Source organism: Arachis ipaensis, chromosome B2 (assembly GCF_059453495.1).
Source record: "Arachis ipaensis isolate K30076 ecotype BB chromosome B2, ASM5945349v1, whole genome shotgun sequence".
NCBI classification, from domain to species: domain Eukaryota; kingdom Viridiplantae; phylum Streptophyta; class Magnoliopsida; order Fabales; family Fabaceae; genus Arachis; species Arachis ipaensis.
The window spans coordinates 69156421-69228071 of record NC_142437.1 but is presented as its reverse complement, the minus strand read 5'-3'; the positions used below and the strand labels follow the sequence as shown (position 1 = coordinate 69228071).

Sequence of the window (71651 nt, the reverse complement as noted above, 5' to 3'; positions counted from 1 at the left end):
ACGCTGGAGCAAGGCTGGAGGCATGCCAGTGGCACAATTCGTCCCACGCGACCGCATCGCTGACGCGTCCGCGTCGCAGGGGAATAATGGCCTCCCACGCGACCGCATCAACCACGCGGCCGCGTGACCTGAAATCGGCGTAAAAAGGGTGTATGACTAAAAGTTGAGCTGGAGTTGGGCTGGACTCGTGCTGGTAGCCCAAGCCCTACCACGCGACCGCGTGCCCCACGCGGCTGCGTCATTTTAAGAAGATGGCCACTCACGCGATCGCATCGACCACGCGACCGCGTCACCCTGGATTTTGGCAATACCGAGTTCTGAACAGAGAGTTGTGCGACCGCGAGGCTGCACTCGCGCCACTAGCATAAATCAAGTCACGCGATTGCGTGCTCCAAGCGACCACGTCACCTGACCTTCTTGCGCACCACGCGATCGCGTCACTCATGCGTCCGCGTCACAGGCAGCGCACAGAATATCCAGATCAGCCAATTTTCTTATCTTTTCTTCTCTTTTCTTATTTCTTTCTTCTTCCTTTCTTATTTTCTTTCACTTCCATTCTATTTTATTTCATTTATTTGCATACTTTCATTCATTGCATTATTTTCATTGGTGTTAGAATTTTATCTGAGTCATTATTCCTCATTATATGTTTGACAAATATTATTATCTTCTTTAAAGGATTGCTTGCATGTTCACTGTAATACTTTCTATACCTTCTTCACCATGCATGCTATGTGTTTGTGAAAAAGCCCATATGGCATTATGCACTTCTCTATTTTACTTTATACTATTCAATGCTTGCTTTTCATAAGCTCCCTTTACTATTTTATTAATTGAATATAATTGTCAATACAAACATGGTGATTTATTACAAGTAATGCTTGGTCTATGCTACTCATGCCCTTTGCCGGCATGCCAATAAACACCTTGCATTCACTTGTCCTTATATGCACTAGCTATTTTCCATTGATGGCTTTTCACATGTACTCGAAAGCATGTGTTAATGTCAATTACATCCTAATGTGCATCCATCACCACTCTTCCATTCTCTTCCTTGCTATATATCTATTTGAATTTAATTTACTTTCTCTTCCCTTCTTCAGGATGGCCACCAAGGAAGGAAAGGAGAAAGCTACTCCCAAACCGCCGGTAAGGAAAGGAACAAAAAAAAAAAAGAGCCCAGCTCAGAAACCACAACCCCCATCCACTTGCACATCTTAGCATGCACCGAGGACGGTGCAATCTTTAAGTGTGGGGAGGTCGATACCGATCTCCGTGGGTTAGTACTTTCTTCTCAAACACCATTGTTTTATTTTCTTTGTTTGTTCATTGTTGCATTTGCATGATTGATTGCATATTTGTTTGATTTTTGCATATTTTACCACTTGGTTGAAGTAATATTTTCTTTTTTAAGAAACCTTTTTAAAGTATTTCACTAATTTGAATAAATTTTTTTGTTACACTTGTTTGAAGAAATATTATACTGGAACATGGTTTAGAGCTCAAACACACAAAACCACTGAGATTTTGAGCCTATTTGAATTGGTTGTATTTTTCAACCAATATTTTATTTTTGATGTGTGTTTTTCTCTCTAAAATTGTGATATTTGTCTTGCTTAATTCTATATTTCCATGGTTTGATGTATACATACACTTATATGATTGAGGCCTTTGTTTCACTGAGCTTTACATACCCATATGGCCTTACCTTTCATTATCCTTTGTAAACCAATTTGAGCCTATTTTACCCCTTTGTTCTTTACTTTAGCACATCATTAACTCTAAGCGGAAAACAATAATGTCCTTAATTTGAATGCTTAGTTAGCTTAGACTAGTGAGAGTGCTTATGATTTAAGTGTGGGAAATCGGGTTTGGAAATATTTGGTTTGAGAATTGAGTATGTTAGAATTTTCTAAAAATGTGAAAGAAATGTTTAGGACATGTTCATGCATTCAATAAATTAATCATATGCATTGAGAAAAAAAAACAAAAGAAAAAGAAAATATATATATATATATATATATATATATATATATATATATATATATATATATATATATATATATATATATATATATATATATATATATATATATATATATATAAAGAGAGAAAAAGAAAAGAAAAAGTGCAAATAAGAGAAAGGGGACAAAATGCCCCAAGTAAATGTTGAAAGCAATGCATATGAGTTGTACTTAAAATTAGAATGCATGAATATATGGAAAACATGGTTAATGGATAGTTAGATGTTGTATTGTGATTACATGGATTGTCTAAAGTTAGGTGGAAAGTTTAAGTTAATTAAGGATTCAGATTTTAGTCCACTTGGCCAAATACAATCCTACCTTGACCCTAACCCCATTACAACCCTTAAAAGACCTCTTGATATGTGTATCTGTGCATTAAATTTATGTTGATTGTTAGATGAAGAGCAAGCCTTAGAAAGCAAGGTTAGTAGATAATTGAGAGAATCGAACCTAAAACACTTAAGTGATTAGAGTGTATACATTACCAGTGAGGGTTCGATGCTCAATCCCTTGTTCCCTGCTTTCATGAGCTATTTTCTTCTTGCAAGTCTATTTGTACTTCATTTTAGTGATTTAAATTAGTGGAATCCAGTTCATATTTGTTCTTAAAAGAATTTATTTACTTTTAACCAAGTAGGTAGAAACATTTTGCATGTAGTTGCATACATAGGTTGCATTTCATATATTCTATCATTCCTCTTCATCTCTTTATAGTTTCTCTTGAGCTTAGCATGAGGACATGCTAATGTTTAAGTGTGGGGAGGTTGATAAACTACTATTTTATGGTTTATCTTGTGCTCAATTGAGTGGTTTTTATCTACTCTTTACCCACTTATTCATACTATTTGCATGGTTTTATATTTCCTTCCTAATTATGTGCTTTGATTGAAAACATGCTTCTTTGATCTTATATTTGCTTATTATTAATCCTCTCTTATTACCATTAGATGCCTTGATATGTGTGTTAAGTATTTTCAGATATTATAAGGCAGGAATGGCTTGGAGGATGGAAAGAAAGCATGCAAAAATGGAAGGAATACAAGAAGTTGGAGAAACTGCTAAGCTGTCCAGCCTGACCTCTCTGCACTCAAACGGCTATAACTTTAGCTACAGAGGTCCAAACGACGTGGTTCTAGTTGCGTTGGAAAGCTAACGTCCGGGGCTTTGATTTTATATATAATATGATATAGTTTCCCTGATGCTAGGTGACGCGACCGTGTGATCCATGCGGCCGCATCGCAAGTGACGAAAACCAGCGCATTTGAATTCGCAAGCAGCGAATTCTGGGCTATTTCTGACCCAGTTTGCGGCGCAGAAAATACAGATTAGAGGCTATAAAGTGGGGGAATGCATCCATTCATGAAGAGGCTCTCACAATTCACAATTTTAGGAGTATATGTAGTTTTTAGAGAGAGAGGTTCTCTCCTCTCTCTTAGGATTAGGATTTAGGACTTCTCTTAGTTTTAGGAGTGACTCTCAATCCCAGGTCCTTTATTTTATTTATTTTTCCATGCATGTCTATGTCAGATTTAAGTTCTTTTGTTAATGCAATTTGAGGTATTTCAGTTTAATATTGCTTTCTTTTATTTACATGATTATTGCTTCCCATCTGAAGGCATTTTTATTCCAGTAGATTTACTTCTTCTCCTTTTGGTCTTGGTTAAGAAATCAGTAACTCAGGAGTTATCCAACTTAATAGCATAATTGTTAATTATTATCTTGCCAATAGAATTGAACTTCAATAATCCCAATCTTTTCTTAGGAATTAACTAGGATTTGAAGATCAAATTAATTAGTCACTTGACCTTCCTCTGCTTTAAGTAAGGGTTAACTAAGTGAAATTAAGATTCAATTTTCATTACTATTGATAAGGATAATTAATTTGGAATTCCAATTTCTAATACCTTGCCAAGAGTTTATTTTATTATTATTATTATTTATTTTTCTTGTCATTCAACATACTGCTTCCTTACTTTCAAACCCCTAAATTTACAATCTCCATAACCAATAATAAGAACATACCTCCCTGCAATTCCTTGAGAAGACGACCCGAGGTTTAAATACTCGGTTATCAATTTTAAAAGGGGTTTGTTATTTGTGACAACCAAAACATTTGTATGAAAGGACTTTTGAAGGTTTAGAAACTATACTTGCAATGAGGATTTATCTGCAAATTTCTAGACCACGCAAAAGTTTTCTCATCATGGTGGCCTGGGATGAAAGGTAATGTAGCTACAGTGGCGTCCAAGTGTTTGACATGTTAGAAGGCGAAGATAGAGCATCAGAAGCCGTCAGGAAGATACAGCCTCTTGGGATTCCTCAGTGGAAGTGGGCTATGATGCAGTTTGGGTGATCGTGGTTCGCTTAACCAAATCTACTCATTTTCTGCCTATCCGAGTGAACTATCCTATGGAGGAGTTGGCGAGAGAGAATGTCGACACGGTAGGATGATGGTGAACGAGGTGCCTTGGCAACTTGTTGGATTAGTAACGTTGAAAGTAGGATGCTTCGTGGGGAATATATATATATATATATATATCCCATTGCGTGATTCGGATTTTCGAGGGCGAAAATCTTTTTAAGGAGGGGAGGATGTAAGAACCCGTGCTTTTATGCAAAACCATTTTATAAAGTAATTTTAGTTTCCAGAATAGATTCAAAATTTAGAAGTTTTAATTTAAAAATATAAATGCGAAATTTGATTTCAGTGAATTTTTCTGAGTTAGAAAATGTACCTTTTCGAAAAGATTTTTGTAAAAATACGTACTGGCGCTTAAACTGGCAGTACCGGCTCTAGACTATTTAGTACCACATATTTTGGAAAATAATATTTAGAAAATTGATTTGTTGTTTTGAAAGGACAAAAAATAATTTTAGAATCGAAAATCGGACACTAATCTTAAAGGTTTTGGCCCAAAGTGGGCCAAACGGATCAAAAATGCTAACGAGTTAGACCGGGCCCAAATTGGACCCAAGGTCCAACATATATAAGCTCATTTAATGAGCTTTGAACTCATTTTCCTCCCCACAAAGAGAGAGGGGCGTAGATTGAGAAGAGAGGAGAGGTGAGTGTTGGTTACTATTCACCTCCACCTTCCGGGAGCCATAACTTTTGATCCGGAGCTCCGATTGACGAGCCGTTTACGACCACACGAAGCTCTTGTTGAGCTCTATGTTTTTATCTAAGAAAATATGGTAAGATCTCTCTCTTCACATCCTAGTTTTCAGCCCTAAATTCTGCGCGTTTTCATGTATAGTTTATGAGTAGATTTTGTGATTTTGGTTATTTAGGTGACCTCTAGTAGTGGATAATTATTAGATTTTACTCCTACTCACATTGGATAAGGTAAGGTTTCACTAAACCCTTGTGTTTAGTTATTTTATGTATCTTAGGTTTTGATTTTGGTGATATATGTGTTGTTTGTTTGAGCTTTGGTGTTTGTTGGAGTTGGTTGAGGCTTTGGATCAAGTTTGGTGGTTTCGTTTTGGTGTTTGGAGCGTTTGGGAATCGGCCAATGTATGGTTTCAGTTTTCTTTTTGTAATATGTAATGTTTCTGAAAACCTAGGCTAGTTGACCCATAGGATAGGAATGAATTAAATTGGTTGTTGGAATTGTTGAATGATGATTTATGATGAATTATGATGGATTGATGACTTTTGAGTATATTGATGAATTATGATGTTGTGATGCTAAAAATGGTGTGAAATGATTAGATTGAGATGAAATGAGATTGGGTGTGATGCTTGGTATGTATAGATAATGAGAGTTGTGGTTTATTGGAGTTGATGAGAATTATGGAAATTTAAGGTAATAAGTTAATGTAAAATATTGTGGTGGTTTGGAATAAAGGATATTAATGATTATATGATTGGATGATGATTATGGTATTTTAATTATTATGAAGGTTGATGATGAATGTGAGGCTTATTGTTGTTGATGGATGTTTGTGATATGATTGATGATTATGAATGTATATTGATGTTGTTGGTAAGTAGAGATGATTGTTTAAGAGTTGATAGATTGAGATATTAAATAATGAGATTTATTATGGTTGTTAAGAATTTGAATGGTGGTATTAAGGAATTGGATGTAATGTTAGATTGAATTTAGAGTTGGATGAGGTGTGTATTAAATGGTTTATATGCTTGAATGGTTGAAGTGGTTGAGAAAGATTTGGTATGGACCTTGATGTTGTTTGGTATTGTTTGGGGTATGATTAGTTTGACCTTAAATTGTGAATTTTGGTGAAGTTGAGGATTTGTGATTTTTGGTAAAAATGGATTTTTGGTGAACTTTGTCTGATCATAACTTTTGCCTCGATTTTCAAAATCTGATAAAATTTGTCTAGAATTAAAGATATTTGAAAACCCTTTAAATCGATATAAAGTTTGTGAAATTTGAAATTTTGTAGAGGAAGTTATGATCATTCAAAGTTGGTGTTAAAAATCTGAAATTCTGCAAAGTTGCAGAATTTCAGGATTTTTGATATGTGTGCACGCACAGCTTTGTGCGCACGCACAACCCTGCACTTTTTAAAACCTGTGCACATGCACAGATGTGTGCGTACGCATAGGCAGGGAAGGGCGTGCTGTTTGCCGCGTTAGCATAGCTTGTGCGCATGCACATCAACGAAGAATTACGACCTGTGCGTACGCACAGCCCTGTGCGCACGCACAAGTCGGGAATGATCAGTATCTGTGCGTACGCACACTTTGAAAATCTTTCTGGGTGTGCGCACGCACACCCCTTTGCAGACGCACATGCCCTGTTTCATAATTTTAAACTTTGTTTTCAACTATTTCACCTTCCTGACAAGGTTGTAAGCTTCTATAACACCATTTTAAAACTCTTGGGCTTATTTTAGAGCATTGAAATATGGGAAAGCCCCTAGGGGTTTAAGTTGGGTTTTCCTTTAAAAAGTTAGCAAATGGAGGTTTAGGTTTCTGGTGTATTGCAGATGAGTTAGTCGAGAGAGAAGGAAGATTGGTGCGTATGGTGATTGTTGACAATGACTTGAGAAATTAATGAACTAAGTGTTCAGAATGGAACTTATGACTTGATGATGGTTGTGAGGAGTAGAGTGGAAGTGTTAAGAGGAGTGGCCTCTGAGATTGAATACGTGATTACAATTTGTATTGTTCTCCGTCGTAGGGACTGTGGTAGTATCCTGCCTACATTCGGATGTGAGAATTGAAGCTAGGCTTCTCACTCATATTTCTCGCAACCAGAGGAAGGTGGTAGGGCACTCTTCCTTGGAATATTTCCCTCTGAAAGGAGAAGGTGGCAGGGCACTCATCCCTCGGAATTATTCCTCCTGAAAATGCGACTTCTCTTTGATTGTAAGGTGGTAGGGCACTAACCCATGGAATCATGCGACAACCAGAGGAAGGTGGTAGGGAACGCTCCCTCGGAATATTTCCCTTTGAAAGGAGAAGGTGGTAGGGCACTCTCCCTCAGAATTTTTCTCCTTATGCGCAATAGAGAGACTAATCCGGGAGTTGTCGACCGGATTTGTTGTCAGATTTGGCACAATAACCGACATGTGATATCACAGCCAATAGGGCAGACATTCATCATGTGCATTTTCTATATGCTTGCTTGCTTTGTTTACTTGAGTTTGCCTAATTGTATAATATGCCTATCTGCTTCTTGAACTACTTGTTGTATATGAATATTATCTATGTTTTACTTGATTGCATTAATTGTGATTGTTTGATGCTGAGGAGGTTAGGTAGGCGGTGGCAATGGGATTGCACGGAGTTTAGGTTGGCGAGAGCTGTGGGATACAGCGGTGTGATTAATGTTAGTTAGAATTCCCCTAAGTTTAGTTAACCCGGTTTATGGTTTAAGTTCTTTATCTATTTATTTTGTTTTATTTTTATTCTAAGCTTGAATATCCGTATGTGGTGTGAAGTTCTAGGATTACCTTCGGCGTCCCGGAGCCTTACATATTACATCATTGGGCACTGCTACCATACTGAGAACCTCCGTTTCTCATTCCAAATGTTGTTGTTATTTTTCAGATGCAGGACGCGACCCACCGCAGTGAGTTAGGTGATGGTAGCGGAGCGGAGGATCTTATTCTATTTTGTTTTCTACTTGGTTATTTTATCTTGTACTCTCACTTTTGTATTTGGTTCTGCCTAGAGGCTTTTATTTGAGAAAACAAAACTTGTATAAGCCCTTTTGAACTACAGTCTTCTTGTTGTCTGTATATGGCTAGCCGGCTTAAACTCCGCGAGTCGTGGCTAGATTCTTATGATATTATACTATTATATTTTGATACATCTTATTTGTACCTTGTGTTTTAAGTTAGTAGCTTCGCTAGTACGTTATGCGCTTTTCAAATCCTGTTTTTGAGCTAAATCCTTCATCAGGCTTTTAGAATATATTATTTCTTTCTATATAAATATGTATAAGTCTTAGAATTGTCGTAATCTCTGATTAACCTTTTCTTTACGGCTAGAGATAAGGCTTAGGGTAATTTCAGGTATTTTCTGGCTGAAATTGAGGGACCTGAGCAAAAATCTGATTCAGAGGCTGAGAAAGGATTGCAGATGCTGTTGGATTCTAACCTCCCTGCACTCAAATGCGTTTTTCTCGAGCTATAGAAGTCCAATTAGCGCGTTCTCAATTGGGCTGGAAATCTAACATCTTGGGCTTTTCAGAAATGTATAATAGTTCATACTTTGCCCGAGATTTGATGGCCAAACTGGCATTCAACGCCAGCTAGAGACCCTTTTCTAGCGTAAAACGCCAGAACTGGCACCAGAACTGGAGTTAAACGCTCAAACTGGCATCCAAGCTGGTGTTTAACTCTAGAAAAGGCCTATTCATGTGAAAGCTCAATGCTCAGCCCAAGCACACACCAAGTGGGCCCCGAAAGTGGATTTCTGCACTATCTGCACTTAGTTTCTTATTTTCTGTAATCCTTAGTAACTAGTTTAGTATAAATAGCACTTTTTACTATTGTATTTATAGATTAAACCCTTTTATCATCTTTTATCAACTTCATGCTTGGCTTGCCTCACGGCCATGCCTAGGCTATTTTCTCTTATGTATTTTCCAACGGTGGAGTTTCTACACCTCATAGATTAAGGTGCGGAGCTCTGCTGTTCTTCATGAATTAATGCAAGTACTATTATTTCTCTTTCAATTCACGCTTACTTCTTCTCCAAGATATACTCTCGTACTTAATTCAGTTAAGTTAGAATGAAGGGGTGACCCGTGACAATCACCCACTATCTTCGTTACTCGCTTAGCCAAGATCCGCGTGCCTGACAACCACAAGTGGTCTACATGATGTTCAACGTAGTCATTGGATGACAGTCGGAGTATAGTCTCTTGGGTCTCTGATCCACGGATTTGACTTGCCTCTCCTGACAACAGAGAATTCGAATCTGTGAGATTAGAACCTTCGTAGCAGAGGCTAGAACCAATTGGCAGCACTCCTGAGATCCAGAAAGTCTAAACGTTGTCTGTGGTATTTCGAGTAGGATCTGGGACGGGATGACTGTGACAAGCTTCAAACTCATGAATGTTGGGTGCAGTGACAGTGTTCAAAAGGATAGAGAGATCCTATTCCGATACAAGTGAGAGCCGATAGATGATTAGCCATGCGGTAGCTGTGCCTGGTATTTTTCATCCGAGACGAGAGATCCGATAGTTGATTAGCCGTATAGAAACCGTTCTTGGACCATTTTCACTGAGAGGACAGATGGTAGCCATTGAAAACAGTGATCCACCAACATACAACTTGCATGGAAGGGAGCATACATGATTGGATGAAGACAATAGGAAAGCAGAGGTTCAGAAGCAACAAAGCATCTCCAAACGCTTATCTGAAATTCCCATCAATGAATTACATAACTATCTTATTTTATTTTATGTTTTATTTATCTTTTAATTATCAAAACCTTATAACCATTTGAATCTGCCTGACTAAGATTTACAGGATAACCATAGCTTGCTTCAAGCCGACAATCTCCGTGGGATCGACCTTTACTCGCGTAAGGTTTTATTACTTGGACGACCTAGTGCACTTGCTGGTTAGTTGTACCGAAGTTGTGAAAAGTGTGATCACAATTCCGTGCATCAAGTTTTTGGCGCTGTTGCCGGGGATTGTTCGAGTTTGGACAACTGACGGTTCATCTTGTTGTTTAGATTAGGTAACCTTCTTTCTTGTTTCAACCTTTATTTTCTTTTCAAAAAGTTTTTAAAAATTCAAAAGTAAAAAAATTTTTTTTTTAAGAATGAATTCTAGGGCTTCATGATGATATGTGAAGCTTGGCTGGCTGTTAAGCCATGTCTAATCTTTTGGACTGAGGTTTCCACTTTCCATTGTAGAAAGGTCATCATTGTATTTGTTATGCTAAAGCTTAGCTGGCCATTGGCCATGTCTAATCTTTTGGACCGAAGCTTTAGACTAACATTACAGGAGTCCTGGAATTCTTATTAAAAAATTTTGAATTTCTTTATTTTCTATTTCCAAAAATTTTTCGAAAAATATACAAAAAAAATTAATAAAATCATAAAACCAAAAAAAAAATTTTGTGTTTCTTGTTTGAGTCTAGTGTCAAATTTTAAGTTTGGTGTCAACTGCATGTTGTTAATTTTTCTTAGATTTTCGAAAATTCATGCATTGTGTTCTTCTTTGATCTTCAAGTTGTTCTTGATGATTTTCCTTGTTTGATCTTTAATTTTCTCTTGTTTTGTGTCTTTTCTTGTTTTTCATATGCATTTTCGAATTATTAGTGTCTAAAGTTTAAAAATTTTTAAGTTTGGTGCCTTGCATGTCTTTCTTTTCTTAAAAATTTTCAAAAATATGTTCTTGGTGTTCATCTTGACATTCAAAGTGTTCTTGTATGCATTATTTATTTTGATCTTAAATTTTTATGTTTTGTTTCATTTTGTTGTTTTTCTCTCTCCTCATTAAAAATTCAAAAGTCAAAAAAATTTCTTTTCCTTATTCTTCTCATAATTTTCGAAATTTTGAGTTGAATTGGTCAAAAATTTTTAAAATTTAGTTGTTTCTTGTTAGTCAAGTCAAAATTTCAATTTAAAAACTTTATCTTTTCAAATCTTTTTCAAAATCAATTCTTTTTCATTTTTTATGATTTTTGAATTTCATTCTTAAAATTTTTCAAAATCTTTTTCATTTTTCTTTTAATGTTTTCAAAAATTTTAAAACTAATTTTTCAAAATCTTTTTCTTAATTTTATTTCATATTTTCGAAAATCCTTGCTAACAATTAATATTTTGATTCAAAAATTTCAAGTTTGTTACTTTCTTGTTAAGAAAGGTTCAATCTTTAATTTCTAGAATCTTATCTTTAAGTTTTTTGTTAGTCAAGTCATCAACTTTAATTTTAAAAATCAAATCTTTTTAATTTCTTTTTCAAAATAAATTTCAATCATATCTTTTTAAAATTTTAATTTCAAAATCTTTTTCTAACTTCTTATCTTTTCAAAATTTATTTTCAAATCTTTTTCAACTAACTACTTGACTTGTTTGTTTTAATTTTAAAAAGTTTACTATTTCTTATCTTTTTCAAAATCACCTAACTACTTTTCCACTTCTAATTTTCGAAAATCACTAACTACTTTTTCAAAAATCTTTTTAATTAACTAATTGTTTTAGTTTTTAATTTTCTTGTATTTCTTTTTTCAAATTTTCAAAACTAAGTTAATTAATTAAATAAAAATAAAAATATTTTTCTCTTCCGTCTTCTTAAAATTCGAATACTCTCTCTCATCTCTTTCTATTTATTTTATTTATTTACTAATATTTCTCTTCTACTCATCTAATAATTCGAACCCTCTCCCTCTCTCTGTGTTCGAATTCTTCTTATTCCCTCTCTACCTCATTCTTCTATTCTTCTTTTCCTCTGACACATAAAGGAATCTCTATACTGTGACATAGAGGATTTCTCTTCTCTCTTTGTTCTCTTCTTTTTCATATGAGCAGGAATAGGGATAAAGACATTCTTGTTGAAGCTGATCCTGAACCTGAAAGGACTCTGAAGAGGAAGCTAAAGCACAACACTCTGGAGAGGACCTTACAGCAAATTTCGAAAAAAGAGGCAGACATGGCAGTCGAACCTGAGAACAATGGTGGAGATGCAAGGAAGATTCTTGGTGACTTTACTACACCAACTTCCAACTTCTATGGAAGAAGCATCTCAATTCCTGCAATTGGAGCAAACAACTTTGAGCTTAAGCCTCAATTAGTTTCTCTAATACAGCAGAATTGCAAGTTTCATGGACTTCCATTGGAAGATCTTCATCATTTCTTAGTTAAATTCTTGAAAATCTATGACACTGTTAAGACCAATGGGGTTGATCCCAAGGTCTACAGACTTATGCTTTTTCCCTTTGCTGTAAGAGACAGAGCTAGGATATGGTTGGACTCACAACCTAGAGAAAGCCTGAACTCTTGGGAAAAGTTGGTCAATGCTTTCTTGGCCAAATTCTTTCCACCTCAAAAGATGAGCAAGCTTAGAGTGGAAGTCCAAATCTTTAGATAGAAGGAAGGTGAATCCCTCTATGAACCTTGGAAAAGATACAAACAACTGATCAAATTGTGTCCTTCTGACATGCTTTTAGAATGGAGCATCTTAGGTATATTCTATGATGGTTTGTCTGAATTGTCCAAGATGTCATTGGACCACTCTGCTGGTGGATCTCTTCATCTGAAGAAAACACCCGCAGAAGCCCAGGAACTCATTGAAATAGTTGCAAATAACCAGTTCATGTATACTTCTAAAAAAAATCATGTGAATAATGGGATGACTCAGAAGAAAGGAGTTCTTGAGATTGATACTCTGAATGCTATATTGGCTCAGAATAAAATATTGACTCAGCAAGTCAATATGATTTCTCAGAATCTGACTGGAATGCAAGCTGCATCCGGCAATACTAAAGAAGCTTCCTCTGAAGGAGAAGCTTATGATCCTGAGAATCCTGAAATGGAAGAAGTGAATTACATGGGAGAATCCTATGGAAACACTTACAATCCTTCATGGAGAAATCATCCTAATTTCTCATGGAAGGATCAGCAGAAGCCTAATCAAGGCTTCAATAATAATAATAATGATGGAAGAATTCTGTTTGGCAATAGCAAACCTTTTCCATCATCGTCTCAGCAACAGACAGAGAATTCTAGGCAGAGCCTCTCTGACTTAGCAACCATAGTCTCTGATCTAACTAAGACCACTCACAGTTTCATGACTGAAATAATGTCCTCCATTAGAAATCTGGAGGCACAAGTGGATCAGCTGAGTAAAAGAGTTACTGAAACTCATTCTCGTACTCTCCCAAGCAGTACAGAAGAGAATCCCAAAAGAGAGTGCAAGGCCATAACTATATCCAAAGTGACCGAACCTGGAGAGAGTAAAAAGGCAGTGATTTCTAGTGAGGAAGACCTTGCTGGATGTCCACTGACCAATAAGGAGTTCCCTATTGAGGAACCAAAGGAATATGAGGCTCCTATAGAGACCATAGAGATTCCATGGAACTTAATGCTGCAGTTCATGTGCTCTGATGAAGATTCTTCCTTTGATGAGGATGAAGATCTTGTTGAAGAGTAAGTTGCTCGGTATCTTGGAGCAATCATGAAGCTGAATGCCAAGCTATTTGGTAATAAGACTTGGGAGGATGGACCTCCATTGCTCATTAAGGAACTAAACACCTTGGTTCAGCAGAAATTACCTCAAAAGAAACTGGATCTCGGAAGGTTCTTAATTCCTTGCACCATAGGCACCATGACCTTTGAGAAGGCTCTGTGTGACCTTGGTTCAAGTATTAACCTCATACCACTCTCTGTAATGGAGAAACTGGGAATCTTTGAGGTACAAACTGCAAGAATCTCACTAGAGATGGCAGACAAATCAATGAAACAGGCTTATTGACTTGTAGAGGATGTCATAGTGAAGGTTGAAGGCCTTTACATCCCTTCTGACTTCATAATCCTAGACACTAGGAAGGATGAAGATGAATGCATCATCCTTGGAAGGCCCTTCCTAGCCGCAGCAAGAGTTGTGATTGATGTGGACAGAGGAGAGTTAGTCCTGCAACAGAATGAGGACTACCTTGTGTTTAAGGCTCAAGGATCTTCCTCTGTAACCATGGAGAGGAAGCATGAAAAGCTTCTCTCAATACAGAGTCAAACAGAGCCCCCACATTCAAACTCTAAGTTTGGTGTTGGGAGGCCACCATCATGCTCTGAGTGTCTGTGAAGCTCTATAAGAGCTCACTATCAAGCTATTGACATTAAATAAGCACTTATTGGGAGGCAACCCAATCTTATTTATCTATGTTAAATACTTTTTCATTTCATTTTTGATGAGCGGATAATTTATACGCTTTTTGGCATTGTTTTTAGTATGTTTTTAGTAGAATCTAGTTACTTTTAGGGATGTTTTCATTAGTTTTTATGTTAAATTCACATTTCTGGACTTTACTATGAGTTTGTGTATTTTTCTATGATTTCAGGTATTTTCTAACTGAAATTGAGGGACTTGAGCAAAAATCAGATTCAGAGGTTGAAGAAGGACTGCTGATGTTGTTGAATTCTGACCTCCCTGCACTCAAAGTGGATTTTCTGGAGCTACAGAACTCAAAATGGTGCGCTTTTAATTGCGTTAGAAAGTAGACATCCAGGGCTTTCCAAAAATATATAATAGTCCATACTTTGACCGAGTTTAGACGATGTAAAAGGGCGTTGAACACCAGTTCTACGCTGCTGTCTGGAGTTAAACGCCAGAAACACGTCACAAACCAGAGTTGAACGCCAGAAACATGTTACAACCTAGCGTTCAACTCCAGAAAGAACCTCTGCACGTGTAACATTCAAGCTCAGCCCAAGCACACACCAAGTGGTCCCCGGAAGTGGATTTATGCATCAATTACTTACTTCTGTAAACCCTAGTAGCTAGTTTATTATAAATAGAATTTTTTACTATTGTATTAGACGTCTTGGGACGTCTGGTTCATAGATCATGGGGACTGGCCATTCGGCCATGCCTGGACCTCTCACTTATGTATTTTCAAACGGTAGAGTTTCTACACTCCATAGATTAAGGTGTGGAGCTCTGCTGTTCCTCATGAATTAATGCAAAGTACTACTGTTTTTCTATTCAACTCAACTTATTCCGCTTCTAAGATATTCATTCGCACTTCAACATGAATGTGATGAACGTGACAATCATCATCATTCCCCCGCGAACGCGTGCCTGACAACCACTTCCGTTCCACCTTAGATTGGATGATTATCTCTTGGATCTCTTAATCAAAATCTTCGTGGTATAAGCTAGATTGATGGCAGCATTCATGAGAATCCGGAAAGTCTAAACCTTGTCTGTGGTATTTCGAGTAGGATTCTGGGATTGAATGACTGTAACGAACTTCAAACTCGCGAGTGCTGGGCGTAGTGACAGACACAAAAGGAGGGTGAATCCTATTCCAGTATGATCGAGAACCTCAGATGATTAGCCGTGCTGTGACAGAGCATTTGGACCATTTTCACAAGAGGATAGGATGCAGCCATTGACCGCGGTGATGCCTCCAGACGATTAGCCATGCAGTGACAGCTCATCGGATCATTTTCCAGAGATGATGAAAAGTAGCCATTGACAACGGTGATGTCCTTACATAAAGCCAGCCATAGAAAGGAGTAGGACTGATTGGATGAAGACAGCAGGAAAGCAGAAGTTCAGAGGGACGAAGGCATCTCTATACATTTATCTAAAATTCTCACCAATAACATACATTAGTATTTCTATCTTTATTTTCTGTTTAATTAGTATTATTTTCGAAAACTCCATAATCAATTATTATCCGCCTGACTGAGATTTACAAGATGACCATAGCTTGCTTCATACCAACAATCTCCGTGGGATCGACCCTTACTCACGTAAGGTTTTATTACTTGGACGACCCAATGCACTTGCTGGTTAGTTGTATCGAAGTTGTGAATGAAAAACAATTTATTAAGACGTGCGTACAGAGTTTTTGGCACTGTTGCCTGAGATCACAATTTCGTGCACCAAGTTTTTGGTGCCGTTGCCGGGGATTGTTTGAGTTTGGACAACTGACGGTTCATCTTGTTGCTCAGATTAGGTAATTTTTTTTTGTTTTATTTTCAAAAATTTTTCAAAAATATTCAAAAATTTCTCCTTTATTTTCGAAAAAAAATATATTTTAAAATCAATGTTTTCAAAAATATATTTTTCTTCAGAATTTTTAAGAATGAATTCTAGTGTTTCATGATGATTTGTTGAATCCTGGCTGGATGTAAGCCATGTCTAATCTTTTGGACTGGGGTTTCAACTTATCATCACAAGAGCTTGTTGATTCTCACACACTTAGTTGCTCTATACATGGAAAGTATCAATATCTTCTAAAGCTTGGCTGGCTATTAAGCCATGTCTAACCCTCAGATCGGAGCTTTAGACTAAGAACACAAGATTCCTGGAATTCATATTAAAAATTTTGGAATCCTTATTTTTTCTTTTTCACACTAATTTTCGAAAAATATAAAATAAAAATACAAAAAAATTAGAAAATCATAAAAATCAAAAGTATTTTGTGTTTCTTGTTTGAGTCTTAAGTCAGATTTTAAGTTTGGTGTCAATTGCATGTTCATCTTGCATTTTTCGAAAAAATCATGCACTCATAGTGTTCTTCATGATCTTCAAGTTGTTCTTAGTAAGTCTTCTTGTTTGATCTTGATGTTTTCTTGTTTTGCATCTTTTCTTGTTTTTCATGTGCATTTTTGCATTCATAGTGTCTGAACATGAAAGATTTCTAAGTTTGGTGTCTTGCATGTTTTCTTTGCATTAAAAATTTTTTCAAAAATATGTTCTTGATGTTCATCATGATCTTCAAAGTGTTCTTGGTGTTCATCTTGACATTCATAGCATTCTTGCATGCATTCATTGTTTTGATCTAAAAATTTTCATGCATTGCATCATTTTCATGTTTTTCTCTCTCATCATAAAAATTCAAAAAAAAATTCAAAAAAAAAATATCTTTCCCTTTTTCTCTCTTAAAATTTTGAAAATTAGATTTGACTTTTTCAAAAATTTTTAAAATCTAGTTGTTTTTATGAGTCAAATCAAATTTTCAATTTAAAAATCTTATCTTTTCAAAATCTTTTTCAAAAATCAAATCTTTTTCATTTTTCTTAGTTATTTTCGAAAATTTTAAAAATATTTTTCAAAAAATCTTTTTCTTATCTTTATCACATAATTTTCGAAAATAACATCATCAATTAATGTTTTGATTCAAAAATTTCAAGTTTGTTACTTACTTGTTAAGAAAGATTCAAACTTTAAGTTCTAGAATCATATTTTGTGATTTCTTGTGAATCAAGTCATTAATTGTGATTTTAAAAATCAAATCTTTTGCAAAACTAATTTCAATCATATCTTTTTAAAAATATCTTTTTTATCTTATCTTTTTCAAAATCATATCTTTTTCAAAAATTTGATTTTAAAATATCTTTTCTAACTTCTTATCTTCTTATCTTTTCAAAATTGATTTTCAAAATTTGTTTCAACTAACTAACTAACTTTTTGTTTGTTTCTTATCTTTTTCAAAACTACCTAACTAACTTTCTCTCTAATTTTCGAAAATATCTCCCTCTTTTTCAAAATTTCTTTTTAATTAACTAATTATTTTAATTTTTGATTTTAATTTTATTCCTAATTTTCGAAAATTACTAACCTTTTTCAAAAACTATTTTTGAAAATCACTAACCATTTTTCAAAATAATTTTCGAAAATTCTCTTTCTCTTTCATCTCCTTCTATTTAATTATTCATCTACTAACACTTCTCTTCATCTCACATCTCTGCTCTCTTCACCCTTGTGTTTCTTTCTTTACATTACATTCTTTTCTTCTTCTTTCCTTCTACTCACAAAGAGAACCTCTATACTTGGGTAAAAAATGATCCCTATTATTATTATTTTTCTGTTCTCTCTTTTTCATATGAGCAGGAGCAAGGACAAGAACATTCTTGTTGAAGCAGACCCTGAACCTGAAAGGACTCTGAAGAGAAAACTAAGAGAAGCTAAATTACAACAATCCAGCAAGCACCTTTCAGAAATTTTCGAACAGGAAGAGGAGATGGCAGCCAAAAATAATAATAATGCAAGGAGGATGCTTGGTGACTTTACTGCACCTAACTCCAATTTACATGGAAGAAGCATCTCCATCCCCACCATTGGAGCAAACAATTTTGAGCTGAAACCTCAATTAGTTTCTCTGATGCAGCAGAACTGCAAGTTCCATGGACTTCCATCCGAAGATCCTTTTCAGTTCTTAACTGAATTTTTGCAGATCTGTGATACTGTTAAGACTAATGGAGTAGATCCTGAAGTCTACAGGCTCATGCTTTTCCCTTTTGCTGTAAGAGACAGAGCTAGAGTGTGGTTGGACTCTCAACCCAAAGATAGCCTGAACTCTTGGGATAAGCTGGTCACAGCTTTCTTAGCCAAGTTCTTTCCTCCATAAAATCTGAGCAAGCTTAGAGTGGATGTTCAAACCTTCAGACAGAAAGAAGGTGAATCCCTCTATGAAGCTTGGGAGAGATACAAGCAACTGACCAAAAAGTGTCCTTCTGACATGCTTTCAGAATGGACCATCCTGGATATATTCTATGATGGTCTGTCTGAATTAGCTAAGATGTCATTGGATACTTCTGCAGGTGGATCCATTCACCTAAAGAAAATGCTTGCAGAAGCTCAAGAACTCATTGACATGGTTGCTAATAACTAGTTCATGTACACTTCTGAGAGGAATCCTGTGAGTGATGGGACGCCTCAGAAGAAGGGAGTTCTTGAAATTGATACTCTGAATGCCATATTGGCTCAGAATAAAATATTGACTCAGCAAGTCAATATGATTTTTCAGAGTCTGAATGGAATGCAAGCTGCATCCAACAGTACTCAAGATGCGTCTTCTGAAGAAGAAGCTTATGATCCTGAAAACCCTGCAATAGCAGAGGTGAATTACATGGGTGAACCCTATGGAAACACCTATAATCCTTCATGGAAAAATCACCCAAATCTCTCATGGAAGGATCAAAAGCCTCAACAAGGCTTTAATAATGGTAGAAGAAATAGGTTTAGCAATAGCAAGCCTTTTCCATCATCCACTCAGCAACAGACAGAGAATTCTGAACAAAATACCTCTAATTTAGCAAACTTAGTCTCTGATCTATCTAAGGCCTCTGTGAGTTTCATAAATAAAACAAGGTCCTCCATTAGAAATTTGGAAGCACAAGTGGGCCAGCTGAGTAAAAGGATCACTGAAATCCCTCCTAGTACTCTCCCAAGCAATACAGAAGAAAATCCAAAAGGAGAGTGCAAGGCCATTGACATAACCATCATGGCCGGACCCAAGGAGGAAGGGAAGGACATGAATCCCAGTAAGGAAGACCTCCTGGGACGTCCAGTGATCAATAAGGAGTTCCCCTCTGAGGAACCAAAGGAATCTGAGACTCATCTAGAGACCATAGAGATTCCATTGAACCTCCTTATGCCATTCATGAGTTTTGATGAGTATTCCTCTTCTGAAGAGAATGAGGATGTTACTAAGGAGCAAGTTACCAAGTACCTTGGTGCAATCATGAAGCTGAATGCCAAATTATTTGGTATTGAGACTTGGAAGGATGAACCTCCCTTGTTCACCAATGAACTAAGTGATCTGGATCAGCTGACATTGCCTCAGAAGAAACAGGATCCTGGAAAGTTCCTAATACCTTGTACCATAGGCACCATGACCTTTGAGAAGGCTCTGTGTGACCTTGGTTCAGGGATAAACCTCATGCCCCTCTCTGTAATAGAGAAACTGGGAATCTTTGGGGTGCAAGCTGCTAAAATCTCATTAGAGATGGCAGACAATTCAAGAAAACAGGCTTATGGACAAGTAGAGGACGTGTTAGTAAAGGTTGAAGGCCTTTACATCCCTGCTGATTTCATAGTCCTAGATACTGGGAAGGATGAGGATGAATCCATCATCCTTGGAAGACCCTTCCTAGCCACAGCAAGAGCTGTGATTGATGTTGACAGAGGTGAATTAGTCCTTCAATTAAATGAGGACTCCCTTGAGTTTAAAACTCAAGGACATCCTTCTGTAAACATGGAAAAGAGGCACAGTAAGCTTCTCTCAAAACAGAGTCAACCAGAGCCCCCACAGTCAAACTCTAAGTTTGGTGTTGGGAGGCCACAACCAAACTCTAAGTTTGGTGTTGAACTCCCATATCCAAACTCTAAGTTTGGTGTTGGGGAGTCTCAACAATGCTCTGAACATCTGTGAGGCTCTATGAGAGCCCACTGTCAAGCTATTGACATTAAAGAAGCGCTTGTTAGGAGACAACCCAATCTTTATTTATCTAATTTTAATTTATTTTTATTGTTATTTCATGTTTTATTAGGTTCATGATCATGTGGAGTCACAAAATAAATATAAAAATTGAAAACAGAATAAAAAATAGCAGAAGAAAAATCACACCCTGGAGGAGGAACTCACTGGCGTTTAAACGCCAGTAAGGAGTATCTGTCTGGCGTTCAACGCCAGAAACAAGCAGCATCCTGGCGTTCAGACGCCAGAAATGCACAGTGAAGAAGAGCTGGCGCTGAACGCCAGAAACAAGCATCTGGCTGGCGTTCAATGCCAGAATGATGCTGCATCTCGGCGTTGAATGCCCAGAACAAACATCAGTTTGGCGTTTAAACGCCAGAATTGCATGCAAAGGCATTTTACATGCCTAATTGGTGCAGGAATGCAATTCCTTGATACCTCAGGATCTGTGGACCCCACAGGATCATCTCAGCATCTGTGGACCCCACAGGATCCCCACCTACCACCGCTCACTCTCTTCCCTCTTCTCAATGTTCATCTTCTCTTCCCAATAAACACTCTTCCCCAAAACTCTTCACCTATCACCTCAATCTCTCTTCCCTATCACCACTTCACCACTCACATCCATCCACTCTTCCCCATAAACCTACCTCATAAACTCCACCTACCTTCAAAATTCAAAATCAATTTCCCACCCAAAACCCACCCTTATGGCCGAACCTTACCCCCCTCCCTTCCCTATATAAAGCCTTCCATTCTTCCTCATTTTCACACCACACAACCCTCTCTTCTCTTCTTGGCCGAATACACCTTTCCCTCCTCTCCTCCATATTTTCTTCTTCTTCTTCATCTATTCTTTCTTCTCTTGCTCGAGGGCAAGCAAAATTCTAAGTTTGGTGTGGTAAAAGCATAAGCTTTTTGTTTTTTCATTACCATTGATGGCACCTAAGACCGGAGAATCCTCTAGAAAAGGGAAAGGGAAGACAAAAGCTTCCACCTCCGAGTCATAGGAGATGGAAAGATTCATCTCCAAAGCTCATCAAGACCACCTCTATGATGTTGTGGCCAAGAAGAAGGTGATCCCCGAGGTCCCTTTCAAACTCAAAAGAAATGAGTATCCAGAGATCCGACATGAGATCCATAGAAGAGGTTGGGAAGTTCTAACAAAGCCGATCCAACAAGTCGGAATTCTAATGGTTCAAGAGTTCTATGCTAATGCATGGATCACAAGGAACCATGATCAAAGTAAGAACCCAAACCCAAAGAATTATCTCACCATGGTTCGGGGGAATTACTTAGATTTTTGTCCGGAAAATGTAAGGTTGGCGTTCAACTTGCCAATGATGGAAGAGAACGCACGCCCTTACACAAGGAGAGTCAACTTTGATCAAAGGTTGGACCAAGTCCTCGTGGACATATGTGTAGAAGGAGCTCAATGGAAGATTGACTCAAAAGGCAAACCGGTTCAACTGAGAAGACTGGACCTTAAGCCTGTAGCTAGAGGATGGTTGGAGTTCATTCAACGCTCAATCATTCCCACTAGCAACCGGTCTGAAGTTACTATAGACCGGGCCATCATGATCCATAGCATCATGATTGGAGAAGAGGTGGAGGTTCATGAAATTATACCTCAAGAACTCTACAAGGTGGCTGAAAAGTCTTCCACTATGGCAAAGTTAGCTTTTCCTCACCTCAGTTACCATCTATGCAATTCGGCTGGGATTGACATAGAAGGAGACATTCCCATTGAGGAAGAGAAGCCCATCACTAAGAAAAGGATGGAGCAAACAAGAGAGCCCATTCATGGAGCTTAAGAGACGCATGAAGCTCATCACCATGAGATCCCGGAGATGCCTCAAATGCATTTTCCTCCACAAAACTACTGGGAGCAAATAAACACCTCCCTAGGAGAATTAAGTTCCAACATGGGACAATTAAGGGTGGAACATCAAGAGCACTCCATCATCCTTCATGAAATTAGAGAAGATCAAAAAGCAATGAGGGAGGAGCAACAAAGACAAGGAAGAGACATAGAAGAGCTCAAGGACATCATTGGTTCCTCAAGAAGGAAATGCCACCATCACTAAGGTGGATTCATTCCTTATTCTTAAATTCTCCGTTTTTTGTTTTCTTCATGTTAAGTGCTTATCCATGTTTGTCTCTTATTACATGATCATTAGTAATTAGTAACTATGTCTTAAAGTTATGAATGTCTTATGAATCCATCACCTCTCTTAAATGAAAAAAATGTTGTAATTCAAAAGAACAAGCAGTACATGAGTTTCGAATTTATCCTTGAACTTAGTTTAATTATATTGATGTGGAGACAATACTTTTTGTTTTCTGAATGAATGCTTGAACAGTGCATATGTCTTTTGAAGTTGTTGTTTAAGAATGTTAAAAATGTTGGCTCTTGAAAGAATGATGACAAGGAGACATGTTATTTGATAATCTGAAAAATCACAAAAATGATTCTTGAAGCAAGAAAAAGCAGCAAAGAACAAAGCTTGTAGAAAAAAAATAGCGAAAAAAAGAAAAAAATAGAAAGAAAAAGAAAAAGCAAGCAGAAAAAGCCAAAAGCTCTTAAAACCAAAAGGTAAGAACAAAAAGCCAATAGCCCTTAAAACCAAAAGGCAAAGGTAATAAAAAGGATCCCAAGGCTTTGAGCATCAGTGGATAGGAGGGCCTAAAGGAATAAAATCCTGGCCTAAGCGGCTAAACCAAGTTGTCCCTAACCATGTGCTTGTGGCGTGAAGGTGTCAAGTGAAAACTTGAGACTGAGTGGTTAAAGTCAAGGTCCAAAGCAAAAGAAGAGTGTGCTTAAGAACCCTGGACACCTCTAATTGGGGACTTTAGCAAAGTTGAGTCACAATCTGAAAAGGTTCACCCAGTTATGTGTCTGTGGCATTTATGTATCCGGTGGTAATACTGGAAAACAAAGTGCTTAGGGCCACGGCCAAGACTCATAAAGTAGCTGTGTTCAAGAATCAACATACTGAACTAGGAGAATCAATAACACTATCTGAACTCTGAGTTCCTATAGATGCCAATCATTCTGAACCTCAATGGATAAAGTGAGATGCCAAAACTATTCAAGAGGCAAAAAGCTACAAGTCCCGCTCATCTGATTGGAGCTATGTTTCATTGAGAGTTTGGAATTTATAGTATATTCTCTTCTTTTTATCCTATTTGATTTTCAGCTGCTTGGGGACAAGCAACAATTTAAGTGTGGTGTTGTGATGAGCGGATAATTTATACGCTTTTTGGCATTATTTTTAGTATATTTTTAGTAGAATCTAGTTACTTTTAGGGATTTTTTCATTAGTTTTTATGTTAAATTCACATTTCTGGACTTTACTATGAGTTTGTATGTTTTTCTATGATTTCAGGTATTTTCTGACTGAAATTGAGGGACTTGAGCAAAAATCAGATTCAGAGGTTGAAAAAGGACTGCTGATGCTGTTGGATTCTGACCTCCCTGCACTCAAAGTGGATTTTTTGGAGCTACAGAACTCAAAATGGCGTGCTTTCAATTGCGTTGGAAAGTAGACATCCAGGGCTTTCCAGAAATATTTAATAGTCCATACTTTGGCCGAGTTTAGACGACGTAAAAGGGTGTTGAACGCCAGTTCTACGCTGCTGTCTGGAGTTAAACGCCAGAAACACGTCACAAACCAGAGTTGAACGCCAGAAACACGTTACAACATGGCGTTCAACTCCAGAAAGAACCTCTGCACGTGTAACATTCAAGCTCAGCCTAAGCACACACCAAGTGGTCCCCGGAAGTGGATTTATGCATCAATTACTTACTTCTGTAAACCCTAGTAGCTAGTTTATTATAAATAGAACTTTTTACTATTGTATTAGACATCTTGGGACGTCTGGTTCTTAGAGCATGGAGGCTGGCCATTCGGCCATGCCTGGACCTCTCACTTATGTATTTTCAAATGGTAGAGTTTCTACACTCCAAAGATTAAGGTGTGGAGCTCTGCTGTTCCTCATGAATTAATGCAAAGTACTACTGTTTTTCTATTCAACTCAACTTATTCCGCTTCTAAGATATTCATTCGCACTTCAACATGAATGTGATGAATGTGACAATCATCATCATTACCCCGTGAACGCGTGCCTGACAACCACTTCCGTTCCACCTTAGATTGGATGATTATCTCTTGGATCTTTTAATCAGAATCTTCGTGGTATAAGCTAGATTGATGGCGGCATTCATGAGAATCCAGAAAGTCTAAACCTTGTCTGTGGTATTCCGAGTAGGATTCTGGGATTGAATGACTGTGACGAACTTCAAACTCACGAGTGCTGGGCGTAGTGACAGACGCAAAAGGAGGGTGAATCCTATTCCAGTATGATCGAGAACCTCAGATGATTAGCCGTGCTGTGACAGAGTATTTGGACCATTTTCACAAGAGGATAGGATGCAGCCATTGACCGCGGTGATGCCTCCAGATGATTAGCCATGCAGTGACAGCGCATCAGACCATTTTCCAGAGAGGATGAAAAGTAGCCATTGACAATGGTGATGTCCTTACATAAAGCCAGCCATAGAAATGAGTAGGACTGATTGAATAAAGACAGCAGGAAAGCAGAAGTTCAAAGGGACGAAAGCATCTCTATACATTTATCTGAAATTCTCACCAATGATATACATAAGTATTTCTATCTTTATTTTCTGTTTAATTAGTATTATTTTCGAAAACTCCATAATCAATTATTATCCGCCTGACTGAGATTTACAAGATGACCATAGCTTGCTTCATACCAACAATCTCCGTGGGATCGACCCTTACTCACGTAAGGTTTTATTACTTGGACGACCCAGTGCACTTGCTGGTTACTTGTATCGAAGTTGTGAATGAAAAACAATTTATTAAGACGTGCGTACAGAGTTTTTGGGGCCGTTGCCTGAGATCACAATTTCGTGCACCAATTTTTCATTGTTATTTTATGTTTTCTTTAGGTTGATGATCATGTGGAGTCACAAAAACAGCTACAGAATTAAAGCGGAATAAAAAAATAGCATAAAAAATAGCACACCCTGGAGGACAGGCTTACTGGCGTTTAAACGCCAGTAAGGATAGCAGAATGGGCGTTTAACGCCCAGTCTGACAGCATTCTGGGCGTTAAACGCCAGAATTGGCAGACAGACTGGCGTTTAACGCCAGAAAGGGGGCATCAGCCTTGCGTTAAACGCCAGAAAGGGGCATCAGCCTGGCGTTTAACACCAGGAAACGCAGCATACTGGCGTTTAAACGCTAGAAAGGGTTGTCCAGGGGCGTTTAAATGCCAGAAAGGTGCAGGGAGCAGAATTCCTTGACACCTCAAGATCTGTGGATCCCATAGGATCCCCACCTAGCCCAACTCTTTTTCTCTTCTTTTCACACCTTTCTATAACACTCTTCCCCAAAATAACCTCCACCAATCACCTCCATTTCTCCTCCAAAACCATCATACGACCCACCTACCCCCACCCATTCAAATTCAAATCATCTCCCTCTCAAACCCAACCCTTATTACAAGAATTCCCTCTCCACTCCATTCCTATATAAGCCCCTCATCACTCCTTCATTTTCACACATCATAACCACCTAAAACCCCCTTGGCCGAACCATTCACACACCTCCATCTCCTCCATCTCTTCTTCCTCTAATCCTTTCTTTCTTCTTTTGCTAGAGGACAAGCAAACCTTTTAAGTTTGGTGTGGAAAAAAGCTCTGTTTTTTATTTTTTTATAACCATTAATGGCACCTAAGGCCGGAGAAACCTCTAGGAAGAGGAAAGGGAAGGCAGTTGCTTCCAACTCTGAGTCATGGAAGATGGAGAGATTCATCTCACAAGCCTATCATTAAAAAAAGGATGGAGCAAACAAGAGAGCCCGCTCATGGACCTCAACAAGAGCATGAGAAAATTCCTCATCAAGAAATTCCTGAGATGCCTCAAGGGATACACTTTCCTCCACAAAGATATTGGGAGCAACTCAACACCTCTTTAGGAGATTTGAGTTTCAATATGGAGCAACTAAGGATGGAGCACCAAGAGCACTCCATTATCCTCCATGAAATCAGAGAAGACCAAAGAGCCATGAGGGAAGAGCAACAAAGGCAAAAAAGAGATATTGAGGAGCTCAAGCACTCCATAGGATCTTCAAAAGGAAGAACTAGCCGCCGTCACTAAGGTGAACCCGTTCTTTAATTTTCTTGTTCTTATTTTTCTATTTTTCATTTTTATGCTTTATGTTTTGTCTATGTTTTTGTCTTTATTACATGATCATTAGTGTTTAAAGTTTATGTCTTAAAGCTATGAAAGATTCCATGAATCTCTCACCTTTCTTAAGTGAAAAATGTTTTTATTTGCAAAAGAACAAGAAGTGCATAATTTCGTATTCTATCTTGAAAATAGTTCAATTATTTTGATGTGGTAGCAAGACTTTTTGTTTTCTGAATGAATGCTTGAACAGTGCATATTTTTGATAGTAAAGTTTATGAATTTTAAGATTGTTGGCTCTTGAAAGAATAATGAAAAAAGAAAAATGTTATTGATAATTTGAAAAATCATAAAATTGATTCTTGAAGCAAGAAAAAGCAGTGAAAAACACAAAGCTTGCGAAAAAAAAAGGCGAAAAATAAAGAAAAAGAAAGAAAAAGAAAAAAGCAAGCAGAAAAAGCCAATAACCCTTTAAACTAAAAGGCAAGGGTAAAAAGGATCCAAGGCTTTGAGCATTAATGAATAGGAGGGCTCAAAGGAATAAAATCCGGGCCTAAGCGGCTAAATCAACCTGTCCCTAACCATATGCTTGTGTCATGAAGGTCCAAGTGAAAAGCTTGAGACTGAGTGGTAAAAGTCGTGATCCAAAGCAAAAAGAGTGTGCTTAAGAACTCTGGGCACCTCTAACTGGGGACTCTAGCAAAGCTGAGTCACAATCTGAAAAGGTTCACCCAGTTATGTGTCCGTGGCATTTATGTATCCGGTGGTAATACTGGAAAACAAAATGCTAAGGGTCACGGCCAAGACTCATAAAGTAGCTGTGTTCAAGAATCAACATACTAAACTAGGAGAATCAATAACACTATCTGAATTCTGAGTTTCTATGGATGCCAATCATTCTGAACTTCAAAGGATAAAGTGAGATGCCAAAACTGTTCAGAAGCAAAAGGCTACTAGTCCCGCTCATCTAATTGGAACTAAGCTTCATTGATATTTTGAAATTTATTGTATATTCTCTTCTTTTTATCCTATTTTTGTTTTTTGTTGCTTGGGGACAAGCAACAATTTAAGTTTGGTGTTGTGATGAGCGGATAATTTATACGCTTTTTGGCATTGTTTTTAGGTAGTTTTTAGTATATTTTAGTTACTTTTTATTATATTTTTATTAGTTTTTATGTAAAAATCACATTTCTGGACTTTACTATGAGTTTGTGTATTTTTCTGTAATTTCAGGTATTTTCTGGCTGAAATTGAGAGACCTGAGCAAAAATCTGATTCAGAGGCTGAGAAAGGACTGCAGATGCTGTTGGATTCTGACCTCCCTGCACTCAAACGCGTTTTTCTGGAGCTAAAGAAGTCCAATCGGCGCGTTCTCAATTGGGCTAGAAAGCTAACATCTTGGGCTTTCTAGCAATGTATAATAGTTCATACTTTGCCCGAGATTTGATGGCCCAAACTGGCGTTCAATGCCAGCTAGAGACCCTTTTCTGGCGTAAAACACCGGAACTAGCACCAGAACTGGAGTTAAACGCCCAAACTGGCATCCAAGCTGGAGTTTAACTCTAGAAAAGACCTATGCACGTGTAAAGCTCAATGCTTAGCCCAAGCACACACCAAGTGGGCCCCGGAAGTGGATTTCTGCACTATCTGCACTCAGTTACTTATTTTCTGTAATCCTTAGTAACTAGTTTAGTATAAATAGAACTTTTTACTATTGTATTTATAGATTAGGCCCTTTTTTCATCTTTTATCAACTTCATGCTTGGCTAGCCTCACGGCCATGCCTAGGCTATTTTCTCTTATGTATTTTCCAACGGTGGAGTTTCTACACCTCATAGATTAAGGTGCGGAGCTCTGTTCTTCATGAATTAATGCAAGTACTATTGTTTCTCTTTCAATTCACACTTACTTCTTCTCCAAGATATACTCTCGTACTTAATTTAGTTAAGTCAGAATGAAGGGGTGACCCGTGACAATCACCTACTATCTTCGTTACTCGCTTAGCCAAGATCCGCGTGCCTGACAACCACAAGCGGTCTACATGATGTTCAACGTAGTCATTGGATGACAGCCGGAGTATAGTCTCTTGGTTCTCTGATCCACGAATTTGACATGCCTCTCCTGACAATAGAGCATTCGAATCCGTGAGATTAGAACCTTCGTGGTGGAGGCTAGAACCAATTGGCAGCATTCCTAAGATCCGAAAAGTCTAAACTTTGTCTGTGGTATTCCGAGTAGGATTTGGGATGGGATGACTGTGACAAGCTTCAAACTCACGAATGTTGGGTGCAGTGACAGTGTGCAAAAGGATAGAGAGATCCTATTCCGATACAAGTGAGAATCGACAGATGATTAGCCGTGAGGTAGCTGTGCCTGTTATTTTTCATCCGAGACGAGAGATTCGACAGTTGATTAGCCGTACAGAAACCGTGCCTGGACCATTTTCACTGAGAGGATGGATGATAGCCATTGACAACAGTGATCCACCAAAATACAGGTTGACATGGAAGGGAGCACGCATGATTGGATGAAGACAATAGGAAAGCAGAGGTTCAGAAGCAACAAAGTATCTCCAAACGCTTATCTGAAATTCCCACCAATGAATTACATAAGTATCTTATTTTATTTTATGTTTTATTTATATTTTAATTATCAAAACCTCATAACCATTTGAATCCACCGGACTAAGATTTACAGGATAACCATAGCTTGCTTCAAGCCGACAATCTCCGTGGGATCGACCCTTACTTGCGTAAGGTTTTATTACTTGGATGACCCAGTGCACTTGCTGGTTAGTTATACCAGAGTTGTGAAAAGTGTGATCACAATTCCGTGCATCAGCGGGAAAAAGTGAAAACATTCCAAGACCTTAGAAAAATATTAGAAGTTGAAAACTGGGCGTTAATTTTAAAGGTTTGGCCTGAAGTTGGGCCAAACGGGCTAAAAATGCTAACGAGTTGGACCGGGCCTAAGCCCAATATATAAAAAGGTTCATTAAGTGAACCCATCATCCACAACACACTCACTAACACACACCACCAGCTAAGAAGAGAAGGAGAAGTGAGACTCCATTAACACTATTCACATAGAGCTTCTCAAGCTCATATCTTGAGCTACAGAGCTCCGATCGCCGCACCGTTTGCGGCTATGCATTCCTTGTGAAGAGCTCTATAAAATCGATCCAAGAAAATTATGAGGTAATCACGAAATCTTCCCAGTTCCTCTCTTCAAAGTTTTGAGTTTTTAGGGTTTTGGCTAAGTGAGGTTTTGTGATTTTTGGGTGTTTAGGTACACTCTAGCCTTTGATTGATGTTAGTTTTGGCTTCCAAAACTATTGGGCAAGATATGAGGCATTGAAACTCTTGTGAAATTTTAATTTTAATGAGCCCTAGGTTGATTTATGATGGTTTATGTACATATAGCTTGTTTATGGTGATGTTTGGAGCTTGTTGATGCTTGTTGGAGATTCTTGGTGGCTTAGATTGTGCTTGAAAGCTTATCTTGGGCTCAATTTAGGGTTTGGTGCATATTAGGGATCGGCCAAGGTATGGTTCTGGTTTCCTCTATGTAGTATATAATATTCATGGACACATAGGCTAGTGAGTAGTGACCAATAAGATAGGTTGAACTAAAATGATGGTTGGTGTGTTAAATGTTATTGAATTGATAAATGTTGGATTGATTTATAATGAATTATAATGATGAGATGTTGTTGAATGATTGTATAGATTGGAAGTTGGTTTCTTATGATAATTGTAGTGTTATAATTTATGAAATGGTGATTTTGATCATAAGTGTTATATAGTTGATGTTGGAATTGAGAGTAATGCAATGAGAAGAAGAATGTAGCAAGGTTAGTGTATTATGATACGACAGGTATATTTAATGAATATGGGGTTTTGGATGGTTTGGTATGATTTGGTATGGGTATGGTAAGATATGGTGGTAATTGTAAAATTTGGTAAAATTGGGTTTTTGGTGAACTTTGTTTGATCATAACTTTTGCCTCGGTTTTCGAAATTGATTGAAATTTGTTTAGAATTAAATATCTTTGAAAACCCTTTAAATCTATATAAAGTTTGTAAAAATTGGAATTTTATAGAGGAAGTTATGATCACTCAAAATTGGTGTTAAAAATCTGAAATTCTGCAAAGTTACAGAATTTCATGATTTCTGATATGTGCGGGCGCACACCCTCGTGCGGACGCACACCCTGCAAATATTTCAACCTGTGCAGACGCACACACCTATGCGCATGCACAGGTAGAGAAATGCGTTCTGTTCATAGCGCTAGCACAGCTTGTGTGCGCACATATCCAAGGAAAAACTTCAACCTGTGCGGATGCACAGGTCTGTGCGGACGCACACGTCGGGAAGGTCAGTCTGTTGGGGGCGCTGGCACAGGTCGTGCGAGTGAACAAACCAATTTGAGTTTTGACACATGTGCGTACGCACACCCATGTGCGTACGCACACCCATGTGCGTACGCACACTCTTAAAAACTTCTTGGACGTGCGCACGCACACACCCCTGTGCGGCCGCACACGTCCTGTTTCTCAAATTTTGCTTGTTTTTCAACTATTCTACCTTCCCAACAAGGTTGTGAGCTCCTAAAACACTATTTTAAGACTTTTGGGACTAGTTTTGAGTATTATAACATGGGATATAACTTAAAGGTTCAAGTACTTGATTTTAAGATAAATTAGAAAACGGAGGCCTAGGTTTCTGGTGTGCTGATAGAGGGTTCGACGTTAGGTGAAGGATGAATGATATATGAGATGAGGAATGATGAATTGTTGATACTTGGAAACTGAGTTACGAATGGACAGTGGTTGAGATTAGTCGGGGACTCGGATTGAGGTGATGGATCTCTGAATACTGAAAAATGCTTTTTGAAAACCACTGAACTAATAATTTTCTGAGATTATGAGACGCTATGCGCCTGGGCAGGGGCTGAGGTTGGATTCCACCTGTTCAAGGTAGCGGCGGCGGCGTAAGGGCGGTGGTTTGTCCCACTTGCGCTTAGATGTGAGGTCGGTGGCAATAGATCCCGCTCGCTTCCCTTCGGACCTATAGAGCGTGCAGGCGCTGGTACCTGGACAGTGATCCAGGCACTATATTTCGGGGGTTCCCATATGAGAAATCCAAAGGGCGACATCTCCATGGAGATGTGTCGGGTTGGCAGTTGAACCGACAATGTGATATCATAGCCAGTAGGGCAGGCATTCATCATATGCATTTTCTATCTGCTTGTATGCTTTGTTTAGTTGTAATGGCTTGCCTAATTGAATAACATGCTTACTTGCTATCTGAATTAATTGCCTTATATGCTTCTACTTGTGCTTTACTTGCATTGTATATTACTTGTGCTTTCTATTGGGATTGAGGAGGTTCGGAAGGCGGTGGCGATGGGATCGCATGGAGAATAGGTTGGTGAAGGCTGTGGGACAGCGGTGTTTGGTTAGAATAGAAATCCCTTAAGATAGATTAACCGGTTTATTTATGATAAGGTTTATATTATGTTTAGTTGTTTTTAGAATGCCTTAAGCTTGAATCTTGTGATGGATATGGAGCTTAGGATTGCCTTTGGAATCCCGGGGTCTTATATCCTACATCATTGGGCACCGTTACCATACTGAGAACCTCCGGTTCTCATACCATATCTTTGTTGTGTTTTTCAGATGCAGGTCGTAACCCACCTCGGTGAGTTGCGTTAGATAGTTACAGAAGTGGAGGATCCTGGATTATTTTGGAGTCTTTTTGGTTATCTGTTTATACATCTCTCTTTTGTATATTGTTTAGCCTAGAGGCTTGTATTATTAGAGAAAAATTTGTATAAACTATTTTTTTAAACTGTCAGGTTCCATATGGTTCTGTATACTTGTATATGGCTAGCCAGCTTAAACTCTGCGAGTTGTGGCTAGTTTCCTATGATATTATGTACTTATATTTTGATATATCTTGTTTATTTCTTGTGTCTCGAGCTAGTAGCTTTGTTAGTATGTTTTGCGCTTTTCAAATCCAATCTTTGAGCTATATCTTTCATCGGGCTTCTAGATATTACATTATTCTTTTATATATTCTATGTATGAGCTTAGAACTGTCGTGACCTCTGATTAACCTTTGCTTTACGATGCGAGGTAAGGCTTAGGCTAATTAGGGTGTTACAAGTTATGATGAGCCTTTATTAGAGCTAAGAAGTAGGAAATTTGATGATTTGGTATTTTGCTCACACAATATTTGTGAATTTGTATCAAAATCTGAGGAGTTGATTGCAATTCTGCACAATGCTTATGATAATGTGATAGCTGAGATGCAAGAATATAAGGCCAAAAGTAAAAAGAAAATGTTTCTTATCACATAAAGATGCTTCACTGGATGAGATTGACCTTCAAAAGCCAGCGACGTGTGAGAACAAGAGGACATTCCAAAATAGATTGGGATCAAATACTGAAAAATAGATTGCAAATACAGCAAAAAAAAAAAAAAGAAAAAGAAAAAGAGAGCTCTATTGGAAAGTTTATGAAAGTATATATCGATGATGTGATGGTTAAATCAAACTCGATAGACCAACATCTCGATCATTTATGTCAAGCATTCGAAACAATGCACCAGAAAGGTTTAAAGATGAATCCTTTGAAATGTACGTTCGGAGTATCTACAGGAAATTTTTTGGAATTTGTAGTTCAAAAGAAAAGAATTGCTTTTGATCAAAATAAAGCTAAGGCAATCTTGGAGTTACCACCACTAACATCAAAGAAGGAGTGCAGTCTTTCTTGGTAAAGATTAATTTTCTGTGACATTTTATTTCTAATCTTTTTGGTCGCACGCATGTTTTTTCATCTTTAGTCAAGCTCAAAGACGAGTTCCAATATGTGTGGATAGAGGAACATCAAAAGGCATTTGAATTGGTCAAAGACTACTTGTCGAAAGCACCAATAATGGCAACCATTCGTCCTCATGAACCATTAAAATTATACATTGCAGCATTGACAAATACTATTGGGTGCATGTTGGCTCAAGACGATGAGGAAGGACATGAAAGGGCATTTTATTATCTGAGTCGAGTTTTGTCTAATATCGAGACAAGATATTCTCCAATTGAAAAGTTATGTCTTTCTCTTTATTATGCTTGCACAAAGTTGAAATGTTATATGGTTGCAAAAACTACGAAGATGATTGCTCAGACGAATTTGATAAAGTATATGTTATTATATCCTATGTTAAGAGGTCGATTAGGCAAGTGGATGCTTGCTTTAACATAGTTTGATTTGCAGTATGTGCCAGTTAAGGCTGTTAAAGATAAGGTCATTGCGGATTTTCTAGTCGATCGATTGAATAATCCCAATGACCAAGGGGCAAATATTATCGAGGTGAATTCTGAAATTTGGACATTGTACTTTGATTGTTCGAAGCATAAAGATGGTGCTAGAGTTGGTATTATGATTATATCCCCAAAAGTGATGTGTGAGTATCATTAGTATCTTTTCTATATGATTTATATGGCATTATATTGATTTATTAGAGGATTTGAGTGGATTATACCCCATTGGATGTTACTTTGAGTTTTGCGGCTGTTTGTTGATTTCAGATAGCATTCGGATGAAGACTTGATGAAAAATTTATAAATCAAAGGAGCCTCATGCGTACGCATCATGCATGCATACACATCACTATAGCAGCAAGGGAGGTCATGTATACGCATGTGCTTCATGTACGCATGACTGCAAGAGCTCAATAAGGCCAATTCTCCATTGCATAGGTGGCGCTAAACGTCACAACTCGGTGTTTAGCGCTAAGGACTTTGTAGTTTGTGCCAAGCATTCTAGACGGTGGGCGCTAAATGCCAGCCACCAGCATTTAGTACCGAGACTCTTATTTTGCGATCAAGGCTTACTGGATGGCTAGCGTTAAATGTCCAATCATCGGTGTTTAGCGCCGATAGCGTGAACAAGAATGGGGACCACACGTGCATATTTGATCAACGGAAGTATATCTTTTGATTTCAAATCAATTTACTAATTAGAAAAGAGTTGTTAGGGTTTTATTTAAGTTTTAAATCAATTTTAATTAGGACTATAAATAGGATAGATATTTTCCCTCGTGGGGACTTCTCGGGTCCTAATTTTCATTCTGGAATTTTATACTTTTCTCTGCTAGGATTTTTTCCATACTATGAGCAACTAAACCTCCATTGTTAAGGTTAGGAGCTTTGTTTACTTTGATAGATTAATAATTTTTGTTCTTCTACTCTTGATTAATGCATTGATTATTGTTTAAGAATTGATTTCGTTCTTCATCCTACGGATTAGTGAGTATTGGAAAATAACTCTGATCTAACTTGAATTCTATTGAATCTTGGAAAAGCCATATTATTAGAATTACAGCTTGAAACCACTTTCTCATGACTCCTTAATTTTCTGGATTTGATGTGATACGTGACATATAACTACATCATTTTTGGGTTTTTAGGGTTTGTGTGGCTTATAAATCGAAATTTGAACTTAACCCTTTAGTACAATTGAGTGATCAAAAAATTGACGGTTGGTTGGATTAGAGGAGATTGTATTGCCTAGGAATAACAATTCAATCACTTGGAATTTGCCATGAAATAAATCATTGCATGACCAAGATAGTTGACATCAAACATTAATCTAGATATTTAAACATCTCTAAGGCCTTAACTCCATTCTCATTCTGTTTTCCCAACCATTCACTGTTTGCTATTCTTAATTTACAATCTCTTATGCTTTTGGATATTCTAAACTCTTATTTCAATTTGTCTAACTAGAACAATTGATCAACCATTGTTTGCTTAGTCCATTAACCCTCCATCTCCCCCATATCTTCTTCTTCTTCTTCTTCTTCTATTCTTTCTTCTTTTGCTCGAGGGCAAGCAATATTCTAAGTTTGGTGTGGTAAAAGCATAAGCTTTTTGTTTTTCCATTACCACTAATGGCACCTAAGACCGGAGAAACCTCGAGAAAAGGGAAAGGGAAGACAAAGGCTTCCACCTCCGAGTCATGAGAGATGGAAAGATTCATCTCAAAGGGTCTATAGCTCAGCGGTAGAACATTTGACTGCAAATCAAGAGATCCCTGAGATACCTCAGGGGATACAGTTTCCTCCACAGAACTATTGGGAGCAAATCAACACCTCCCTAGGAGAATTAAGTTCCAACATGGAACAATTAAGGGCGGAACATCAAGAGCACTCCATCATCCTTCATGAAATTAGAGAAGATCAAAAAGCAATGAGGAAGGAGCAACAAAGACAAGGAAGAGACATAGAAGAGCTCAAGGACATCATTGGTTCCTCAAGAAGGAAACGTCACCATCACTAAGGTGGATTCATTCCTTGTTCTTATTTCTTCTGTTTTTCGTGTTCTATGCTAAGTGCTTATCTATGTTTGTGTCTTCATTACATGATCATTAGTAGTTAGTAACTTTGTCTTAAAGTTATGAATGTCCTATGAATCCATCACCTCTCTTAAATGAAAAATGTTTTAATTCAAAAGAACAAGAAGTACATGAGTTCTGAATTTATCCTTGAACTTAGTTTAATTATATTGATGTGGTGACAATGCTTCTTGTTTTCTGAATGTATGCTTGAACAGTGCATATGTCTTTTGAAGTTGTTGTTTAAGAATGTTAAATATGTTGGCTCTTGAAAGAATGATGACAAGGAGACATGTTATTTGATAATCTGAAAAATCATAAAAATGATTCTTGAAGCAAGAAAAAGCAGCAAAGAACAAAGCATGCAGAAAAAAAAAAAGAGAAAAAAAATAGGCGAAAAAAATAAAGAAAAAACAAGCAGAAAAAGCCAAAAGCTCTTAAAACCAAGAGGCAAGAGCAAAAAGCCAATAACCCTTAAAACCAAAAGGCAAGGGCAAATAAAAAGGATCCCAAGGCTTTGAGCATCAGTGGATAGGAGGGCCTAAAGGAATAAAATCCTGGTCTAAGCGGCTAAACCAAGCTGTCCCTAACCATGTGCTTGTGGCGTGTAGGTGTCAAGTGAAAACTTGAGACTGAGCGGTTAAAGTCAAGGTCCAAAGCAAAAAAAAGAGTGTGCTTAAGAACCCTGGACACCTCTAATTGGGGACTTTAGCAAAGCTGAGTCACAATCTGAAAAGGTTCACCCAATTATGTGTCTGTGGCATTTATGTATCTGGTGGTAATACTGGAAAACAAAGTGCTTAGGGCCACGGCCAAGACTCATAAAATAGCTGTGTTCAAGAATCATCATACTGAACTAGGAGAGTCAATAACACTATCTGAACTCTGAGTTCCTATAGAAGCCGATCATTCTGAACTTCAATGGATAAAGTGAGATGCCAAAACTATTCAAGAGGCAAAAAACTATAGGTCCCGCTCATTTAATTGGAGCTATACTTCATTGATAGTTTGGAATTTATAGTATATTCTCTTCTTTTTATCCTATTTGATTTTCAGTTGCTTAGGGACAAGCAACAATTTAAGTTTGGTGTTGTGATGAGCGGATAATTTATACGCTTTTTGGCATTGTTTTTAGTATATTTTTAGTAGAATCTAGTTACTTTTAGGGATATTTTCATTAGTTTTTATGTTAAATTCACATTTCTGGACTTTACTATGAGTTTGTGTGTTTTTCTGTGATTTCAGGTATTTTCTGGCTGAAATTGAGGGACTTGAGCAAAAATCAGATTTAGAGGTTGAAGAAGGACTACTGATGCTATTGGATTCTGACCTCCCTGCACTCAAAATGGATTTTCTGGAGCTACAGAACTCAAAATGGCGCCCTTACAATTGCGTTGGAAAGTAGACATCCAGGGCTTTCCAGCAATGTATAATAGTTCATACTTTGCCCAAGTTTAGATGACGCAAACTGGCGTTCAACGCCAGCTCTCTGCCCAATTCTGGCGTCCAGCGCCAGAAACAAGTTGCAAAGTGGAGTTCAACGCCCAAACTGGCACCAAAACTGGCGTTCAACTCCAAGGAGGACCTCTACATGTGCAACACTCAAGCTCAGCCCAAGCACACACCAAGTGGGCCCCGGAAGTAGATTTATGCATCAATTACTTACTTCTATAAACCCTAGTAACTAGTTTATTATAAATAGGACTTTTTACTAGTGTATTAGACATCGGGGAATTGATCTTTTGATCATTTTTAGATCTCTATACCTCCATGGGAGGCTGGCCATTCGGCCATGCTTACCCTCTATTCACTTATGTACTCTTCAACGGTAGAGTTTCTGCACTCCATAGATTAAGGTGTGGAGCTCTGCTGTTCCTCAAAGATTAATGCAAAGTACTACTGTTTTCTATTCAATTCATCTTATTTCGCTTCCAAGATATTCATTCGCACTTCAATCTGAATGTGATGAACGTGACAATCATCATCATTCCCTATGAACACGTGCCTGACAACCACTTCCGTTCTACATTAGATTGAATGAGTATCTCTTAGATCTCTTAATCGGAATCTTCGTGGTGTAAGCTAGAATGATGGCGGCATTCAAGAGAATCCGGAAAGTCTAAACCTTGTCTGTGGTATTCCGAGTAGGATTCAATGATTGAATGACTGTGACGAGCTTCAAACTCGCGATTGCTGGGCGTAGTGACAGACGCAAAAGGATAGTAAATCCTATTCCAGCATGATCGAGAACCAACAGATGAATAGCCGTGCCGTGACAGGGTGCGTTGACCATATTCACTGAGAGGATAGGATGTAACCATTGACAAGGGTGATGCCTCCAGACAATTAGCCATGCCGTGACAGGGCATTTGGATCATTTTCCCGAGAGAAGACCGAAAGTAGCCATTGACAATGGTGATGCATTACATAAAGCCAGCCATGGAAAGGAGTAAGACTGATTGGATGAAGATAGCAGGAAAGCAGAGGTTCAGAGGAACGAAAGCATCTCTATTCGCTTATCTGAAATTCTCACCAATGATTTACATAAGTATTTCTATCCCTATTTTATTAATTATTTTCGAAAACCCCATTACTATTTTATATCCGCCTGACTGAGATTTACAAGGTGACCATAACTTGCTTCATACCAACAATCTCCGTGGGATTCGACCCTTACTCACGTAAGGTATTACTTGGACGACCCAGTGCACTTGCTGGTTAGTTGTGCGAAGTTGTGAACCATGGTATTGGCATCATGTTTTTGGCGCCATTTCCAGGGAAAGAAAGAGCAATGAATTTTACATAATCAAAGTGTAATCACAATTTCTGCGCACCAAGTTTTTGGCGCCGTTGCCGGGGATTGTTCGAGTTTGGACAACTGACGGTTCATCTTTTTGCTCAGATTGGGTAACTTTCTTTTGGTTTTCTTTTCAAAAAGTTTTCAAAAATTTTTCAAAAAAATCTTTCAAAAAATTTCTCCTTTGTTTTCGAAAATAAAAATAAAAATAAAAATGTTTTCAAAAATATATTTTTCTTCAGAATTTTTAAGAATGAATTCTAGTGTTTCATGAAGCATGTGAAGCCTGGCTGGCTGTAAAGCCATGTCTGAATTCATTTGGACTGAGGCTTCCAATTTGTTATCAAGAGCAAGCTAGTTGTTGCTAATCCATCTGCTGCTGTTCCTGATTTACATACTAAAGCTTAGCTGGCTATTAAGCCATGCCTAACCCTTTGATTGGAGCTTTAGACTAAAGAGCATAAGATTCCTGGAATTCATATTAAAAATTTTGGAATCTTTATTTTTCTTTTTCAAAATGATTTTCGAAAAAAATTAAAGAAAATACAAAAAAATCATAAAATCATAAAAATCAAAAAATATTTTCATGTTTCTTGTTTGAGTCTTGAGTCATGTTATAAGTTTGGTGTCAATTGCATGTGCATCTTGCATTTTTTCGAAAATTCATGCATTCATAGTGTTCTTCATGATCTTCAAGTTGTTCTTGGTAAGTCTTCTTGTTTGATCTTTGCATTTGCATGTTTTGTGTCTTTTCTTGTTTTTCATATGCATTCTTGAATTCTTAGTCCCTAAGCATTAAAGATTTCTAAGTTTGGTGTCTTACATGTTTTCTTTGCATTAAAAAATTTTCAAAAATGTGTTATTGATGTTCATCATGATCTTCATAGTGTTCTTGGTGTTCATCTTGACATTCATAGCATTCTTGCATGCATTCATTGTTTTTATCCAAAATTTTCATGCATTGAGTATTTTTGTTGTTTTTCTCTCTCATCATTAAAAATTCAAAAAAAAAAAATATCTTCTCCTTTTTCTTCTCATAAATTCGAAAATTAGATTTGACTTTTTCAAAATTTTTTAAAATCTAGTTATTTTTATGAGTCAAATCAAATTTTCAATTTTAAAAATCTTATCTTTTTCAAAATCTTTTTCAAAAATCAAATCTTTTTCATTTTTCTTAGTTATTTTCGAAAATTTTTAATATATTTTTCAAAAATCTTTTTCTTATTTTTATATCAAATTTTCGAAAATAACAATAATAATTAATGTTTTGATTCAAAAATTTCAAGTTTGTTACTTGTTTGTTAGGAAAGATTCAAACTTTAAGTTCTAGAATCATATTTTATGATTTCTTGTGAATCAAGTCATTAATTGTGATTTTAAAAATCAAATCTTTTAAAAAAAAAAAAACTAATTTCAATCATATGTTTTCAAAAATATTTTCTTATCTTACCTTTTTCAAAAATTTGATTTCAAAATATCTTTTCTAACTTCCTAACTTCTTATCTTTTCAAATTTGTTTCAACTAACTTTTTGTTTCTTATCTTTTTCAAAACCACCTAACTAACTCTCTCTCTCTCTAATTTTCAAAAATATCTTCCCTCTTTTTCAAAAATTCTTTTTAATTAACTAATTATTTTAATTTTTGATTTCAATTTTCGAAAATTACTAACCTTTTTCAAAAAAATATTTTCGAAAATCACTAACCCTTTTTCAAAAATAATTTTCGAAAATCCTTCTCCCTTATCTCCTTCTATTTATTTATTCATCTACTAACATCTCTTCCTCACATCACTCACCAAATTCGAACCCCCTCTTCTATCTCTGTTCGAATTTTTTCTTCTTTTCTTCTTCTACTAACAATAAGGAACCTCTTTACTGTGACATAGAGGATTCCTCTTCTTTTCTTTTTCTCTTCTCTTTCTTATGAGCAGGGACAAAGAAAAAGGCATTCTTGTTGAAGCTGATCCAGAACCTGAAAGGACTCTGAAGAGGAAACTAAGAGAAGCTAAATTACAACAATCCAGAGACAACTTGATTGAAAATTTCGAACAAGTAAAGGAGATGGCAGCCGAATCCAACAACAATGCAAGGAGAATGCTTGGTGACTTTACTGCACCAAATTCCAATTTACATGGAAGAAGCATCTCCATTCCTACCATTAGAGCAAACAACTTTGAGCTGAAACCTCAGCTAGTTTCTCTGATGCAGCAGAACTGCAAGTTTCATGGACTTCCATCTGAAGATCCTTTTCAGTTCTTAACTAAATTCTTGCAGATCTGTGATACTGTTAAGACTAATGGAGTAGATCCTGAAGTCTACATGCTCATGCTTTTCCCTTTTGCTGTAAGAGACAGAGCTAGAATATGGTTGGACTCTCAACCCAAAGACAGCCTGAACTCTTGGGATAAGCTGGTCACGGCTTTCTTAGCCAAGTTCTTTCCTCCTTAAAAGCTGAGCAAGCTTAGAGCTGATGTTCAAACCTTCAGACAAAAAGAAGGTGAATCCCTCTATGAAGCTTGGGAAAGATACAAGCAGCTGACCAAAAAGTGTCCTTCTGACATGCTTTCAGAATGGACCATCCTGGATATATTCTATGATGGTTTATCTGAGCTATCAAAGATGTCATTGGATACTTCTGTAGGTGGATCCATTCACCTAAAGAAAACGCCTGCAGAAGCTCAAGAACTCATTGACATGGTTGCTAATAACCAGTTCATGTACACTTCTGAGAGGAATCCTGTGAGTAATGGGATGCCTCAGAAGAAGGGAGTTCTTGAAGTTGATACTCTGAATGCCATTTTGGCTCAGAACAAAATATTGACTCAGCAAGTCAATATGATTTCTCAGAGTCTGAATGGAATGCAAGCTGCATCCAATAGTACTCAAGAGGCTTCTTATGAAGAAGAAGCTTATGATCCTGAGAACCCTGCAATAGTAGAGGTAAATTACATGGGTGAACCATATGGAAACACCTATAACCCATCATGGAGAAATCATCCAAATCTCTCATGGAAGGATCAAAGGCCTCAACAAGGCTTTAATAATGGTGGAAGAAACAGGTTTAACAATAATAAACCTTTCCCATCATCCACTCAACAACAGACAGAGAACTCTGAACAAAATACCTCTAATTTAGCAAACTTAGTCTCTGATCTATCCAAGGCCACTGTAAGTTTCATGAATGAAACAAGGTCTTTCATTAGAAATTTGGAAGCACAAGTGGGCCAGCTGAGTAAAAGGATCACTGAAATCCTTCCTAGTACTCTCCCAAGCAATACAGAAGAGAATCCAAAAGGAGAGTGCAAGGCCATTGAATTAATTACCATGGCCGAACCCACAAGAGAGGAGAATGACGTGAATCCCAAGGAGGAAGACCTCCTGGGACGTCCAGTGATCAATAAGGAGCTTCCCTCTGAGGAACCTAAGGAATCTGAGACTCATCTAGAGACCATAGAGATTCCATTGAACCTCCTTATGCCATTCATGAGCTCTGATGAGTATTCCTCTTCTGAAGAGAATGAGGATGTTACTGAAGAGCAAGCTGCCAAGTTCCTTGGTGCAATCATGAAGCTGAATGCCAAATTATTTGGCATTAAAACTTGGGAAGATGAACCTCCCTTGTTCACCAATGAACTAAGTGATCTGGATCAACTGACATTGCCTCAGAAGAGACAGGATCCTGGAAAGTTCATAATACCTTGTACCATAGGCACCATGATCTTTAAGGCTCTGTGTGACCTTGGTTCAGGAATAAACCTCATGCCCCTCTCTGTAATAGAGAAACTGGGAATCTATGGGGTGCAAGCTGCTAAAATCTCATTAGAGATGGCAGACAATTCAAGAAAACAGGCTTATGGACAAGTAGAGGACGTGTTAGTAAAGGTTGAAGGCCTTTACATCCTTGCTGATTTCATAGTCCTGGACACTGGAAAGGAAGAGGATGAATCCATCATCCTAGGAAGACCTTTCCTAGCCACAACAAGAGCTGTGATTGATGTGGACAGAGGAGAATTGATCCTTCAATTGAATGAGGACAACCTTGTGTTTACAACTCAAGGATCTCTCTCTGCATCCATGGAGAGGAAGCAGAAAAAGCTTCTCTCAAAGCAGAGTCAAACAAAACCCCCACAGTCAAACTCTAAGTTTGGTGTTGGGAGGCCACAACCAAACTCTAAGTTTGGTGTCAAACCCCCATATCCAAACTCTAAGTTTGGTGTTGGGAGGTCTCAACAAAGCTCTGCACATCTGTGAGGCTCTATGAGAGCCCACTGTCAAGCTATTGACATTAAAGAAGCGCTTGTTGGGAGGCAACCTAATTTTTATTTATCTAACTATATTTTTCTTAGTTATATGTCTTTATAGGTTCATGATCATGTGGAGTCACAAAATAAACGAAAAATTTAGAAACAGAATCAAAAACAGCAGAAGAAAAATCACACCCTGGAGGAAGCACCTGCTTGGCGTTCAACGCCCAGAACAAGCATGGTTCTGGCGTTCAACGCCAGAAATGGGCAACAAATGGGCGTTGAACGCCCAAAATGGGCACCAATTTGGCGCTAAACGCCCAGAGTTGTGAGCAAGGGCATTTTACATGCCTAATTGGTGCAGGGATGTAAATCCTTGACACCTCAAGATCTGTGGACACCACAGGATCATCTCAGGATCTGTGAATCTCACAGGATCCCCACCCACCTCACCCTCTCTCTCCATTCATGATCATCCCTTCTGTTTTCCATTCACCACTCACATCCATACACACATCCCTCCATCTCCCCCATATCTTCTTCTTCTTCTTCTTCTTCTTCTTCTATTCTTTCTTCTTTTGCTCGAGGGCGAGCAATATTCTAAGTTTGGTGTGGTAAAAGCATAAGATTTTTTGTTTTTCCATTACCATTAATGGCACTTAAGACCGGAGAAACCTCTAGAAAAGGGAAAGGGAAGACAAAGGCTTCCACCTCCGAGTCATGGGAGATGGAAAGATTCATCTCAAAGGGTCTATAGCTCAGTGGTAGAACATTTGACTGCAAATCAAGAGATCCCTGAGATACCTCAGGGGATACAGTTTCCTCCATAGAACTATTGGGAGCAAATCAACACCTCCCTAGGAGAATTAAGTTCCAACATTGAACAATTAAGGGCGGAACATCAAGAGCACTCCATCATCCTTCATGAAATTAGAGAAGATCAAAAAGCAATGAGGAAGGAGCAACAAAGACAAGGAAGAGACATAGAAGAGCTCAAGGACATCATTGGTTCCTCAAGAAGGAAACGCCACCATCACTAAGGTGGATTCATTCCTTGTTCTTATTTCTTCTATTTTTCGTGTTCTATGCTAAGTGCTTATCTATGTTTGTGTCTTCAATACATGATCATTAGTAGTTAGTAACTTTGTCTTAAAGTTATGAATGTCCTATGAATCCATCACCTCTCTTAAATGAAAAATGTTTTAATTCAAAAGAACAAGAAGTACATGAGTTCTGAATTTATCCTTGAACTTAGTTTAATTATATTGATGTGGTGACAATGCTTCTTATTTTCTGAATGTATGCTTGAACAGTGCATATGTCTTTTGAAGTTGTTGTTTAAGAATGTTAAATATGTTGGCTCTTGAAAGAATGATGACAAGGAGACATGTTATTTGATAATCTGAAAAATCATAAAAATGATTCTTGAAGCAAGAAAAAGCAGCAAAGAACAAAGCTTGCAGAAAAAAAAAAGAGAAAAAAAAATAGGCAAAAAAAAAAAAAAAGAAAAAGCAAGCAGAAAAAGCCAAAAGCTCTTAAAACCAAGAGGCAAGGCAAAAAGCCAATAACACTTAAAACCAAAAGGCAAGGGCAAATAAAAAGGATCCCAAGGCTTTGAGCATCAGTGGATAGGAGGGCCTAAAGGAATAAAATCCTGGTCTAAGCGGCTAAACCAAGCTGTCCATAACCATGTGCTTGTGGCGTGTAGGTGTCAAGTGAAAACTTGAGACTGAGCGGTTAAAGTCAAGGTCCAAAGCAAAAAAAAGAGTGTGCTTAAGAACCCTGGACACCTCTAATTGGGGACTTTAGCAAAGCTGAGTCACAATCTGAAAAGGTTCACCTAATTATGTGTCTGTGGCATTTATGTATCCGGTGGTAATACTGGAAAACAAAGTGCTTAGGGCCACGGCCAAGACTCATAAAATAGCTGTGTTCAAGAATCATCATACTGAACTAGGAGAGTCAATAACACTATTTGAACTCTGAGTTCCTATAGAAGCCAATCATTCTGAACTTCAATGAATAAAGTGAGATGCCAAAACTATTCAAGAGGCAAAAAGCTATAAGTCCCGCTCATTTAATTGGAGCTATACTTCATTGATAGTTTGGAATTTATAGTATATTCTCTTCTTTTTATCCTATTTGATTTTCAGTTGCTTGGGGACAAGCAACAATTTAAGTTTGGTGTTGTGATGAGCGGATAATTTATACGCTTTTTGGCATTGTTTTTAGTATGTTTTTAGTAGAATCTAGTTACTTTTAGGGATGTTTTCATTAGTTTTTATGTTAAATTCACATTTCTGGACTTTACTATGAGTTTGTGTGTTTTTCTGTGATTTAAGGTATTTTCTGGCTGAAATTGAGGGACTTGAGCAAAAATCAGATTTAGAGGTTGAAGAAGGACTACTGATGCTATTGGATTCTGACATCTCTGCACTCAAAATGGATTTTCTGGAGCTACAGAACTCAAAATGGCGCGCTTACAATTGCGTTGGAAAGTAGACATCCAGGGCTTTCCAGCAATGTATAATAGTCCATACTTTGCCCAAGTTTAGATGACGCAAACTGGCATTCAACGCCAGCTCTCTGCCCAATTCTGGCGTCCAGCGCCAGAAACAAGTTGCAAAGTGGAGTTCAACGCCCAAACTGGCACCAAAACTGGCGTTCAACTCCAAGGAGGACCTCTACACGTGCAACACTCAAGCTCAGCCCAAGCACACACCAAGTGGGCCCCGGAAGTAGATTTATGCATCAATTACTTACTTCTGTAAACCCTAGTAACTAGTTTATTATAAATAGGACTTTTTACTAGTGTATTAGACATCGGGGAATTGATCTTTTGATCATTTTTAGATCTCTAGACCTCCATGGGAGGCTGGCCATTCGGCCATGCTTACCCTCTATTCACTTATGTACACTTCAACGGTAGAGTTTCTGCACTCCATAGATTAAGGTGTGGAGCTCTGCTGTTCCTCAAAGATTAATGCAAAGTACTACTGTTTTCTATTCAATTCATCTTATTTCGCTTCCAAGATATTCATTCGCACTTCAATCTGAATGTGATGAACGTGACAATCATCATCATTCCCTATGAACACGTGCCTGACAACCACTTCCGTTCTACATTAGATTGAATGAGTATCTCTTAGATCTCTTAATCGGAATCTTCGTGGTGTAAGCTAGAATGATGGCGGCATTCAAGAGAATCCAGAAAGTCTAAACCTTGTCTGTGGTATTCCGAGTAGGATTCAATGACTGAATGACTGTGACGAGCTTCAAACTCGCGATTGCTGGGCGTAGTGATAGACGCAAAAGGATAGTAAATCCTATTCCAGCATGATCGAGAACCAACAGATGAATAGCCGTGCCGTGACAGGGTGCGTTGACCATATTCACTGAGAGGATAGGATGTAACCATTGACAAGGGTGATGCCTCCAGACGATTAGCCGTACCGTGACAGGGCATTTGGATCATTTTCCCGAGAGAAGACCGAAAGTAGCCATTGACAATGGTGATGCATTACATAAAGCCAGCCATGGAAAGGAGTAAGACTGATTGGATGAAGATAGCAGGAAAGCAGAGGTTCAGAGGAACGAAAGCATCTCTATTCGCTTATCTGAAATTTTCACCAATGATTTACATAAGTATTTCTATCCCTATTTTATTAATTATTTTCGAAAACCCCATTACTATTTTATATCCGCCTGACTGAGATTTACAAGGTGACCATAACTTGCTTTATACCAACAATCTCCGTGGGATTCGACCCTTACTCACGTAAGGTATTACTTGGATGACCCAATGCACTTGCTGGTTAGTTGTGCGAAGTTGTGAACCATGGTATTGGCATCATGTTTTTGGCGCCATTGCCAGGGAAAGAAAGAGCAATGAATTTTACATAATCAAAGTGTAATCACAATTTCTGCGCACCAGTAATACAATCAAGACCAATGGGGTTCCCGCTGACGTCTACAGCTTGTTGTTATTCCCTTTTGCTGTGAGGGACCGAGATGGTCAATGGCTTGAAACACAACCTAAAGAAAGTATAGCAACTTGGACAGATTTGGTTAGCAAATTCTTAACCAAATTCTTTCTGCCTCAGAGGTTGAATATCACTACAACAAATTTGGGCTGAGGCAACCCTTTAAAAATGTTGCCTATAATAAGGAAACCCTTTTCATGGCAACCTTCAAAAAGCGTTGCCTTTTCTGCGAAAAGCGTTGCCTTTTCTGCGAAAAAAGCAACTCCACGAAAGGGTTGTCTTAAAGGACCCAAACACAATGCTTTAGATAAGGTTTTATGGCAACACTTTTTACGAGTTGTATTTTCTAATACATAAAGCAACACTTGTCCAAATTTTTTTAAGTTGCTTTTCCATATACCTAAAGCAACACTTATATAAGTCTTTTCTAGTTGTTTTTTCATATACCTAAAGCAACACTTGTCCAGAGACTTTTAAGTTACCTTTTTTATAGACCTAAAGCAACACTTATCTAAGTTTATTTGCAGTTGTCTTTTTCTAATACCTAAAGCAACACTTTATTAAGTTTTTCTTAGGTTCTCTTTTTTAATATCTAAAGTAATATATTTTTTACCTTTATTATATTTATATGACAATTGAAGGATATATAAGACACACTAACTATATTTAAATTCAATTTAATCAATATAGGGAGAATAAGCTAATAATATATATTGCATATATATAGAAAGGTCTTCGAAGTTCCAATTAACATACTTGCTAAGTTACCAAGTCAAATAAATAATAAACATAAGTAAGCAGAATACATGATTTTCTGATGATGAACTTAAACAAAAAAGAAACTAATTTTTCTATATGAAACCAAAAAGACTTTGTGCTTTACCATTGTGTCAAGAATTGCCTTTATCTCTTCAGAAAACCTCATCCAACAATAAAAAAGCTGCAGTCAAATTTAAATAGACAAAAAAATTATAGTCAAAACATTAGCTTAACAATAACATGTATACTCAAGTGTTACAACAATTTAGCACACATATACCTAATCATGATTTGGTATATGAATCGATGGAGGAAAATGCCAAGGAATGAAGTTTGGATTTTGTGCACTATTTGCAGACGATTGCTTAGATCGCAAGAGTGAAAGCGCTTCATCAACATTCATACCAAGAGAAGTTTGTTGCAACATAAGATATAAAACTTACGGAGTCATGGCTTAACAAATTGCAATCTTTAAGTCCTAGAATATCCACCAATGTTCCTCAAACTCCTCTAAAGCAATCTTTCTCTATAAAAGAGTAAAGAATAAAATTTACATTATTCTCTATGAACTATTTAACTCAATCAAGGTGGCCAACAGAACAAACAAATAAAAAATAATAATCGATTCTATATGAACTAGTTAACTCAGTGAATTATGAAATAATTCTGATGAATATAAAAGATCTAGATTTGAACAAAAACATTACAATCCTTATTCCATTCTCTGTTCATTTTTTTATTTGTAATTCTCTTTTTCTTTGGTACTTCTGTATAAAAACTAAATAAAAAAAAATAAGAAATGTAAGATGCAGATATAACATTTTACATACATGTTGTAATGGTCCAGCAAATCACGTTTTTTGATAATGTATAAATCTACAACCATTGTAACATGTGAAGCACCACAGTCATGATTCATGAAGCCTAGCTAAGCAAATTAAGCTAATTGAATATATAGTTGGTGTATATTCATATACGATGATAAGTGTCTTAATATTAATGGTAGATTTTTAGTGTGTATATATAAGTGATCTGTAGTTAAAGCTCTTGGCTTTGAAAAAGCGGGAGCGGCTCAACTCTAATAAAATACTCGCACGTCCCAAAAATAAAATAATCACGAGACATTGGTACAAAGCCTTTTTTTGACTCTTCAAATGCAAAAATAGAATAAAATGCAAGTGAAAAGTTCCATTATGAAGAGGACTAAATAAAAAAGAATTAATTAGTAAAATTAGTCATCCAAAAATTTCTTTTAATAATAGCCTAAGGAGATTTAGTACTTCTGAGTAACAATTAAACCTTGTTCATCTGAATTATAAATCTTGTTTGACAAAGCTATAAAGTAAATCTCTTTCAAGGTTCATTCAATTTTGTTTAGAATTATTCATCTAATTCTCAGATTTTGGTAAGAAAAAATTAAATTAAAAAAAAAGAAAGTAAAACTCAAATAGTAATACCGGAAATAAATAAAGTTGAGGAGAAATAAAAAGTAATATAGTAGAGAATTCTAAACTTTTAAATGAAAAAAATCATTAAAGAACTTGTTCAAATATAAATGATGTCTCAACATAATATTTTTCTCAGCATAACATGATACTTTCAAGCACAAAATGATAGCTAACTCAAATAAATAGTTTTAGAAACTTATTTTTTAACATCCACAAAGGTTAAGTACTCCCTTAAACTAAAAATAAATAAAAATATTGAATACAGTTTTTTGCTACATAACAATAAGAAAATTATACTATGGCATCTAAATTATATTCCTTTCAATGAGTCAAGCATACAATTACATAACTCTACTGAATCTCAAATCTCATGGTCTTCACACATAAAAAAGTAAGTAGAAAACTCAGATAATCAAACTATACTCTCAATCAACTCCCAAAACTATATGAAATCACAAATGTGAAAAATGAAAACTTATTTAAACCCGTTGCCTTTACCTTGGCAACAAAAATGGGGTGTAGAAACTATTTTCAAGTTAGATAACCTCCAAAATGTTTGGATTTTACAAAGAACATTAACAGTTTTTTTCTTTTTTTCTTTTTTTCTTTCTTTCTTTAGACATAGTTCATTGGTTGGTGGTCATTATATTCTTAGCCAAGTAAAAAATATGCCAGTAATAAAAAAGGAGGGAAGATTCTTTGCCCTCTAATCCATCCCCCTGCTTACCCTATTGCTCCCAGCAAGGTTGTTGCAAGGGCTGCCGCCAACAATGAGATCGAAACCCCCAAATGTGTTCATCAGCTTCTCGATACGATAATTTAATCCTTTACAGCAAGATTGTTTACAATGTTTGTGCAGACTTTTAGCGTCTCAGTTCAATAATCTCTATAGCACTTTATATTATAATTTTTATTTGCTCTTATATACATATAACAAAATTTTATACACAGTAATAATAATCTGTAGAACAGCGAAATCACATACCAACAAACCAGAGAACAGCAAAATAATTTACTAACTAAAAAGTAAAAATCTAACTAAACTGTAATGAATTAATTCAGAGAATATCAAAATCAGTCTTCTCAAATACTTAGAAACGGAGGAACAAAGGAAGAACGAGAAGGTGAAGAGAAGGGAGAGGGGTTTCTCGCGATTGAGCACCGCGCTCGTCAAGGAGAGCACCGCGCCGTCACCGTACGTGGAGGAGTACACCACGATTGAGCGCTGCTGTCACCATTAGGAAAGGGAGAAAGGGTCTGTGACTTGGTACCGCACCGTCGCCTGTCGAGTGTAAGAACCTGCGTTTTCACGTAAAACCGTTTTAATAAAGTAATTTAGTGCCCAGAATAGATTCAAAATTTAGAAGTTTTAATTTGAAAATATAAATGTGAAATTTGATTTCAGTGAATTTTTCTGAGTTGGAAAATGTATTTTCTTTCGAAAAGTTTCTGTGAAAATGCGTACTGGCGCTTAAGCTGGCAGTACCGGCTCTAGTCTATCCAGTACCGCGTAGTTTGGAAAATAATATTTTGAAAAGTGATTTATTGTTTTGAAAGGATAAAAATAATTTAGAATCGAAAACCGGACACTAATCTTAAAGGTTTTAGCCCAAAGTGGGCCAAACGGACCAAAAATACTAACGGTTAGACCGGGCCCAAACCAGTCCCAAGGTCCAACATATATAAACTCCTTTAATGAGTTTTTCAGCTCATTTGCTCCCCAAAAAGAGAAAGGGGCGCTGGTAAGAGGGAAGGGAGGAAGAATAGAGAGTGCACTATTCACCTCCATCTTTCGGAAGCCATAACTTTTGATCCGGAGCTCCGATTGACGAGCCGTTTGTGACCACGCGAAGCTCTTGTCGAGATCTATGTTTTTATCAAAGAAACTTGGTAAAAAATCGCGTCTCACTTCCCAGTTTCGTGCCCTAGGTTCTGCGCGTTTTTATGTTTGGTTTTTGAGTAGATTTTGTGGTTTTGGTTGTTTAGGTGATCTCTAGTAGCGAGTAAATGTTGAATTTTACCCCTAATCATGTTGGGTAAGGTAAAGTTTCACTAAACCCTTGTGTTTAGTTGCTTTGTGTATCTTAGGTTTTGATGTTGGTATATATATGTGTTGTTAGTTTGAGCTTTGGTGTTTGTTGGAGTTGGTTGAGGCCTTGGATCAAGCTTGGTGGCTTCATTTTGGTGTTTGGTGCGTTTGGAAATCGGCCAAGGTATGGTTTTGGTTTCTTTTATGTAATATGTAATGTTCATGGACACTTAGGCTAGTGGCCCATAGGATAGGATTGAATTGGATATGTGGTTGTTGTGGTATATGTATGATGATGGTAATTGTTGAGGATCATTGGTGCTAATGATGTATTATGATGTTGGTAAATGTTAGTTATTGTTTGGTGATAAATTAATGGAATTGATGAGGATTTATAGTGGTTATTGATGTTGGTTGGTTGATGATGCTTGATGAATTGATGTTGTAAATATTGTTAAATAATGATATTGAGGTATGAGGTATATTGAATTTTGAATGAATGTATATTGTTGATTATTGGTACAAAGCATCAATGAGATTGTTGATGAAGATTGATAGTGAAAGAATGATGATTGGTGAAGGTGTTGGTGGAAGATTGATTATAGTGTTTTATATTTTATGTTTGGATTGATGAGTGTTGACGGGGTTGATAATTTGAGATATTAAATGTTGGATGTGGTATAGTTGAATAATGATGGAAGTGGTGAGAAGTCATGTTGATGTTAATAAGGTTAATGGAAATTTGAAGAATGTGAATTAGGTTGGAGTTAGAATTGTTGAATGGTTTAGAAGGTTGTGTGAGTGAGAAAATGGTTGAGGTAGTGTTTGTATGAATCTTGGACTATTTTGGTTTGGTTGATATGTGATTGAGTTGGTATTGGATTGAGGTTTGGTTAAAAATTGAGTTTATGAGATTTTGGGTAAAAATGGATATTTGGTGAACTTAGTCTGATCATAACTTTTGCATCGGTTTTCAAATTTTGTTGAACATGGTTTATAGTTGAAGATTATTGAAAACCCTTCGATTTTATATAAAGTTTGCAAAATTTGGAATTTTGTAGAGGAAGTTATGATCATTCAAAGTTGGTGTTGAAAATCTGAAATTCTGCAAAGTTGCAGAATTTCAGGATTTCTGATATGTGCGCACGCACAGCCTTGTGCGCATGCATAACAATGCAAAAATGTTATTCTGTGCGGACGCACAAACCTGTGCGTATGCACAGGCAGGCGAAAGGGCTTTGGTAGCAGCGCTAGCATAGATTGTGCACGCGCACATCAATGAAGAATTACGACCTGTGCGGACACACATCCCTATGCGCACGCACAAGTCGGGAAGGGACGTCTGTTAGGGGCGCTCGCACAGCTTGTGCGAGTGAACAGACTTTATAAATTTTATTACCTGTGCGTACGCACACCCCGTTGCGTACGCACACTTTCAAAATCTTCCTGGGTGTGTGCAAGCACTCCCCTGTGTAGACGCACACGCCCTGTTTCATAATTTTAAACTTTGTTTTCAACTATTTCACCTTTTTGACAAGGTTGTATGGTTCTATAATACCATTTTAAGACTCTTGGGCTTATTTTGGAGTGTTGCAATATTAGAAAGGTCCTAGGGGTTTAAGTTGGGTTTTCCTTTGAAAAGTTAGCAAACGGAGGTTTAGGTTTCTGGTATATTGCGGATGAGTTAGTTGAGAGAGAAGGAAGAGTGGTGCATATGGTGATTGTTGACAATAAATTGGGAAATTGATGAACTAATGAGCTCGGAATGGAAGTGATTAATTGATGATGGTTATGATGAGTTGAAGACTCAAAAAGGGATGAATGATCCTGATGAATGTTGAGAGTGTTTCAGGCACTATATCCTTGGGTTAAGTATGATAGTTTGCAGGGTATTATGTCCTTGGAATTGAACTATGATTAATAATCTTTTCTACTGCAAGAGTGGGCCAGGCACTATATCCTTGGGTTATGCATGCGAGTGTGCCCGGCACTATATCTGTGGGTAAATAAAGTCTGCCCGGCACAATATCCGTGGGTCAATAGAGTGTGCCCGACACTATATTCGTGGGTGCGGCAGAAAAGCGACATCCGAAAGCATTTGTCGGGTTGGAATTTATGGACCGACAAGTTATATCACGAGCCAATAGGATAGGCATTCATCATATGCATCTTTTATGTGCTTGTTTGCTTTGATTACGTAAGTTTGCCTAATTGTATAACATGCCTATTTGCTTACTTGAACTACTTGCTTTATATGCTTCTACTTGTGTTTTATTTGTTTTCATTAATTGTGATTGTCTGGTGCTAAGGAGGTTAGGTAGGCGGTGGCGATGGGATCGCACGGTGGCGATGGGATACAACAGTGTGATTAGTGTTAGTTAGAATCCCCCTAAGTTTAGATAACCCTAGTTTATGGTTTAAGTTCTTTTATTTATTTTGTTCTAAGCTTGAATATCATTATGTGATGTGAAGTTCTAGAATTGCCTTCGGTGTCCCGAAGCCTTACATCTTACATCATTGGGCACTGTTACCATACTGAGAACCTCCGGTTCTCATTCCATACTTTGTTGTTGTTTTTTTAGATGCAGGTTGTAATCTACGTCGGTGAGATTACGGATATGGTGACAGAGCGGAGTATGGTTTGTTCCTTGTTTATTTCTATATTACTTTCGTCATAGTAGTCTCTCACCTTTTGTATATTTATCTTTATAGCCTTAGAGGCTTATTTGAGAGATAGGTTGTATAAGCTGTTTTAATTCTAGAACTCTGTATCCTTCTATTTGTAACTTGTCGGCTTAAACTCCGCAAGCTGCAGCTAGTTCTCTATGATTATTATATTCTTATATTTATATATGTTTTATTCCCTTACCTTGTATCATATGCGTTAGCTTCGTGTGAACGTTTCCCGCTTTTGTAACTTTGTCCTTGAGCTATATCCTTCATCAGGCTTCTAGATTATATTATTTCCTTCTATATATATAAATACGTATAAGCCTTAGGACTGTCGTAACCTCTGATTAACCTTTGCTTTACGGCTAGAGGTAAGGCTCAGGGTAATTGAGGTGTTACATTTAGTGGTATCAGAGCGGTTCGTCCTGGTGAGCCTGAAGGATGGACCGATTGTGCTTCGTTGCACACTCTGGGTCATTTTTCTTTCATGCTATCTAGGTTATCTACTTGATATTTCATAGCATGCTTGTTTTTTAGTGTCTTTTTGGGATAATTGAAGCACTAGACTTTTGATATTGAGACTGATCACCTTGATATCGACTGTTTAGTGTGGAAAGGAAACCCGAATGGCAACTCACGGATGAGGTCGATCACGTTAACAGAGAGGTAGTGAGGATGGCTAACCTAGCCTATGCGTTACGAGCTCAACATGTTCCGGAAAACTAGTTCATGGAGTTGCGGCGTATCAGTTGATGGGTGAGGCTCAACACTGGCGGCAAGAGGAATGCCGACTGTTTCTTTTGTGGTTTTTACTTATGATTTTTAATTTCTAATTGGTGTAGTCTTGAACCATGTTGAAAAAGTTTTAAGGGTTAAAATGATTTTGAAATTTGGTTTGGAACTTTGGTTTAAATGATTCAGTTTTGAAACTACATCGGGAAAATTCTTGGTTTGAATGATATCGTTTAAAAAGAGAAGTGAGTTTTCTGATTTTGTTCATTTGTAAAGGTGTCCAATTTATCTTATCGAAAAAGATTCAAATTGAAAAGCTTTTATTTAAGAAAATCGTGATTTAAGGTAATTGACTTTCGAGCAAATGATTTTTTTTACTCTTTTGAAAAAGTTTTCACAATGAGCTAGTTTATAATAAACTTGTTTTGAAGGTTTTGAAAAATGTTACAAACATCAGTATTTGTTTAAAGGAAGTTCGGGTTCTTGATGACGATATCAGAGTGACGCAGCGGAAGGCGAGAGGGAACATCGACACGACAGGACGCTTTGATGGGGATATATCGTGTAACTCAAATTTTCGGGGACAAAAATCTTTTTAAGGAGGGGAGGATGTAAGAACCTGCGTTTTCATGTAAAACCGTTTTAATAAAGTAATTTTAGTGCTCGGAATAGATTCAAAATTTAGAAGTTTTAATTTGAAAATATAAATGTGAAATTTGATTTCAGTGAATTTTTCTGAGTTGGAAAATGTATTTTCTTTCGAAAAAGTTTCTGTGAAAATGCGTACTGGCGCTTAAGCTGGCAGTATCGGCTCTAGTCTATCCCGTACCGCGTAGTTTGGAAAATAATATTTTGAAAACTGATTTATTGTTTTGAAAGGATAAAAATAATTTAGAATCGAAAACCAGACACTAATCTTAAAGGTTTTGGCCTAAAGCAGTGGTAATGCGAAATTGTTACTCAGGTTGTAAAATTTGTTGTTCGTTCTCTCCCTGGCAATGGCGCCAAAACCTGGTGCACAATACCATGGTCCAAACATAACTTCACAACTTCGCACAACTAACCAGCAAGTGCACTGGGTCGTCCAAGTAATAAACCTTACGTGAGTAAAGGTCGATCCCATGGAGATTGTTGGTATGAAGCAAGCTATGGTCATCTTGTAAATCTCAGTCAGGCGGATATTAAATGGTTATGGAGTTTTCGAATAATAATAATAAATAAACATAAAATAAAGATAAAGATACTTATGTATGTCATTGGTGAGAATTTCAGATAAGCGTATAGAGATGCTTTCATTCCTCTGAACCTCTGCTTTCCTGCTGTCTTTATCCAATCAATCTTACTCCTTTCTATGGCAAGCTTTATGTAGGACATCACCGTTGTCAATGGCTACATCCCATCCTCTCTGTGAAAATGGTCCAAATGCTCTGTCACGGCACGGCTAATCATCTGGAGGTTCTCAATCATACTGGAATAGGATTCACCCTCCTTTTGCGTCTGTCACTACGCCCAGCACTCGCGAGTTTGAAGTTCGTCACAGCCATCCCTTCTCAGATCCTACTCGGAATACCACAGACAAGGTTTAGACTTTTCGGATCTCAAGAATGGCCATCCATGGGTTCTAACTTATACCACGAAGATTCTAATATCTCGGACTCGATCCTCTGTATTAGATATCTAAGAGATACTCATTCTAGCTTGTTTGCATGTAGAACGGAAGTGTTTGTCAGGCACGCGTTCATAAGTGAGAATGATGATGAGCATCACATAATCATCACATTCATCATGTTCTTGGGTGCGAATGGATATCTTAGAAGCGGAATAAGTTGAATTGAATAGAAAAACAGTAGTACTTTGCATTAAATCATGAGGAACAGCAGAGCTCCACACCTTAATCTATGGAGTGCAGAAACTCTACTGTTGAAAATACATAAGTGATGAAGGTTCAGGCATGGCCGAATGGCCAGCCCCCAAACGTGATCAATATGATCCAAAGATGAACTAAAAATCATAAGATGGTCCAAAAGACCTAAATACAATAGTAAAAAGTCCTATTTATACTAGACTAGCTACTAGGATTTACAAAAGTAAGTAATTGATGTAGAAATCCACTTCCGGGGCCCACTTGGTGTGTGCTTGGGCTGAGCTTGAAGTTTATACGTGGAGAGGTCATTTTTGGAGTTGAACGCCAAGTTGTAACGTGTTTTTGGCGTTCAACTCTGGTTCGTGACGTGTTTCTGGCGTTTAACTCCAGACTGCAGCATAGAACTGGCGTTCAACGCCCTTTTGCGTCGTCTAAACTCGGGCAAAGTATGAACTATTATATATTACTGGAAAGCCCTGGATGTCTATTTTCCAACGCAATTGGAAACGCGCCATTTGAAGTTCTATAGCTCCAGAAAATCCACTTTGAGTGTAGAGAGGTCAGAATCCAACAGCATCAGCAGTCCTTTTTCAACCTCTGAATCTGATTTTTGCTCTAGTCCCTCAATTTCAGCCAGAAAATACCTGAAATCACAGAAAAATACACAAACTTATAGTAAAGTCCAGAAATGTGAACTTAACATAAAAACTAATAAAAACATCCCTAAAAGCAACTAGATCCTACTAAAAACATACTAAAAATAATGCAAAAAAGCGTATAAATTATCCGCTCATCAAGCAGGTCAAACGGACCAAAAACACTAACGGGTTGAACCGGGTCCAAACCGGGTCCAAGGTCCAACATATATAAGCTCTTTTAATGAGCTTTTCAGCTCATTTGCTCCCCAAAAAGAAAAAGGGAGGAAGAAGAGAGAGTGCACTATTCACCTCCATCTTCCGGAAGCAATAACTTTTGATCCGGAGCTCCGATTGACGAGCCATTTGCAGCCACACGAAGCTCTTGTCGAGCTCTACATTTCTATTGAAAGAAACCTGGTAAGAAATCGCGTCTCACTTCCCATTTTTGTGCCCTAGTTTCGGCGCATTTTTATGTTTGGTTTTTGAGTAGATTTTGTGGTTTTAGTTGTTTAGGTGATCTCTAGTAGCATGTAAATGTTGGATTTTACCCCTAATCACATTGGGTAAGGTAAGGTTTCACTAAACCCTTGTGTTTAGTTGCTTTGTGTATCTTAGGTTTTGATGTTGGTATATATATGTGTTGTTAGTTTGAGCTTTGGTGTTTGTTGGAGTTGGTTGAGGCCTTGGATCAGGCTTGGTAGCTTCGTTTTGGTGTTTGGTGCATTTGGAAATCAGCCATGGTATGGTTTCGGTTTCTTTTATGTAATATGTAATGTTCATGGACACTTAGGCTAGTGGACCATATGATAAGATTGAATTGGATATGTGGTTATTGTGGTATATGTATGATGATGGTAATTATTGAGGATCATTGGTGCTAATGATGTATTATGATGTTGGTAAATGTTAGTTATTGTTTGGTGATAAAATTGTTGGAATTGATGAGGATTTATAGTGGTTGTTGATGTTGGTTGGTAGATGATGCTTGATGAATTGATGTTGTAAATGTTGTTAAATAATGATATTGAGGTATGAGGTTTATTGAATTTTGAATGAATATATATTGTTGATTATTGGTACAAAGCATGAGTGAGGTTGTTGATGAAGATTGAAAGTGAAAGAATGATGATTGGTGAAGGTGTTGGTGGAAGATTGATTATAGTGTTTTATATTTGTTGTTTGGATTGATGAGTGTTGAAGGGGTTGATAATTTGAGATATTAAATGTTGGATGTGGTATAGTTGAATAATGATGGAAGTGGTGAGAAGTCATGTTGATGTTAATAAGGTAAATGGAAATTTGAAGAATGTGAATTAGGTTGGATTTAGAATTGTTGAATGGTTTAGAAGGTTGTGTGAGTGAGAAAATGGTTGAGGTAGTGTTTGTATGAATCTTGGACTATTTTGGTTTGGTTGATATGTGATTGAGTTGGTATTGGATTGAGGTTTGGTTAAAAATTGAGTTTGTGAGATTTTGGGTAAAAATGGATTTTTGGTGAACTTAGTCTAATCATAACTTTTGCCTCGGTTTTCAAAATTTGTTGAATTTGGTTTATATTTGAAGATTACTGAAAACCCTTCGATTTGATATAAAGTTTGCAAAATTTGGAATTTTGTAGAGGATGTTATGATCATTCAAAGTTGGTGTTGAAAATCTGAAATTCTGCAAAGTTGCAGAATTTCAGGATTTCTGATATGTGCGCACGCACAGCCTTGTGCGCACGCATAACCCTGCAAAAATGTTATTTTGTGCAGACGCACAGACCTGTGCGTACGCACAGGCAGGGAAAAGGGCTCTGGTAGCAGCGCTAGCATAGGTTGTGCGGACGCACAGCCTTGTGCGCACGCACTAGTCGGGAAGGGACGTCTGTTAGGGGCGCTCGCACAGCTTGTGCGAGTGAACAGACTTTATAAATTTTAGTACCTGTGCGTACGCACACACCTGTGCATACGCACACTTTCAAAATCTTCCTGGGTGTGCGCACGCACACCCCTGTGTGAACGCACACGCCCTGTTTCATAATTTTAAACTTTGTTTTTAACTATTTCACCTTCTCGACAAGGTTGTAAGCTTCTATAACACCATTTTAAGACTCTTGGGCTTATTTTGTAGCATTGCAATATGGGAAAGGTCCTAGGGGTTTAAGTTGGGTTTTCCTTTGAATGATCCTTATGAATGTTGAGAGTGTGCCAGGCACTATATCCTTGGGTTAAGTATGATAATATGCAGGGTATTATGTCCTTGGAATTGAACTATGATTAATAATCTTTTTTGCTGCAAGAGTGGGCCAGGCACTATATCCTTGGGTTACGCATGCGAGTGTGCCTGGCACTATATCCGTGGGTGAATAGAGTGTGTGGTGCACGAATTGTAAATCACGCTTTTCACAACTCGTACCACTAACCAGCAAGTGCACTAGGTCGTCCAAGTATTACCTTACGTGAGTAAGGGTCGATCCCACTAAGATTGTCGGCTTGAAGCAAGCTATGGTTATTTTGTAGTTCTTAGTTAGGAAATTAATAATAAAAATGGTTGGGTTTATAAAAAGCAATTAACATAAAATAAATAATACTTGTTATGCAGTAATTTAGAACATTTTGAGGTTTTGGAGATGCTCTGTCTTCTGAATCTCTGCTTTCCTACTGTCTTCTTCTATACGCACGCAGGTCTCCTTCCATGGCAAGCTGTATGTTGGTGGATCACCATTGTCAATGGCTACCATCCATCCTCTCAGTGAAAATGGTCTAAATGCGCTGTCACTAATCATCTGTCGGTTCTCACTCATGTTGGAATAGAATCCATTGATTCTTTTGCGTCTGTCACTACGCCCAACACTCGCGAGTTTTAAGCTCATCACAGTCATCCCTTCCCAGATCCTACTCAGAATACCACAGACAAGGTTTAGACTTTCCGAATCTTAGGAATGGCCGCCAATAATTCTAGCCTATACCACGAAGACTCTAATCGTGAACCAGGAGGCTAAGAGATACACACTCAAGCTAGTGCAGATAGAACGGAGGTGGTTGTCAGGCACACGTTCATAGGTGAGAATGATGATGAGTGTCATGGATCATCACATTCATCAGGGTGAAGTGCGAGTGAATATCTTAGAATAGGAACAAGCGTGATTGAATGAAAAACAGTAGTAATTGCATTAATTCATCGAAACACAACAGAGCTCCTCACCCCCAACCATGGGGTTTAGAGACTCATGCCATCAGAAATACAATGTGAAGTGTAAAAATGTCATGAGATACATAGTAAGTCTCTAAAAGTAGTTTTTATACTAAACTAGTGACCTAGGTTTACAGAAAATGAGTAAACTAAGATAGATAGTGCAGAAATCCACTTCCAGGGCCCACTTGGTGTGTGGTTGGGCTGAGCATTGAGCTTTACATGTGTAGAGGCTTCTCTTGGAGTTAAACGCCAGGTTGCAGCCTGTTTATGGCGTTTAACTCTGGTTTGTAATCTGTTTCTGGCATTTAACTTCAGAATAGGGTAGGAAGTTGGCGTTTAAACGCCAGTTTGCGTCGTCAAAACTCGGGCAAAGTATGGACTATTATATATTTCTGGAAAGCCCTGAATGTCTACTTTCCAACTCAATTGAGAGCGCACCAATTAGGTTTTTGTAGCTCCAGAAAATTCATTTCGAGTGAAGGGAGGTCAGAATCAAACAGCATCTGCAGTCCTTTTTCAGCCTCTGAATCAGATTTTTGCTCAGGTCCCTCAATTTTAGCCAGAAAATACCTGAAATCATAGAAAAACACACAAACTTATAGTAAAGTCTAGAAATGTAAATTTTTCATAAAAACTAATAAAAACATAGTAAAAACTAATTAAATTATACTAAAAACTACCTAAAAACAGTGCCAAAAAGCGTATAAATTATCCGCTCATCACAACACCAAAGTTAAATTGTTGCTTGTCCCCAAGCAACTGAAAATCAAATAGGATGAAAAGAAGAGAATATACTATAAATTCCAAAATATCAATGAAACTTAGCTCCAATTAGATGAGTGAGACTAGTAGTTTTTTGCCTCTGAACAGTTTTGGCATCTCACTTTATCCTTTGAAGTTCAGAATGATTGACATCTATAGGAACTCAGAATTTATATAGTGTTATTGATTCTCCTAGTTCAGTATGTTGATTCTTGAACACAGCTACTTTATGAGTCTTGGCCGTGGCCCTAAGCACTTTGTTTTCCAGTATTACCACCGGATACATAAATTCCACAGACACATAACTGGGTGAACCTTTTCAGATTGTAACTCATCTTTGCTAGAGTCCCCAATTAGAGGTGTCCAGGGTTCTTAAGCACACTCTTTTTGCTTTGGATCACGACTTTAACCGCTCAGTCTCAAGCTTTTCACTTGATACCTTCACGCCACAAGCACATGGTTAGGGACAGCTTGGTTTAGCCGCTTAGGCCAGGATTTTATTCCTTTAGGCCCTCCTATCCATTAATGCTCAAAGCCTTGGATCCTTTTTACCCTTGCCTTTTGGTTTAAAGGGTTACTGGCTTTTTGCTCTTGCCTTTTTGTTTAAAGAGCTCTTGGTTTTTTCTGCTTGCTTTTTCTTTTTCTTTCTTCTTTTTTTTCGCCATTTTTTTCGCAAGCTTTTGCTTTTTTCACTGCTTTTTCTTGCTTCAAGAATCAATTTTATGATTTTTCAGATTATCAATAACATTTCTCCTTTTTCATTATTCTTTCAAGAGCCATCAATTTTAACATTCATAAACAAAAAATTCAAAAATTTGCACTGTTCAAGCATTCATTCAGAAAACAAAAGGTATTGTCACCACATCAAAATAATTAAACTAATTTCAAGGATGAATTTAAAATCATGTACTTCTTGTTCTTTTGTGATTAAAAACATTTTTCATTTAAGAAAGGTGATGGATTCATAGGACATTAATAGCCTTAAGACATAGACACTAGACACTAATGATCATGTAATAAAGACACAAACCTAAATAAACATAAAGCATAGTTAACGAAAAACAGAAAAATAAGAGCAAGAAGATTAAGGAACGGGTCCACCTTAGTGAGGGCGGCTAGTTCTTCCTCTTGAAGTTCTTATGGAATGCTTTAGCTCCTCAATGTCTCTTCCTTGCCTTTGTTGCTCCTCCCTCATAGCTCTTTGATCTTCTCTAATTTCATGGAGGAGGATGAAACGCTCTTGGTGCTCCACCCTTAGGTGTCCCATGTTGGAACTTAGTTCTCCTAGGGAGGTGTTAATTTGCTCCCAATAGTTTTGTGGAGGAAAGTGTATCCCTTGAGGCATCTCAGGGATTTCATGATGAGGAATTTCCTCATGCTCTTGTTGAGGTCCATAGGTGGGTTCTCTTGTTTGCTCCATCCTTTTCTTAGTGATGGGCTTGTGAGATGAATCTTTTCATCTCCCATGACTCAGAGGTGGAAGCTTTTGCCTTCCCTTTCCTCTTTCTAGAGGTTTCTCTGGCCTTAGGTGCCATAAATGGTTATGAAAAAACAAAAAGCAATGCTTTTACCACATTAAAAGGTTTGCTCGTCCTCGAGCAAAGAAGAAAGAATGGAGGAGATGGAGGGAGAGGGTGAATTCGGCCAAGGGGGTATAAGGTGTTTGTGATGTGTGAAATTCAAGGAGGAATGAGGGGTATATATAGGAGCAGGGGGGGTTAGGTTCGTGTATTTGGGGTTGGGTTTGGGAGGGAAGAAGGGTTTTGAATTTGAAGGTAGATGGGGTTTTGGGGGAGAGTGAATGAGGTGATTGGTGAAGGGTATTTGGGGAAGAGATATAGATGTGATTGGTGAAGGGTATTTGGGAAAAAGTGTTATGAAAAGGTGTAAAGAAGAGAGAGAGTGAGTTGAGGTAGGTGGGGATCCTGTGGGGTCCACAGATCCTGAGGGGTTAAGGACTTATCATCCCTGCTCCATTTAGGCGTGTAAAACGCCCTTAGAGTGCAATCTTGGCGTTTAACGCCAGACTGCTGCTTGTTTCTGGCGTTTAATGCCAGTTTTTCTCCCTTTCTTGGCGTTTAACGCTAAGTTGATGCTTGTTTCTGGTGTTTAATGCCAGTCTGGTGCTTCTTTCTGGCGTTAAACGCCAGTCTGATGCTTCTTACTGGCGTTTAAACGCCAGTAAGCTCTTCCTCCAGGGTGAGCTGTTTTTAATGCTGTTTTTCATTCTATTTTTTTTTATTTTTCAATTGTTTTTGTGACTTCACATGATCATCAACCTAAAGAAAACATAAAATAACAATAGAAAATAAATAGATAAAATTAAATAACATTGGGTTGCCTCGCAATAAGTGCTTCTTTATTGTCTTTAGCTGGACCTTACTGAGCTTTTAATCTAGTCTCAGCTTTGAGCATTCTTGCTCAACATTGCCTTCAAGATAATGCTTGATTCTCTGTCCATTAACAATGAACTTCTTATTAGAATCACTATCTTGAAGCACCACATAGCCATATGGTGACACACTTGTAATCACATATGGTTCCCTCCACCGGGATTTTAATTTCCTGGGGAATAATCTGAGCCTAGAGTTAAACAGTAGAACCTTCTATCCTGGTTCAAAGACTCTGGATGACAGTTTCTTATCATGCCACCTTTTTGCTTTCTCTTTGTAAATTTTTGCATTTTCGAAAGCATTGAGTCTGAATTCCTCTAGCTCATTTAACTGGAGTAATCTCTTCTCTCCAGCTAACTTAGCATCCAGGTTTAGGAATCTGGTTGCCCAGTAGGCCTTATGCTCCAGTTCCACGGGCAGATGACAGGACTTGCCATACACAAGCTGGTATGGAGAGGTTCCTATAGGAGTCTTGAATGCTGTTCTGTATGCCCACAGAGCATCATCCAAGCGTTTTTCCCAATCCCTTCTACGGGCAATTACAGTCCGTTCCAGGATTCTTTTTAGTTCTCTATCAGAGACTTCAGCTTGCCCATTTGTCTGTGGATGATATGGAGTTGCTACTTTGTGGCTAATTCCATATCGAATCATAGCAGAGTAAAACTGTTTATTACAGAAATGAGTGCCTCCATCACTGATTAGTACTCTAGAGACACCAAACCTACTGAAGATATGTTGATAAACCCATATTTTATGATATATATTGTTCTCATTTTAAGTGATTTATTCAATCCTTCACCCACTTATTCATGTAAATTGCATGGTTTTACTTTCCCTTCCTTATTATGTGATATATGTGAAAAACATGCTTCCTATGCTTTAAAAATAATTATTTTAATTACCCTTTATTACCATTCGATGTCGTGGTTTGTGTGTTGAGTAGTTTCATATCTTCTAAGGCAGGAATGACTTAAAGGATGGAAAGGAAACATACAAAACTGGAAGGAAAGTACAAAATGGAGTTTTTGAAAAAACTAGCAGCGACGCGAACGCATGGACGACGCGGTCGCATGCCCAGCGCGAAAAGGCAGCGACGCGAATATGTGACTGACGCGGACGCGCGCCTTAAGCAGAACACAGATGACGCGGACGCATGACCGAAGCGAACGCGTGATAACGAAAACTCCAGATGACGCGACCGCGTGACCCACGTCGACGTGTGACAGATGCCACGCACTAGAAACTGCAAAAAACGCCCCCAGCGATTTTTGAAACCCTTTTTGGCCCAGATCCAAGTCCAGAAAGCACAGATTAGAGGTTATAAAGTGGGGGAATGCATCCATTCATAAGAATGTCTTCAATTATTCACTTTTGATGAATTAGATGTAGTTTTTAGAGAGAGGTTCTCTCCTCTCTCTTAGGTTTTAGGATTAGGATTTCTTATTATTTCAATTTAGAATTTCAACTCTTTATCAGGTTCAATATTCCTTTTACTTTATATTTCCCTTTTACTTTCAGATACTTTAATGCTTTCCTTTAATTACTTTTGTTGCCAATTTGGCTTATGAACCATTCATGTTTAGATTTGATTTTCTATTTAATATAATTTGAGGTATTTCAGAATTATGATTGCTTTCCTTCAATTATATGAATAATTTAGAATTTCCCCTTTTGGCTTTGGTTGATTAATTGGTAACTCTTGAGTTGTCAAACTCATCGTGATTGATAATTATTATCTTTGCTGATTGATTTAATTCCCTATAACTCTAGTCTTTCCTTAGGAATTGACTAGGACTTTAGGTGTTAAATTGATTTATCCGCTCGACTTACTTTCATAGTTAGAGGTTGATTTAGTGGAGAGAAAAATATAATTCTCATCACCATTGATAAGGATAACTAGGATAGGACTTCCGAATTTTCATACCTTGCCAAGAGTTTATTTTACAGTTATTTATTTATTTTATTTTTCAATTAAATTACCTGTTCCTTACTTTCAAAACCCCAATTTACAAAACTCATAACCAATAATAAGAACATACCTCCCTGCAGTTCCTTGAGAAGACGACCCGAGGTTTAAATACTTCGGTTATCAATTCTAAAGGGGTTTGTTACTTGTGACAACCAAAACGTTTGTAAGAAAGGACTTTTGTTGGTTTAGAAGCTATACTTGCAACGGGAATTTACTCTGAATTCTAGACACGCAAAAGTTCTCTCTTCAAAATGGCGCCGTTGCCAGGGAACTGCAAACGTGTGCCTTATTATTGGTTATTGTAAATATTTTTCTTTTATTTGTTTATTTGTTTTTGTTTTCTCCTTTTATTTCCATTAGCTACTATGAATTCTCACCCCTCTCGCTTTGAGTTTGATTCTAATATTGTTGAAGGGAATGGAAGTTATAGCAGGAACATGCATCAAGGTCAAATCAATCAAAGATGAATGGAGCCAAGACGACTTGATCAACCCTTTAGGCAGCAACACCCTCCACAGTATCACAGACGAGGACCACTTTACAATGCATACCAAGCTAATAGATATGGTGGACAACCATGTAACTACCAACAAACCACACCCTGTGCCTATAGACCATCCTCTCAACATAACTTTGAACCACCACACTCAAAAGCTCTTTTTCATCATTCACTACCGTATGATCCTTATTTACCCCAATTCCAATCCAATTACTCCCAAACACCACCACTTCCCTATGTACCATGTCCATATTCATCACCTCGAGAATCACAGGCTCGCCTCAAGAAAACAGTAGATCAACTTCATACAACCCTTCATCAGCTGGAGCAAGCAATAAAACAATTATCTTCCAGACGTTTAGACACTCAAGAAACTCCAAGAGTCTTATGTGGAGAATCGAATGACAAACGTAGCATGAAGGAGACACTAGAAACCCCAGTGGGCAGTAATGAGCATAACTTTATTCTGGAACAATTGGAGGAAGCTCAAATTATCCAAAAAGAAGAAGTACTGATTGAAGATTTAGGAGATGCTAAACCTCCATGGGAATCCAGAGTTGTGAAAAATTCCGTCAAGGACGTTACAATTGATGCTAAGGAGGATATTGCACAACCCCCAAAGCAGGTATTTCATGAAGAACTAGACGGAATCACCCAAGACGCAAGTTTCCTTGATGATGATAGTCTCAAGTCAAGTTCTCCTAGTAATGAACTCGCATCCGCACGTGAATTCTATGAGATTGAAGAAACTTATCCAAGCAAATACGAAGATGATGTCGAGGTAGATTTTTCTCGACCTCCGACTTATGACTTGAGTGATGAGGAAGATATCGAAGACTTTGGTCAAGACGTGGTTGCATTTGAAGAAGTTTGCAAAGAAGTGGAGGAATTCGCATAAGATTACAAGGGAGTAGAACTTACAGAACCACTGGAAACACCTATCCCAAGGCCATTACCACCTGATACAAGCTTCAAGTGGGTACAATCCTTAACCTTTATCTTTACTTTTCCACTTGAATATGGTTTGCTTGAAACAGATGGCCAGCTTAGAGCTCTCTGCGGCTTTAAGAGTAAGAGGGAAATGGCTCGTACTCAGAGCTGGTGTACAAGATTCAATTAGGTTCCACGCTTCAATTCGAAGTGCAAGGATTGGTATCAAGTTCAATTGAATGGATCTCGGAAGACGTTTGGTCATCTTGGTGAGAATACAATTTCTAAACCGCCCGGATCGAAGAATATAGATCAAGACAAAGGCGGATTTAAAAGCAAAGTTTAGGATCCTGGAATCTATTCTGACATTTGTCACCTCGGGAGCTTGAGAACGTGTTTGAAGCTACTCAAAGACTTCACATGCCTAGTTTTGGACCCCGGAGGCTGTTGGCATTCCAAACATTGGTGGAGATTTTTTGATGAATTTAAGCATAAGCCACCATAACAGGAAGCTCATCCAATGTCCAACTTAAGGACTTTAACTGAAAGTGCTAGGTGGGAGACAACCCACCATGGTATGGTCGTTTCTTTTTCAAATTTTATTTCGTACTGTTTGATTTTATGTTATATTATTGAACCTGGATGTTATTCATAGCATTTGCATTAGCATTGCATACTGCATAATTGCATACCTGCATATATAAAAAAAAAGAGGAAGGCGTGTGACGCGACCGCATCGCTAAAGCGTTCGCGTCAGTTGCAAAAAACACCTCCCACGCGTCCGCGTCAATCACGCGAACGCGTGATTTGAAGATCGGCGTAAAAAAATCCAACGCCCAGAAATCTGGGCTGGAATCGTGCGGCTGGTGTGCGTTTAGCACAACACGGCTCACGCGTTCGCATCCATCACGCGAACGCATCACTTGCACAACACCCATCCCACGCTAAAGCATGAGCGACGCATCCGCTGTCGCATAGATTGCACAACACCCTAAATAGAGACAGAGAGTTGCGCTGAAACGATGCTGGAATTGTGCATTTAGCACAATTTGTAGCGACGCGGTCGCGTGCCTCACGCGACCGCGTCACTCATCCTTTTACCCATTCCATGCGCTCGTGTCACCCACGCGATCGCGTCAACCCCATTCCACCCTAGCCACGCGACCGCGTGTCCCACGCGTTCGCGTGGATTCAAATTCACTAACCCCTAGTGACGCGAACCCTACCCCCATCGCGCCCCCATTCTTCCCTCCCCAACCCCCCTCTGCTCCCTCTCTGCCCCCTTTTTCAGCCTCTAAATCAGATTTTTGCTCAGGTCCCTCAATTTCAGCCAGAAAATACCTGAAATCACAGAAAAACACACAAACTTATAGTAATGTCTAGAAATGTGAATTTTGCATAAAAACTAATAAAAACATAGTAAAAACTAACTAAATTATACTAAAAACTACCTAAAAACAATGCCAAAAAGTGTATAAATTATCCGCTCATCAGGGAACAAGAAAATAAATTGGCAAGGAAGTAAATTAATAACTAGAAAAACTCTTGGCAAGGTACGAGAACCGGAAATCCCATCCTAGTTATCCTTATCAGGTGTGATGAGAATTGTTATTGCTCCCACTTAGTTAACCCTTACTAAATAAAGGAAAGTCAAGTGGACTAATCAATTTGATTCCTCAAGTCCTAGTCAACTCCTATGGAAAGACTAGCTTTAGAGGGATCCAAATCAATCAGCAATTTCCAATTTTCAATCAACAGCTGAGTTTGACAACTCAAGTGTCACCAATCACTAAAATAGCACTCTTTTGTCAACTCGTTGGGAGACGACCTGGGATTCATACTCCTAGTATTTTATTCTGAAATTTGTGACAACTCTTTCTAAATTGATAAGCAGATTTTTGCTGGTTAAGAACTGTACTTGCAACGCTGTTCTTACTATAATTTCTTAATTGGTTGATTTCCGCTCGCATCACGCACGTCAGGACAATCAACCCAAACCAAAACCAGAGGCAGACATGGAAAAGCTCCAGATAGGGCAAACTAAAGAGAAATTCACATTCATTAATAAGAATTTGTCCTTCAACCTAAATAGCAAACTCATGAAACTCTTCCAACAAAACAAGACCTATTCGCATTTACTCCGGCTGACATGCCAGCAATAGACCCGATCCGATCTCCCACCCATTAGTCGTGGACCCCAAAGCAAATTTAGTAGCACGAAGGAGAATAAAAATGTCCGCTGACCGAGCAATCAAGGTCCGGAAGCAAGTCAAAAGCCTGCTCAAAACAGTCTTTTTCCGAGAATTCTCCTACACAACCTGGCTGGCCAACATTGTGTTGGTCAAAAAGGCAAATGGGAAATAGCGAATGTGCATCAATTAAATGGACTTAAACAAAGGATGTCTTTCCCCTGCCAAACATTGACGGACTGGTAGACATCGCTTCGGGACACCAGTTCCTCACCTTTATAGATTCCTACTTTGGATACAACCAGATACCCATACACTGACAAGACGAGGAGAAAACTGTTCGTAACTCCCAAAGGCACGTACTACTACAAAGTCATGCCCTTCGTGCTAAAAAATGCCAAGGTCACCTACCAAAGGCTTGTCACCAAGATTTTTAAGGACCGCTCAGGGACCAAGCTGGAGCTCTATATTGTTGACATGCTAGCCAAGACACAAACATATGAGGAGCTTATTGACGACCTTAAGCTCATACTAGACACCCTAAGGAAGCACTGAATGCGTCTCAATCTGATGAAGTGCCCCTTCGGGATGGAGGCCAGAATATTCTTGGGCTTCATGATCACGCAACGAGAGGAGGAAGCAAACCCGAAAAAGTACAAGGCCATCTGACGTGGCGGAAATTTGCAAGTTAAGAAATTAATATAAGAGATACGTTGCAAGTACAGTTCTTAACCAACCGAAGATCTGTTTATCAATTTAGAAGGGTTGTCACAAAATTAGAATTAAAATACTGGGAGTATGAATCCCAGGTCGTCTCCCAACGAGTTGCAGAGAGATGTGCTATTTTATTAATCAGATGTTTTCTAAAAATGGTTGAGTTGAAAAACAAGAAATTAAATTAGAGAATTTATGTAATTTAAATAAAAACCTTGACCGGGAGTAGATTACTTGGAAGCCCTATTCTTGTTAGAGTACTCTCAAGATTAATTGATGATTGAAGGTTATTCTGCTTAGTTATCCCTTACAAGGTAGAGGAAAGTCAAGCAAGTTGGAAAGCCATTTCTCTTCACAAGTTCCAAGCCTCTCCCTTGGAAGGGATTAGTGTCAGTGACTAGAGGGCAATCCAACAGTAAACCCAATTACAATTTTTCTCTTGAGCGTTCCAACTCAAGGTTCTCCTTTCAATCAACTCCCAATCAAGTTATGGAACTACTCGCTCATTATGAATGTAAACTTCACAACATAAGAAAGGGAAATAAAGAAAGACGTGATAAATAATAATCAAAAGATCAATTAAAAATAAAAATAGTTCTTGTATTAATAAATTCTAAAAATAATCCAATAGTAATTCTGAATAAATTGAGGACATGGAAGAATAAGAGACAAGTAAGGAAAACAAACTAGAATAATGAAGTCTTGGCGGAGGTAATAACTCTTCTCAATATCCCAATCCAAGAAGCAATAAAAACGAATTCCTAAGAACTATGAATGTGTAGAGAGAAAACCTAGAGGAGGAGTAAAATCAGATCTCCAAACTAAAATTATGCGGAATGAATGTTGTTGTTAGTCTCTGCATGTTTCCTGGCTCTAATCTGCTTTTCTGGGCCAAAAATTGGGTCAAAATAGGGCCCAAAATTGCCCCCAGCAAATTCTGCAGATTCTCCAGATCGCGCACGTCATGCGATCGCGTCATCCAGGCGTTCGCGTCATCCAGCGTTTTGCCTTGCCACGCGTGCGCGTCATCCACGCCTTCGTGTCACTTGTGCAGTTTCCAATCCGCACGGTCGCGTGAGCCATGCGTCCGCATCACTGCAATTTCCTCTATGTCGCGCGATCGCGTGAGCCATGTGTCCGTGTCACTTCTCGCTGGTCATCTCCTCAATTTCTTGTGTTCCTTCCATTTTTGCAAGCTTCCTTTCTAATCTCCAAGTCATTTATGCCCTATAAAGCCTGAAACACTTAACACACAGATCACGGCATCGAATGGAATAAAGGAGAATTAAAATACAAAATTAAAAGTCTCTAGGAAGCAAGTTTTCAACCATGAGGTATTTTTAGGAAGGAATTATAAATGCATGCTAATCATATGAATAAGTGGGTAAAGATTTGATAAAACCGCACAATTAAGCACAATATAAACCATAAAATAGTGGTTTATCACCATCCTTGAGATAAGTAGGCCTACAAACCTCAAAGATGTCCAAAGGTTGACTGGGCGACTTGCCACCTCTCATGCTTCCTCAGAGCCTCGGCCCAAAAAAGCCATCCCCTTTTTCAAGCTCATGAAAAAGGGTATAAACTTTAAATGAAAACCCAAATGCGAAGGATCCTTCTAACACTTCAAAAAAGTACTGGCATATCCCCCATACTCCCAAAACCTAGAATAGGAGAGACAATGTACCTCTACTTATCCGTAATTGAGGAAGCACTAGCAGCCGCGCTCATCTGGGGAGATGAACAAAAGACACAAACTCCTGTGTACTTCATAAGCAAAGTTCTCTAAAACGCCAAGACGCGCTACTCCAAACTTGAAAAGCTCGCCAACGCGCTACTCACGG

The 71651-nt window shown here is 37.9% G+C and overlaps 2 non-coding genes across 2 annotated transcripts; both read right to left on the bottom strand.

The window, feature by feature from the left end:
* Positions 1-18552: 18552 nt before the first annotated feature.
* LOC148574285 (small nucleolar RNA R71) lies at positions 18553-18660 on the bottom strand. Its single transcript, XR_015905616.1, has one exon. It is a non-coding gene; the product is annotated as a small nucleolar RNA R71 (small nucleolar RNA).
* Positions 18661-41264: 22604 nt separating this feature from the next.
* Positions 41265-41372, bottom strand: LOC148574284 (small nucleolar RNA R71). Its single transcript, XR_015906191.1, has one exon. It is a non-coding gene; the product is annotated as a small nucleolar RNA R71 (small nucleolar RNA).
* Between the last annotated feature and the right edge of the window lie 30279 nt (positions 41373-71651).